Source organism: Arachis stenosperma, chromosome 5 (assembly GCF_014773155.1).
Source record: "Arachis stenosperma cultivar V10309 chromosome 5, arast.V10309.gnm1.PFL2, whole genome shotgun sequence".
In the NCBI taxonomy this organism is placed as follows: domain Eukaryota; kingdom Viridiplantae; phylum Streptophyta; class Magnoliopsida; order Fabales; family Fabaceae; genus Arachis; species Arachis stenosperma.
Genome location: NC_080381.1, coordinates 9539675 through 9611763, shown reverse-complemented (window position 1 = coordinate 9611763; position 72089 = coordinate 9539675). Strand labels below are relative to the sequence as shown.

The following is a 72089-nucleotide window of genomic DNA, read 5'->3' as shown; positions in this document are numbered from 1 at the left end:
GATAACATTATGTTAAATTGGATAATAAAGCACATATAGAATATTAAAAGCAGAAAACCTCTGTAATAGAATCCATTGGGGTATTAGTGTAGAATGCATGTGAGAAGGGCGACTTTTCACAGATATTGGTGTGAGCATTGAGTGCTATCAGCCAAGAATGCACATTAAGCTTGTTACACCAAATATTGGAGGCCACATCGAGTGCGTGTTGCAACGAGGAGAATGGAGAAGCAGAAGCCATCTCCGATGCAAACTTGATGCTTCCACAGCATTCAAGCAAATCGCGCTCTTCCATAGTAATCCAAGTTGAATTTTTGTTGCAAGGTCGTGCAATTGTCATTTTGTGTGACCTACTTAGCAACAAATACATCAAGATTTGAAAGCATAATTAGTAATATTTTTTATAATTAGGACAATTAATCAGATTCATATAAACAAATCAAAAATTAAAAAATTACTGGAATATACTAACAAAAAATTAGTTCCCATTCACTTCACACCCCAATTTAAATTATATTCTTTATCAAGAGTTAAATATGGAATTCAAGACAAAATATAAACAATTTTGATTTACATACTTAAAGAACACAGACACGAGTCATAACAATCATCACCTTCAACGCTACAGTAATAATCCATCATGTATATGAAAAAAAATAAGTAATTTATAAAATTAATTTCTTTTAGTACTCTCTTGTACTCTTTTTATAATTTTAAGATATATAACATTCAGCATTATTATTGTAGCATTAATTTATCTTCTAATAATTTGATCAACATTGTAGTGACTATTATATCAAACATGCATCTCAAACAGAATCAGATTTAAACTCCACCGTAAATAAATAATAAAGAGTAAAAAGATAATAAATACAAACATAACCATGATAAATAAATAAGAAATAAGAAATTATATTTGATCAAAAAAATGTGCATAATAACAATGAAAGAAAGATTGAAATTGCAAATTATGATCCATCTAATTTTTATACTGTTAATGAACAACATAGCCACTATTTAATCAAGAAGCCAAAATTAACCACGTTTGCAGAATTGTAAATCATGAATCACCTCTAAAATTAAATAATTAACCTACCTTAGTTATTCTCGGCGGCAGCACTGAAAATGAGGGCTGGATTCTTGAGAAAAACTGCACCTTAATTACGGTTTATATTTAAGAAAAAGATAAACTGCATAACAAAGTTTTGAATGGGTTGGAGGGAATGACCAAATTAAGCGCGGACTTGAAAGTGAATATCGTTTAATTTTTGTTACGGTAATAATTGGGTCTGTGGCAAATTTTAAAATCCATCTCAAATTGGCCACGGACAAACGAGAACGTGGAAAAATTTCGTAAAATTTGGCCACAGAGACATAATACGTTGCCATTACATACCATGGTCCATAAACTTTGCCACTGATTATCGTTCGTGAGTACCTTCCCGTTGGTAACTCCCGTGTTTTTGGTAGTGTAGCTAGCTTCCTTGGGATTTCGTGTACATTAATTAGTTATATATTTAATTTAATTTATTAGGTATATTTATTTATTATACTAAATTATTAGGTATATTTATTATTATACTAAATAAAAAGTTAGGACTATATATAATGAATTATATTTTATAAATGTTGTATTAATTAATTTTTATTGTTCAAATCCGTTAATAATATAATTTGATATTAATCCTAAATTATCAAAAATACAACATTCATATATTTTTAGTTGATTATACATTTAATTTTAATAAATCTGTTAAATATTTAATTTCGTGTACATTAATTAGTTATATATTTAATTTTAATAAATCTGTTGGTGATAATTTTTCATGTGAAATAGGTTTTAGATCTTCTTCAACTCTTGCTGCTAGCTACTTTACTTTGAAAAAAGAAGGGAAATTATCATTTGAAAGAGGTAATTATAATTTTCTTATATTTTCTTTTAAATACTATTTAAGTTTTTAATATCTGATTTGCATATAAAAGAATAAATTTCTTGCCTTTAGAATATATATAGATTTTTAATGAATAGATTTTTTAAAATCCTTATTTGTAATCCCTCTTAGTCATGTCAATCGATAAGTCATGGATTGGAAAACCACGAACCACGCATGAGTATAAAGATGGTTTAAACAAGTTTTTAGATTTTGCTTTTGAGCATCGATCTCTCGCAGGTCGTCAGATTAAATGCCCTTGTCCGGTGTGTGGTTTTGGCAAGTGGCAAACAAGAGAGAAAGTTTTTGAACATTTAATAGTCAAGCCATTTCCAGAAAACTACAAAGTTTGGTATTGGCATGGTGAAGAAGTAGTTGGAGTTGGGTCACAAGTTCATCAAACTAGTCACATTGTACAAGATGATTCGACGTCTCAGCATCCAATGGTAACAATGCTCAATGACGCGTTTAGAGTTGCTGGACCTGACTTGAATGAAGATGGAGATGGAGATGAAGACAACATAGAAGATGGAGATGGAGACAATGCAGAAAATGAAGAGCACAATGGAGAAAATATAGAATTTTACAAGTTGTTAGAAGATGGCAATGAACAATTGTATGAAGGGTGCACAAAGTATTCAAAATTGTCTTTCTTAATTAGTCTGTATCACATAAAGTGCTTATATAGAATAAGCGACAAAGCCATGACCGAAATTCTCAAGTTATTAAAAGATGCCTTTGGAAATGCAAAGATTTCAAATACATTCTATGAGGCCAAAAAAACCATAAATAAACTAGGGCTTAATTATACCAAGATACCTGCTTGCCCTAATGACTGCATGTTATATTGGGGGGAGGATGAAGATTTGCAAGAATGCAAAAGATGCAAGACATCTAAATGGAGCGATGCTAAAAAGAAGAAACCAGCAAAGATCTTGCGATACTTTCCACTAAAACCGAGACTTCAACGATTATTCATGTGTTCTAAGACTGCTCAATCAATGCAATGGCATCCTTTGGCAGAAAAGAAAGATTCGAAGATGAGGCATCCGCGGGATTCTGAAGCTTGGAAGACATTTGATTTACTTCATGATAGGTTTGCCGAAGATCCTCGAAATGTACGTCTTAGTCTTGCAGCTGATGGATTCAACCCCTTTGGAGCTATGCGTACAAACTATAGCGTTTGGCCAGTGGTGCTTATTCCATACAATCGGCCTCCATGGGAGTGCATGAAGCCAACATCACTTATCTTGTCAATGATTATTCCTGGAGAGAAAATGCCGGGGAACAACATAGACGTATACTTACAACCTCTTATTAAAGAGTTAAAAGAGTTGTGGTATGATGGTGTTCAAACATTAGATAGGTTTAGGAATGAAATGTTTACATTGCGAGCAGCATTAATGTGGACAATTAGTGATTTTCCAGGCCTTGGTAACTTATCTGGGTGGAATGTACACAGTAAATATGCTTGTCCTACATGTAACTTCAGCACTGATTCATATAGATTAAAGCATGGTGGAAAATGGTGTTTTTTGGGGCATCGCCGTTTCTTAGAAAGGGGTCATAAGTTTAGGCTAAGTCGTGCAAAATTTAATGGAAAAGTTGAGTTGAGGGATCCCCCAGCAGTACTAACAGGATCAGAAATATTGGAACAACTTGAAGGAATCAATGTTTCATTTGGGAAAGAACTACATGAAAGTAAAGGTAAGAGGATTCGACGAAAAGTTGTTGAAGAAGATGATGAATCGGGGATGTGGAGGAAGAAAAGCATATTTTTTTATCTTCCTTATTGGGAGTCTAACTTATTGCGCCATAATCTAGATGTTATGCACATTGAAAAGAATGTTTGCGACAATGTATTATACACTTTGCTCAATGAGACAGGAAGGTCAAAGGATAATCTCAAAGCTCGTAAGGATCTTAAAGAAATGGGTACAAGGAAAAATTTATGGCCAGATGAAAATGGGAGATATCATCCATCTTTGTTCACAATGTCAAATTCCATGAAAGATATATTCTTGCGTACTATAAAGAATATTAGAGTACCAGATGGTCTCTCGAGTAATATTTCACGGTGTGTTGACCTGAAGCAAAGAAAGCTTTCTGGATTGAAGAGCCATGATTGCCACGTTCTTATGCAGCAACTATTACCCATTGCCATACGTAATGTGCTGCCAGATAAAGTTACTGCAGTGCTAATAGAGTTGTCTTCATTCTTTCAACAGTTGTGCTCTAAAAGCTTAAGTCTTACAGAACTTGAGAAGCTCCAACCTCGAATTATCCTTACCCTTTGTCATTTAGAAATGTTGTTCCCTCCTTCTTTCTTTACAATCATGGTTCATTTAACTTGTCATCTAGTTGATGAAGCAAAATTCGGAGGACCAGTACACTATAGGTGGATGTATCCTATTGAGAGGTAAATATCTCTTTTCAATCATTATTCATTTAACTTATCACTTAGTTATATCTTGCTTAGGTATTTAACCTGTCACTTAATTATACAAACTAGGTATTTAGGTCATTTGAAGTCCTATGTACGAAACAAAGCTAAATCAGAAGGTTCTATAGCTGAGGGATACGTGGCTGAAGAAGCTCTTACATTTTGCTCTCGATACTTAAAATATCAACACAACTTTCACAGGTTCGTTTCTATGTTGGTAATCATGAATTGGTAATCATCAATAACATTAATTTCTCAGCTTATGTTTAGTTTGCTGCCATTATTAAATTTTATATAGCATAGGAGTCATTATGTTAGCACCTAATGCATCTCAGTTGTTATATTGTTGCTGTTAGTAACTTAATTTTATGCATATCTTTTCTTCAATGATATATTTCTTGATTGAGTCTTTCTACTTTTCTTGAATTTTAGACAGAAGAGACGGGAAAAGAAGTTAGTAGGGTTCAAATGTGGGACATCACTCACAAGAAAACAGATGGAAGTTATGTTAATGAAAAGGCTAAAGAAATAGCTGTAAGACTAAAGTACAACAAGTAACTTGTTTGTATTTCTTTTTCTTTCTTTTTTATAAGATAATATTATGTTTGATTCTTTCCCTTTCTTTTTATATATGTAGAAGAAGATTGAAGCATATAGCAGTCAACAAGCGGTGGAATCAACCGTTAATTCTCCTCTTGATGATGCTCTTGGAGTAGTTCTTGGGAAAGAGCACCCTGGTCGTGTTCGAGGTTTAGGCATGGGAGCTGTTCCAACTGTTGCTTTCAAGAACAACACCACAAGAATTAGTCAGATGAACTTAGGTTCTTCAAATGATGCTAGCACATCATCTACTTGTGGTTCTAATGTGCAAAAAGAGCTGGATACCGTTAAAGCGCAGTTGCAAGCATTAGTTTCTTATATTGCTTTTAAGGAAGGAGGTAAAATTCCAGTAGAATTAGCTGGAATGTTTCCTACTCAACAAATTTCACAGGTACAAATACAATTTATGTTCTTAATACCTTATTCCATGTGTAATACAAAAAAGTTGTTAAGTATCTTAATGGACTGGATCTACCAAATATGGACTATGCAACATTTAATTAATTAATTTATTTCAGGTATAGTACAGTAGCCATAGTTAAATGTAATTAAACAATAATTTTTGCTTGATGTATTATGGACAACATAATCTCACATTTGGCTGTTTATGTGTTATGGCATAATGCATGGGGGCATTTCGTGGTACGACACCCTTTTTAGCATAATTATTAGTACGAACCTCATCAATGACCTATCAGATACAATGGTAATAATAGAAAGCATTATTGACTTTATATATGTCTCAGTCATATGAGTATATATTTGGCAGAGTAGTGCTTCCTGATTATTTTAGGATTGGTCCTTACAATAATGAGCATATTATATATTGTTGGCATATTATAAGACTCATAATAATCTTTATGGGCTCATTTTTGTATAGTGAAAGCTCATTGTTATCTATATGTTAGAGATATAACTTTATCTTTTTTTATCAAGAGTAGAATAAAGTAGTAGCTCTGAATTCAAGTAGTATTGTATAAAAGTGCAGTTTGTGTGATTGTATATATATAGAGAGAGTGGAAGTGGTGGTGGTAATGGTGCATGTGGTATATAGCAGTTTTAAGATAAAATATAATTTGGAGGGTAGCTACATGGATATTTATTTGACAAAATAGAGAGAGATCGATGGTTGAAATAGTTAAATTAGTGTGAGTTTCCTTTTCCTAATTCCCAGAAAACAGAGGATTTATTGTGCAAAAGTGCAGTTTTCTTTTTTGATTGAATAAATTTATATTAATAGTTTCAGATTCAATTTTATATCTTTTTTATTGTACTCATAATTATATTTTTGTTGTAGGGATTGGATCAAGAGAGTGAGATTCCATCACCAAGAGAGTTAGGAAGTAGGTCTTCTGGAGCGAGCAACAAAGAAGCATGATCTTGTATGATAAAGATTTTATGTATTAAGTATTATAGATATATGTTAAGACAAATTATTGAAAAATGTTATCTTTGATACTTTGTTTTTGGATTATGATTTTTTATTTTCGGAGATTGTGTATGAATTAAAAATCTTGTTATGATGTTTGATTTAAGATTATGCTTTTTGGTTATGAGATTTTAAAGTTTGAGTTCTAAAAATGTCACTTTAAATATATAGTTTCAATCTCATTTTAAAAAGTATAAAATTGTAATTAGGTAAAAACGACGGCTAACAACGCCATTTTAAACAAAAATGGTGCCATTATATCCTGGTAAAAATGGCAGTTAAAAAATGCCATTTTAATTGAAAAGGATGCCATTAAACCCTGGTAAAAACGGCGGTTATAAACGCCATTTTAATCGAAAAGGATGCCATTAAACCCTGGTAAAAACGGCGGTTATAAATGCCATTTTAAACGAAAAGGATGCCATTAAATACAGGTAAAAACGGCGGTTATAAACGCCATTTTAAACGAGGAAGATGTCATTAAACCCAGGTAAAAACGGCGGTTATAAACGCCATTTTAAACGAGGAAGATGTCATTAAACCCAGGTAAAAACGGCGGTTATAAACGCCATTTTAAACGAGGAAGATGCCATTAAACCCAGGTAAAAACGGCGGTTATAAACGCCATTTTAAACAACAACAAAACCGCCGTTTTATCTGGTTAAAATGGCGGTTAAAAACCGCCATTTTAACCGCCAAAAAACCGCCGTATTATCCACTGGTTATTATGGCGGTTTTCAAAAAACCGCCGTAATAACCTGAATGGCGCCCAGAATTCCGGCGTTTCTTGGAAGCGCCGTTTTCGGTAATAATGGCGGTTGTAACCGCCGTAATTACCTTAAAAAACCGCCATTTTAACCTCTTTTTTTTGTAGTGAGAGAAGGTTAGAGACAACGTATATTATTGCAAATTGAGTAGAATCATGTGTTGTGATAAGAATGTGAGATGATGCCAATTAATGATATGAGCGGCTAAAGTTTTTAAGAGAGAAATTTAAAAACTAATCTTTAATAAATATTGAATTTGTACAGCTATAAATAAGACTTCATAACCTTATGTACAATACACACAAGTAATAAAATATTTTTTTCTCTCTCTTTTATTATAATGTTTTTCATTTTATACAGTACTAATAAACTCTCTCTTTTATCTCTATGAGATTTTAAGTTATAATATTTATAATATTAGCAAATAGATAAACTACTTATATTATAGTGAGATAAGAGCATATTTATATTTGTCTATTTTATATTTATTTCTCTTATTTATTTTATAACACGTTATCAGCACGACACTCGGATCAAATTTTTAGGAAGACTCGGGTAACAAATTTTCATTATGTCGAAACTCTCTCATCTTGAATTCAATGCTCTTGATATATCTGGAAACAATTATTTATCATGGATATTAGATGTTGAAATCCATCTTGATTCAATGGATATTGGAGATACCATTAAAGCTGAAAATAATGCATCCCAGGAGGATAAAGCCAAAGCCATTATTTTTCTTTGTCGTCATCTTGACGAAGGATTGAAAAATGAATATCTCACATTAAAATATCCTACAGATCTTTGGAAAGACCTTGAAGAAAGGTATAATCATAAAAAACGGTGATACTTCCTCAAGTCCGATATGAATGGACACACTTGCGTCTACAGGATTTTAAATCCATAAATGAATATAATTCGGCAATGTTTCGAATCACCTCATGAATGAAATTATGTGGAAAAAAGATATCTGATAATGATATATTAGAGAAAACTTTCTCGACTTTTCATGCCTCGAATGTGCTCCTGCAACAACAGTATCGAGAAAAGGGTTTAAAAAATATTCTGAGTTAATTTCTTACCTTCTTGTTGCTGAACGCAACAATGAGTTGCTTTTAAAGAATCACGAAGCGTGCCTAACTGGCGTCGCCCCATTTTCTGAAGTAAATGTGACAAATCATTACCCCAAAAGAGGTAAATGGCAAGGTTTTGGTAATAAGAAAAATTATGGAAGGAAAAGAAATTATGTTCAAAAGTGAGGATCTCACCAGAAGTGGGATAAAGAAAGAAATTATGGGCAAAATAAATCAACAGAAGATAAGTGTTTTCGTTGTGGTGGAAAGGGCCAATGGTCGCGTACCTGTCGTACCCCAAGGCACCTAGTCGATCTTTAACAGGCATCTTTGAAAAATGATGACAAAAAAAGGAAACAAATTTTGTTTCAAATTATGCTGAAAATTCCACTACTCATTATGATGTATCTGATTTCTTTGAGGATCCTGAAGGAAATATTGGTCATTTGATCAATGATGGAATAGTTTAATATGTGGGATTGTTAAGTATCCATGTAAATAAATAATGTAAAGAACTTATTGTTAAGTTTTATTTTCTATGTATTCAAGTTTCAAATATGATGTATATAAGTAATGAAATAATAATGTTTATGAATTTTGAAATCATTAAAGGTGTCAAGTTTTATAAATAAAATTTTAGTATTGACATTATTTTTATGTACAATGTTTCTTAGAAAAATAATTCTGATCAAGTATTCAATTTAACTGTGCATACTACTCATTTTATTATTATTATTTGTCTTTGAAGAAAATGGCAAGGATATATAATGAAGATGTATGCCTTGCGGATAGTGCAAGTTCGCACACCATTCTCAAAAGTGATATATATTTTACCTATCTTGTACCACAAGAAGAATGTATTAATACTATTATTGGCTCAGGCAATGTGATTGAAGGCTCCGGAAGAGCTATAATTTTGTTTCTCGGAGAAACAAAATTCATAATAAATAATACACTATTGTCTACCAAGTCTCTAAGAAACTTATTGAGCTTTAAAGATATTTGCCGAAATGGATATCATATTGAGACTATGAATAAAGAAAATCATGAGTACTTATATATCACAATTCATGATTCAAATAAGAAAGTTATATTAGAAAAATTACCCTCACTTTCATCTGGGTTATATTATACCAAGATTCGTGCAATTGAATCACATGCTATTGTAAACTAAAAGTTTACTAGCCCAAATGAATTCATAACTTGGCACGACTGATTGGGTCATCCGGGAACAACCATGATGCGGAGAATTATTGAAAATTTCCATGGACAATCACTAAAGAATCAGAAAATTCTTAAATCTAGTGAATTTTGTTGTGCTGCATGTTCTCAAGGGAAGTTAATTTTAAGGCCATCACCAGTAAAGATTGGATTTGAGTCCCCTGAATTCCTAGAAAGGATTCAAGGCGATATATGTGGACCTATTCATCCATCATGTGGATCTTTTAGATATTTTATGGTCTTAATAGACGCATCTTCGAGATGGTCACATGTGTGCTTATTATCTTCTCGCAACCTGGCGTTTGCGAGATTACTGGCTCAAATTATTCGATTAAAAGTATAATTTTCAGAAAATCCAATTAAAGCAATTCGTCTTGATAATGCTGGTGAATTCACTTCCCAAGCTTTTGATGCTTATTGTACGGCTAATGGAATAAGTGTTGAACATCCAATAGCTTATGTTCACACACAAAATGGGTTAGCAGAATCACTTATTAAGTGCCTCCAATTAATTGGTAGACCCTTACTTATGAGAACAAATCTCCCAACCTCAGTTTGGGCATGCTATTTTACATACCGCAGCACTTATTCGTTTGAGGCCAGCAAGTTACTTTCAGTTCTCTCCTATGCAATTAGCTTTTGGCCAGCAGACAAATGTTTTCCATTTAAGAATATTCGGATGTGCGATATATGTTCCTATTGCACCACCTAATCGCACCAAAATGGGACCCCAAAGAAAATTGGGAATATATGTAGGATATGATTCTCCCTCTATAGTGAAGTATTTTGATATACAAACTGGAGATGTATTTAAAGCCCGGTTTGCAGATTGTCATTTTGATGAATCAAAATTTCCAACATTAGGGAGAGAGAATAAGCTTCCTGAAAAGGAACTTAATTGGAATGTATCATCCTTGATGCACTTAGATCTTCGATCAGGGCAATGTAAACTAGAAGTTCAAAAGATTATACATTTGCAAAGAATAGCAAATTGCCTGATGCATTTTCCGATACAAAGAGGATAACCAAATTTTATATACTAGCAAAAAATGTCCCAATTCGAATTGATGTCCCAGTCGGACAAATAGCCACTGAAGCAAATTCACGCCAGAAGCGTGGCAGGCCTATTGGTTCTAAAGACAAAAATTTTCGAAAGAGAAAAGAGGTAAATACTATTCCTGTTGAAAAAGACATAGTAAAGACACTTGCAGTTGTCCAAAATTTTGTTATAATTTTAACGCAGAAGACATTCAGGTACTTGAAAATTGTGAAAATGACGAGATCTCGATAAATTATGTCTTTACAGGAGAGAAATGAGATCGAAATAAGACAATTGTCAATGAAATATTTGCATATAATGTGGCATTAAAAATCATGCATGAAAGTAAGGATCTTGAGCCAAAATCAGTCGAAGAATATCGACAAAGAAATGATTGGCCAAAATGGGAAGAAGCCATGAAGGCTGAATTAGACTCACTTGCTAAACGTGAAGTCTTTGGACCTGTAGTCCGCACACTAGAAGATGTAAAACCTGTTGGATACAGGTGGGTATTTGTGAGAAAACGAAATGAGAAAAATGAAGTTGTGCGCTACAAAGCCCGACTTGTGGCACAAGGTTTTTCACAAAGGCTCGGTATAGATTATGAAGAAACGCATTCCTTGAAGGACTAAAGAAATCTAAACCATCCAATGAATATTCGCAAGGGTTATACTCAGTCAAATTGTAAAGATCTTTATATGGTCTAAAGCAATCTGGATGAATGTGGTATAATCGTCTTACTGAGTATCTGGCAAAAAATGAATTCAAGAATGATTATATATGTCCATGTGTTTTCATAAAGAAATCTGCATCTGGATTCATTATAATTGCTATGTACGTTGATGATTTAAATATCATTGGGACTCCTGAAGAGATTCCAACAATTATAAAAACTCTAAAAGAAGAGTTTAAGATGAAAGATCTTAGAAGGACTAAATTTTGTCTCGGCCTGCAGATCGAGCATATAAAAAATGGGATCTTTATTCATCAAATAACATACACAGAGAAGATATTGAAAATATTTTATATGGATAAGTCACATCCCTTGAGTACTCCAATGATCATAAGATTTTTGAATGTGGAAAAGGATCAATTCCATGCTAAAAAAGAAAATAAAGATATTCTTGGTCTTGAAGTACCATATCTTAGTGCCATTGGAGCGCTAATGTATCTTGCTAATAATACACGACCTGATATATCATTTGCCATGAATTTACTAGCAAGATATAGTTCCTCTCCAACCAGAAGACATTGGAGTGGAATCAAACAAATTTTTCGATATTTTCATGGAACGGTTAATATGGGATTGTTTTTCCTTATGGATCAAAGTCACAATTAGTTGGCTATGCAGATGCTGGATACTTGTCTGATCCACATAAAGGGAGATCTCAAACAGGATACCTGTTCACATATGGTGGTACAACTATATCATGGAGGTCCACAAAACAGACGATTGCGGCATCATTTTCTAATCATACTAAAATACTAGCGATACATGAAACTAGTCATGATCCAATATATTCTGTCATCATGTGGACTGATTGATCATAAGATAGCTTCAACTGTCTTGTTTGAAGATAATACAGCATGCATTGCTCAACTTAAAGGCGGATACATCAAAGGTGATAGAAGAAAGCATATTTCTCTCAAATTCTTCTTCACTCATGATTTTCAAAATCAATGGACAATTGATATCCAACAGATCCGCTCAAGTGACAATCTGACATATTTATTTACAAAGTCACTCCCAAAATCCTCCTTTGAAAGATTGGTACATGAGATTGGGATGCGCTGATTTCGACACATTAAGTGATGTCGACAAAAGGGGGAGACTGTACTCTTTTCCTTGGTCAATTTTTTTCCAATTGGGTTTTTCTTGACAAAATTTTTAATGAGGCAGTCCCCATCACAATGGATTTTGTACTCTTTTTCCTTCACTAATATTTTTTCCCAAATGATTTTTCTTTAGTAAGGTTTTAACGAGACATAATCCTAAATGGTCATTCAAGGGGGAGTGTTGTAATAAAAATGTGAGATGGATGCCCATTAATGATATGGGCGGTTGAAGTTTTCAAGAGAGAAGTTTGAAGACCAACTTTTAATAAAGGTTGAATTTGTACAACTATAAATAAGGCTTCATAGCCTTACGTACAACACACATAAGCAATAAAATATTTCCTTCTCTCTCTTTTACTATAATATTCTTCACTTTTATGCAGTACTAATAAACTCTCTATCTTTTATCTCTATGGGATTTTAAGTTATAATATTTATAATATTAGCAAATAAATAAACTACTTATATTATAGTGAGATAAGAGCATATTTATATTTCTTTGTTTTATATTTATTTCTCTTCCTTATTTATTTTATAACATCATGCGCCTTTCTTCTCTTTCTTCCTTTTTCAGGTTTGGAGTGGAAGGGTGTATCATACAAATTTTCACTCTAAATTTAAAATATAAAATAATTTTTAAATAAATTATAATAATATTTTAAGTTTTTAATATATAAATATTTAAAATATTTTTTATTTTAATAATTAATAATATGTATTATTTTTAAATTTATTTTAAAAATACATGTTAAGAATAAAACTGGATATGCTGATACGTGATGGTATTTATGTGTGTTCAAATATGTTTAGAGAAAAATTTTTTATTTTTTATTAAGACACGATTGGACACAAAAGACATGCGTGTCGGATGAATGTCTATTAATGTCGTGTCTAAAATGTGTCCGACACGTAGAAACGACAAATAAAAAAAGTATTTGTGCTTCCTAGGTGTTGTATAATATGAATAATCTCAACGTTAAAGAAACTTATTTAAGGATTTGCTGCTTCATGCATAAGGTAAGATTCGAATATAAATTAGTGAATTAACTACTAGACTAACCCAAATTAATTCAATAATGTAATTATTTTACTCTTAGTTAATTTGAAACTGAGTTTTTTTTTTTCTTTTTGTCAAGTTTTTTTTTTTTTTGGTTTCCCACGGTATCCCCCAACCCGGCAGGCCAAGGACTAATCCGCCGCGGTACTGAGCTCCATTTAAGGGTTTGCCGCTGGCCAATGGGTTGCTGCATGCACAAGGCGGAAACCCTTAATTATTAAACCCAGTACACTTTTAAGTAAGGACTCTGGGAAAATTGGGCCGAAGGCGATACATTTTGTGAAGCCTCTGCTGACTGCTGGATCCAAATTTCAGCCCATGGGCCTACAGGATCATATCAGCCCACTACTAGGCGCCAGTGTTGGACTGTTGGCGATGGTCATTCCTGCATCATTTCTTCTTCGTTCTTCCCATTTTTCAACCTTCTCCCCCGGTTTGAATTTGGAGTGGTTTTTGCTTCTGCTCTGCGATCTGCAATACCTCGTTGTTCCAATTCCATTTCAGTTACAGTACAGATCGTCGTTCCGATTCCAAGCTCACGTAGCATCTGTACTGAACTTCGAGCAAGATCTGAATCCTCTTGATCCCGTTCCCTTATGGGAATCCGCAATTTAACGATGGAGTTGTATTAGATGTTCTGAGCTTGGCTTCCAAGAACCGAACCGGATCCATGGAGTGGACAACGTTGCAGCATCTGGATCTGCGCCATGTAGGGCGTGGCGTCAGGCCTCTGCAGCCTCATGCTGCCACCTTCCATCCTTACCAGGCGCTCGTCGCCGTCGCCATTGGAACCTACATCGTCGGTCAGTAACTACGCACCATCGCTCCCGCTCTCTCTTGTATTTTGCTTTTTTTTTTTTTAATTATGGAACCTTAGATAATTTTGTAATCGGATAAGTTCTATGTTGTTGGATCGTTGCTTGTTGAGCTGTGATTGAAGATGAAATTCGGTTCTTATTATGATTGTGGATCAGAAGTTACGAGGATGTGCGTGGCATAAGCTACTTATGCTCCTGAATTGATCTGTGTTCAAGCTATAGTGTAGTTGATTTTGTGCTTCAGCCTTGAACCGAACTGTACTTCCTAGCTTATAAATTTAAGTAAACCAAAACTAAGCCATGGTTCTTAGTTTTTATTGGTTCTTATTAGCTGATGAGTTGGTATGGCTTCGCCTATTCTTATCTGAAGCATTATCAATCATTCTTCTTGAAGCTTGTTTGGAGCTGGAGCAACTGATTATGATTACTTTAGAAATTTTTGCTTGAATTATATCCATAGTGGTGGATGATAATTCTACTCATCACTCTATTTAGAATACTAGGTCCTCACCTTGAGTTTTTGTGCCATGTAATTCTATTTATATCCCTTGACTCAGTTCCCCCAAAAGCATGATTCAAGCCTGCATGTCTCCAACTTGTCAATTTGGAGTCAACTATCAATCTTACTTCTGAAATCTAAGACTTAACATGGATTTTTATTCTCGTGATTTTTTTCATGGTTTAATGTTTTAATATAACCTCTCTCTTTTTTCCCAGTCCTATTTCAGATGTTGTTTTTCATTCTGTTAGGAGTATTTTCTTGTATGATATGAGATAGCAGCATCATTTGATCCATGTATGATCCTACTTAGTGGAAAAGGTTTTGTTGTTTTTTTTTTTGTCATTTCATGCTGTTTTGGAGCATTTAATCCTTCCGTTACATTAATCTCTCCCCAAGAATAAAGAAACAAATACATATGAAGCAATGCAACATATGCACAAGTTTAAGATTACGTTTGCTGTTTTAGATTTAGTGCTTCAGTTATGAATAAGCTGTGTCCGATTTGACTTCTCAAGCTAGCCTTTAAAGTCATTGTTCAGTGTTGAATTAAAAAACCTATCCAGAATTAGGCGGATGTGCCAGTAATTTGTAACTACTATGACAGAAGTGCTAGATTTATATTGCTAGATTTATTCATAAAGCTTTTGTATTTGAAGGTATGTACCAATAAAAACAATATTTTATTATTGCATGGCATATGAGCCATCGATTTCCCAAGTTAATTCTTTTGAGTTGATTGTGTGGAGTAGTCTTACCTTTCTTGTGTGCTGTTTCCTTCCCCTGCTATTTTACATTCTTTTGGCGATTTTTCCCTTACTTATTTGTATGCTTTCCATATATGCAGAATTTGATGCGTTAACAGGAAGCAAGATTTCTGCTCTTGACATTGGCGCACCTGTTGTCCGTATGTCTTATAGTCCTACAAGTGGGCACACTGTGATTGCAATCCTTCAGGTTGAGCCTAGTAAACTTTGCTTGGTTGCTTATGTGGATAAAGATAGGTGTAAACTATAGGTTTCAAACTAGGTGGATGAATGGAGGAGTGCTTCAACCGTTATTTGTGATAAAAGATAAAAAGCACCTCCCAAGCTTCAGGAAAAAATTTACCACACAATTTTGTGGCAGCGACCATGTGGGACGAAGTGTTGGATGATATAAAGACTACAAAATAAATTTTAATCTTGCAGATATCAGGATATTGTATTGGACTAGTGAATATACTAAACAAGTTAGGATTAAGAATACATGCATTAAACAGAGTTTGGATACTGCTTTTTGTGTAAAAATGGTTGTCTCATCTTAGGTTATATGGAAAAGGCTTGTACATGTCCTATTAAAACAGATTATGCGCAGGGTGGTTCAATAGCTAAAAGGTAGAACAAGACCGAGAAAAACGGGAAAGCTATATGGTTCACAGTGTCGTACTCTTTTATATGTTTGAGAGCAATTCTTTCTGAATATAGTGTCTCTCAATCCTGTTCTGTACTCTTTTGTATGTTGTGACTGTGAAGTTTCTTATACTTACAACTGTTGGATTTTTATCTGTAGGATTGTACACTACGAACTTGTGATTTTGACCTAGAGCAAACATTTGTATTGCATTCACCAGAGAAAAAGACAGACCAAATTTCTTCTGATACAGAAGTCCATATGGCTTTAACCCCACTACAACCTGTTGTGTTTTTTGGCTTTCATAAACGAATGAGTGTGACAGGTTGGATGTCTGGTTTCTATCTCTGGAGATAGATATGTTGTTGTCAATAATTTGATACTTATGTAACAATTTTGTTGCTTTGTCTGTTTTTGCATAAATGAAGTTGTTGGAACTGTTGAAGGTGGCAAAGCACCCACAAAAATAAAGACAGATTTGAAGAAGCCTATTGTGAATATTGCCTGTCATCCCCGCCTCCCTGTTCTGGTAATATGTTTAATTATATATAGTTCTATTTTTCTGGAGGTTCATCTTATTTATATTTCTGCTGCAAGAAAGATATAGTTATGGGTCTTTCTTCTAGTGCTACTTCAAACATTTCCTTCTTGACTTAATTGCTTTTTTGTTTTAGTATGTTGCTTATGCAGAAGGTCTGATTCGAGCATATAATATTCACACCTATGCCGTTCATTACACTCTACAACGTGAGATAATTTACCATGCTTCCTGTTCCTGCTGATGTGGTTTATATTTCTCTCATCATAACTTTAGTTTTATTACTTATTGTTTTCTCTCCAGTTGATAATACTATAAAGCTCAATGGAGCTGGTGCATTTGCATTTCATCCAACTCTCGAATGGATTTTTGTTGGTGATCGACGTGGTACACTTCTGGCATGGGATGTATCAACTGAGAGACCTAATTTGATTGGAATGTGAGTGGCTGTAATTTACCTATGATTGATGTTTTCTCATTCTGTAACTGAGCAACCTAGGGTAATAGTTATGCTCTCTTTTGCATTTGTTTTTCATTTTTTTTTCCAGCCAGTTGTTGGCAATGTTTAACATGAGGCTTGTAGTTCCTGTTGCTCTTGTTCTTGACTTTGGATCTGTGCATTTTATTGTTGCTATTTCAGAACACAAGTTAGCTCACAGCCGATAACATCAGTTGCTTGGCTAGCCTTGTTGCGTTTACTTGTAACAGTAACGAGGGATGGGAATTTGCAAGTTTGGAAAACACGGGTTATAGTTAATCCTAACAGACCTCCTGTGCAGGCAAATTTTTTTGAGACTGCCGGTAGCTATCTTAACTCTTACTTACTGACTGTACTCTGTATTTCCTCTGTTTTTGAAAGCGTGTTGCCTATATTAATTGTATTCGAAGTTTTCTGTTGCTTCACTATTCTGTTTTTCATTTCAGTAAATTTGGTTTCTAACAAATACTACTTTCTAATGCAGCAATTGAATCACTGGATATTCCTCGCATTCTTTCGCAACAGGGTGGAGAAGCAGTGTATCCCTTACCACGGATTAAAACTTTAGAATTTCATCCAAAATCTAATTTAGCAGCACTAGTGTTTGCAGTTACGTGTGACCTTACACTTTTTATCTTTTGCTTGCAAGTAAATATAGTAAATATAAATTTGGTGTTCATTTTATCAGAACGTACCAAGTGGAGATCCTTCTAAAAGTAAGGCCACATCCAGTAGAGAAGGGAGAAAGCAACTTTTTGCAGTTTTGCAAAGTGCACGGGGATCGTCAGGTAATTGTTTTTATTTAGCTGGAATCACAGTTAATGTCCTTAGTATTTCAGAATGTTTGCTATTTGAATTTTGAAGAAATAAAAACTTCTACAATTTGTGTTTGGTATGTTTTCGACTATACTTCCACTTGTCATTATGATGCTTCATAATATTCACTGAGCTTTCATGTTTATTTTTTTTGTGGCATGTGATTTATCCCCCCCCCCCCCTCTTTTCTTCTTACCTTTCATAATATTCTATTTAATTTCCTTTTAGTGCACAATTTTATGTAATGTCTTCACAACAACAACAAATCATTAGCCCATTAGTTGAGGTTGACTATATGGATCAAACAATGCTATTGTGTCCAGTCACGGATCATGTCTGTACTTATTCTGATTCCTCCTAACTAGATGCTCGTTTGACCTTCTCTCAACATGTCCAAACCACCTAAGGCTGTGCAATGTCTTCAATTGCAAGGCTTAATTTAGTCATTTAAATTTCTATCATGTATGTTTGTATCTATGTGTATATATACTCATTTGTGATGCACATATTTGTACTTATTTTATGAAGTTATTGTTGCATGCTGTGTGTTCTCTTTTGCTTCTATTAGAACCATGCATGTCATGTTTATTGAATATTTGCCTTTTCTCCGTCTATTCCTTTCCACATATGTTAATAGTAGAATTGCTATGCAGCATCTGTGTTAAAGGAAAAATTGGCAGCCTTGGGATCCTCTGGAGTTTTAGCTGATCATCAGCTTCAAGCTCAACTACAAGAACATCATCTGAAAGGGTGAGTTGGCATTTGAAATTAGGTAGATGAAAATAAGCCACCTGAACTATATAGAAAAATGGGGCTTGAATTCATTCGGTTAATTATATGATTTCACTCGAATGCCCCCAATGTTTTTGCTTTGATTTATGGTCATGAAGGTTGATTGGGTATATACTGAGTAGCATATATCTGAAATTGTACTTGGTATCTGTTCCTGCTTGTTAGATTTTGTTGTGACAATTTGGTAATATTAGTGTGTCACTATGCATATCATGCTGCTTCCAATGGGATTGAGTCCTAACTAACTAGTTCGAGTTTTGAAACCATTACAAATACTTTTGCAACTCAATATTGATTATTTTCTCCTGCCATTATATAGTACATGAAGCATGTGACATGTAATTATCTTATGCCGTCATTGACAATCTCACTCCTTCCAGCCATGGTCATCTTACGATATCAGACATTGCAAGGAAAGCTTTTCTTTACAGTGTATGTTACTTTCATATTTTTTTGTCTTTCTTATAAGCCTCAAGTCAGAAGGATTCAATTGCTTACCTGAATTCTGATCATGAAATTTGGTGGATGCTGTTGTATATGTTCCCTTACTCCACCTTGTCCTTGTAGCATTTCATGGAAGGCCATGCAAAAAGTACTCCAATATCTCGCTTGCCCTTGATCACTGTTTTAGATACCAAGCATCACCTGAAGGACATTCCAGTTGTCCAGGTATGATCCCTTTGGCGATCTGATTCTGGTACTTGATTGCTTTTCCTTACTTCTTTTGGGTTCATTCTACTGATACAATTTATGCACTGCCAGCCATTTCATTTGGAGCTAAATTTCTTTAGCAAAGCAAACCGAGTTCTTCATTATCCTGTCAGGGCTTTCTTTGTGGATGGACCAAATCTTGTGGCACATAATCTCTCATCTGGATCTGAGAGTATCTACAGGAAGCTCTATAATTCGGTAAGTGGAGAGTATAGTATATTTAACATGTATCTTGTCCCTGTAAGTTGTATAGATTTGTGTAGATACTATCATTCCTGTGTGTGTTGTAAGTGAGAAGGAATCCTGCATTCAACCTTCTAATTCTTATCCCCTTGTATAGATTCCTGGGAACGTGGAGTATTATGCAAAATACTTGGTTTACAGTAAAAAGCAACGCCTGTTTCTTATAGTTTACGAATTTAGTGGTGCTACAAATGAAGTTGTGCTGTACTGGGAAAATACTGTGGCAGAGACAGCAAATAGTAAAAGCAGCACAGTGAAAGGTACTTCCACATGTGGGATGTATTTCTTTTCTATTGCTGGTCATGCTTTATGTGACATAATAATTTGATTGTCTTGTAGGTCGAGATGCAGCATTTATTGGTCCCAATGAAAACCAATTTGCCATTCTCGATGATGACAAGACAGGGTTGGCATTGTATCTTCTACCAGGAGGGGCCTCGCAGGATCCTAAGGAAATTGAAAAAGCTTTCCAGGAAGACCAACCTGCAGAAACTAATGTTGGCTCAATTCGTGGTCCTACGCCATTTCTGTTTGAGACTGAAGTTGATCGGATCTTTTCTACTCCATTAGGTACTTGAGTACACTGTTTGTATGCATGGGATCTATTGACAATGATATTAATAAACATTTTACACAAATGAATTACCATTTAGGATATGAATTTTCACAAACTCCTTAATTGGACTAAAATTTCACAAAATCCATTATTTTAATAATTCCTTTTAAACTATTGATTTTATCTGCTACAAGATCACCTTTTTGTCCCCCATTTGGGGCTTAACAAAAGGTCCGATTAAGGGTGTTCTCTTAGCTGAAACCTAAATGGATATTGGTGTGTCACATGTTCTTGTTTGTTAGGTCTTGAACGTTTACTGTCTGTCTCATCCTCTTCTGTTCATTCTTATCTTAATCAAATTTCTTTTTCTATAAAAGTAAATGTATTTAGTGTTAAAATAATTATATTTTGTCCTAATAATATTTAATCATATTTTGGCAGTTGAATTTATTAAATTATTATCTAGACAAAAATCATTAACCATAACTGTGTCTTAATATGGGGTCAATAGATCCCTTTATACCCATAAACACATTCATTATGCGCTTAGCAGTAGTTTATTGTTAGGTATAAAATACTGAAAATTGTCCTTTTGGTTGTAGATTCAACTTTGATGTTTGCTACTCATGGGAACCAGATTGGATTAGTAAAGCTCATACAAGGATACCGCCTTTCAACTTCAAATTCAACTTCTGATGGTCACTATATATCAACCAAGGGTGAGGGCAAAAAGTCAATCAAATTGAGAAGACATGAGATTGTACTGCAGGTACTGTTCAAAACCATGCTTATTTAATTATGAACTACAAACTTAGAGCGTGCTCTGTTGTTATAACAGTGAAAACCTTTTTGTAATTTGCATAAAAAAAATAAAGTTCTTTTGTATCACTCACAATGAGAATGCAACTTTTTAATCCTTGCCTTCCTTCATAAAAGTCCTCAGTTCTAGTATTATTTGTTTTCGAAAATACATATATAAAAAAAAGTGTTATTAAAGGGCCCTGATTATGGTTCTGATTGGTAACAGATCATTTTTGTTCAAATTTGACAGGTGCACTGGCAAGAGACTCTTAGGGGACATGTTGCAGGAATTTTAACAACACATAGAGTTCTTATAGTTTCAGCAGCTCTCGATATACTTGCAGGCACTTCTACAAATTTTGACAAGGGACTTCCTTCAATATCCTTATAATTTGTTTCTTACTTTCTTTTATAAAGTTTAAAACTAACCATTTATTCACATTTAAATTAGCCCAGATAACATGAATGAGAAAGTGGAAAATAAACTGTACTCACTTGCACTCAAAGCCAGGAATTCTGTTGAAGATAATTTTCACTGTGTTCTTTATTTATACCTTTCCACTTTCTTCCTACTTGGCTGAGCAGACCTTAAATTGTACTTGTCATGTGGATTACCTTGCTTTTAAAGCCTTAACTGTTGCCCACTTTAGATCACTCTTATGGGTTGGACCTGCCCTTCTTTTTTCTACTGCCACTGCTATCAGTATACTTGGTTGGGATGGGAAAGCTAGGACTATCCTCTCAATTAGTATGCCTTATGCAGGTAACTGTTACTGCATGCTGGGATGTCATTGTAGCTTAGCCATCTGCTTTGGATGTTTTATTCTGTCAAAATATTGTAGGGTATTGTACTAATGATTTTTTTTTCTTTTGATTTCTCACAGTCTTGGTTGGTGCATTGAATGATCGATTGTTGCTTGCTAGCCCCACAGAAATAAATCCCAGACAGAAGAAGGGGGTTGAGATTAAAAGCTGTCTTGTTGGTCTTCTTGAGCCTCTTCTCATCGGATTTGCTACAATGCAGCAAACTTTTGAGCAGAAACTTGACTTGTCAGAAATACTATACCAAATAACGTCAAGGTTTCCTTCTCTACCACATATGTATTAGGACATCCTTAGGAAAAATCTAGCTTCTTTCTATATCTCATAAAGTTTTAGACATAAAGTTGTGTTTTTACATTTCTTTATCATGAAAGTTGGTAATGGCTAATACTGTAAATTATTATATGTATGAAGGTTTGACAGCCTGCGCATAACACCAAGGTCTCTCGACATCCTTTCCAGAGGTTCTCCAGTTTGTGGAGATTTGGCAGTGTCATTATCCCAATCAGGTCCACAGTTCACCCAGGTAATGATGAAATTCTTCTGTCCTGCCATTTTAGTTATGGCCTATCTAATCTTGTTGAGGTGCGACCTTAGGTGATGCGAGGTGTCTATGCTGTGAAAGCTCTAAAGTTTTCCACTGCTTTATCTGTTTTGAAAGATGAATTTCTGCGTTCGAGAGATTATCCACGATGTCCTCCTACATCGCATTTATTTCATCGGTTCAGGCAGTTGGGTTACGCATGTATCAGGTAGGTTGACTAGCAAATTTTATTGTACATATGATAGTCTCTTTATACCTCTCCAAACTAATAACCACTGAAAGTATGCTCCATTAGCTATTACTTTTCTTTCAATATTGCTTGTGTTTGGTTCTACTTCATTGTCCCAGTCAATAGTTAATTGCTGATGCATAAAAGTATATATTGCATCTCCTCAATAATTATATTTTCATAATTGTTTTTTATTCTTGTGTGAATTAATATAGCAAGAGTGTGAATGAACTAGAGCTGCCTAACATATAGGTTGATTAACTCATTATCATGTTACTACGAGCCAAAAGCCAATGATAGATAGATTTTAACAAATTTTATCATTATTTAATTATGCTAGACCTCATATAACCAATATGATAATTTAAAATAAAGGATTCATATGTCAAGAACTACTTATTCAAGCTGGAGCCCACAAACAATAAGACATTAACCCTAATATTCTAGCAGTGCCCGTACTATTGATGGTACTTTAATTACATGGTAGTGTGATATAGAAATTTTTGCCCACACTTTTGTAATTTGAGATCTCTTGCAGGTTTGGTCAGTTTGATAGAGCAAAAGAAACCTTTGAAGTCATAGCTGATTACGAAAGTATGCTTGATCTGTTTATATGCCACCTGAATCCAAGTGCCATGAGGCGCCTTGCTCAGAAGTTGGAAGAAGAAGATCTTGATTCAGAATTGAGGCGATATTGTGAGAGGATTTTACGAGTTCGATCTACTGGATGGACACAAGGCATATTTGCTAACTTCGCCGCAGAAAGTATGGTTCCTAAAGGACCTGAATGGGGTGGTGGAAACTGGGAAATTAAAACCCCTACTACTGCAAAGGATATACCTCAGTGGGAGCTTGCTGCTGAGGTAACACCATATATGAAGACTGATGATGGTACAATTCCATCTATTATTGTAGATCATATTGGAGTGTATTTAGGCTCAATTAAAGGAAGAGGAAACATTGTAGAGGTAAGGGAAGATAGCTTGGTTAAATCCTTCATCCCAGCAGGTAATGATGTTAAAGCAAATGGTCTTGCATCCTCCATTGAATCCATGACTAACCAATTGAAGGGGGTTGAAAATTCCAAAGGTGATTCATTAATGGGTCTGGAAACCCTTAATAAACAGATTGCCAGTTCCTCTGCTGAACAGGCTAAAGCAGAAGAAGAATTTAAGAAATCCATGTATGGAGCTGCTGCTGATGGTAGCAGCAGTGACGAAGAAGGAGCATCAAAAACCAGAAAAATACGTGTTAGAATCCGAGACAAACCCATTTCCTCATCTACAGTGGATGTCAATAAGCTTAAAGAAGCCACTAGTAAATTTAAACTTGGTGACGGGTTAGCTCCGTCAAGGAGCAGGGCATCATTAAGTGGTGGGAGCCAGGAGTTTGGCCAGATTTCCTCCCTACAAGCTCCTGCCGGCATGGTTGCACCAGCCGGAACGGCTGCTTCTGTTTCAGCTGCTGGTGACCTGTTTGGTACCGATGCATTGACTCGGCCAGAACCAATTTCACAGCCAACTACGGGGGCCGTAGGTGGAGGACTTAAGGCAGGACCTATTCCAGAGGACTTCTTTCAGAATACCAGGGATTCCCTGCAGGTTGCTGCAACATTGGCTCCTGTTGGGACATATCTCTCCAAATTTATCCAAGGGAATGACAGCAGCAGGACTCCTAGCCAGGTTAATGCTTCTGGAGCTGATTTCAGCCGTCAAGGTGCTGTTCCCCCTCAAGCTGGTCAACAACCTGTTGTTCCAATTGAATCTATAGGACTTCCGGATGGTGGTGTCCCACCACAACCCTCAACTCAGGCTGCAGTTATGCCCCAATTGCAGCCACAGACATCAATTTCCACCCAACCTCTTGATCTTAGTGTACTTGGAGTACCAAATTCTGCTGATTCAGGAAAGCCTTCTCAAGCTAGTTCTCCACCTTCTACTGTACGACCTGGACAGGTATAAATATATACATGATAGCCATCCATATAGATGTTGAATGACCAACACTTTTAACTAGAGTAAAAACCATTTTAGTTCCAGTTTCCTATTGTTCAGCAAGTACGGTTTTCCATTATTTGTTTCCAATCTCATGACTCCCGTGTCAGGTTCCCCGAGGGGCTGCTGCTTCAGTATGCTTCAAGACTGGACTGGCTCACCTTGAGCTAAATCATCTCTCGGATGCGTTGTCTTGCTTTGATGAGGCTTTTCTTGCACTGGCTAAAGAACAATCCCGTGGAAGTGATATAAAAGCTCAGGCAACAATCTGTGCTCAATACAAGATAGCTGTCACTCTTCTTCAGGTACTGTCATCATGCCTCAAATCATAGAAACATAGATAGAATGAATGCATTCTGACCAAAATAACAAATTAGATAAATGAACTGTTTCCATAAGACATCATTACCATCGTGGTAGTTTTCCTTGACGTTGATGCTTGTTGTTTAATTAAGAAAGCAATGGGAGCAGTTTACCTCCTACCTTAACAATCATTTATTTGTCCACTTCAAATAGCTTTCTTCATGAATGCAGGAAATTGGACGTCTGCAAAGGGTCCATGGTCCTAGTGCAATCAGTGCAAAAGATGAGATGGCAAGACTTTCCCGCCATCTGGGCTCATTACCTCTTCTGGCTAAGCACAGAATAAATTGCATTCGAACTGCCATCAAACGAAACATGGAGGTGCAGAATTATGCATATTCCAAGCAAATGCTCGAACTGCTGTTCTCTAAAGCACCTCCAAGCAAACAGGATGAATTTAGGAGCCTGATCGACTTGTGTGTTCAGAGGGGCTTGACCAACAAGTCCATTGATCCATTGGAAGACCCTTCGCAATTCTGTTCTGCTACTCTAAGCAGGTTGTCGACCATTGGATATGATGTATGTGATTTATGTGGAGCCAAATTTTCAGCCGTGACTGCCCCTGGATGCATCATCTGTGGAATGGGAAGCATCAAAAGATCGGATGCAACTGCAGGACCAGTTCCTTCGCCATTTGGTTAAGTAACTAAGACGTGTGATTATAATTCTGTAAACATGTATCACTAGTAAAGCTGAAAGCTGTTGTAAAGAGAAGCAAAACTGGTTGGAAAAAGCTCGTAATCTGGGAAAACCACAGTTCTTCCATTTTGTATACTTCTTTAGTTGTGTGATTAGTTGTGGTTTCGGCTCCTGCCGCCTTTTCTTTTGGTTTAAACTTTTTTTTTTCCCTTTCAATTTTGCGAATCATGATGTGTGATTGATTACGCATTTTCTGTAATTATGGAGAGTTGTCTCCAGTAATTCTAACATTCATTCTTCCTTGAGATAGAAAGTGTTATTGAGCGCGATTTTATCAGTAATATATTCATTCGGGTAAACAAGACATCATCTTTCATTCTTTTGTGCAGAATTTAATTCCTCTTTTAATGAAGTGTCGCTTAAAGAACAACTTTTTTTAGCGATATCGTTGAAAAGGGTCTTGGATTGACGGTGCGTGGTTGACCGTTCCCATCTGTGGTTGCCTTCGTCTATCGGTCTGTATGTAAAATGTTGCACTATTTACATTTATTCAAGTGAATCAGTGAGTTAACTATTAAATTGGTACGTCTATTTTGCTTTTAGACTCCTTAAAACGCATAATGAAATACCACAGCTCTTAAAAAGTAAACGGGAAAGTTGTATGCATGAGAACGGTAGTTGAAAAGCAAACAGAAGGTGGCACTTGCCTACCTACACAAATGTTTTATTAGATTAATAACTAGAGTGATGCAAGCTCATACACCCTTAACGTTTAACCACACTTACGCTTATTACTCGAACTGCCTATAAAAGCATTACAACTAATCCCAACTGCAACATCCTAAAGGCCAAAAACCCTTTACTAAATAAATAAAAAATAAAAAGGTTACATGCTTTTGAATCTGTACTTTCTATGTGAACTATCCAATGTACAAAAATCCAGAAATGTTGGAAGAGTGTAACAAGTGTTAATGGTGTAAAAGCAACCTGAAACGGAAGTCATAGGGCATGACTTGCACCGAATGTGTTCCCCTTCCGCCAAGGCATTCAATTGCTTCCTTTCTGAGTTCAAAGGGTAGTTGGAGGCACACCCAATCCACCAATGACGTCATGTCCTTTGCAAAGTCAAGTAAATACCAGTCCAGTAACTTTGGTATCATTAGCTTCTTTGTCTTCGTAATCCCAACTGACGCCTCCAAATAATCCCTCTTTGCTGCTTCTAACTCATTTTCTATCTCTGATGCTGTGTACACCCTCACCTTCACATCAAAATAACATACATTTTGTTCAATCAATTCACCCAACCAAGCAAATATATTCAAAAGGAAAAGTGTTTGCCCCACACGTGACATCTTTGGTCTGAAGGTCATATCTTGTCAGACTAGTTGATCACATGCTAAGAGTAAGTCAGCCGGCCATTGCTTTAAAAGGAAATAAAAGATTTTTTCTTTTAACAATCCTAGTGTGAACTTTTTGTTTTTGATATTGGAGTAGCAACGGTATTTTTTCAAAATATGGGTTTTCAAAATGTGGGTTGATAGGATGTTATTCTCAAATGTGAAACCGTTTAATTAGATAAACAAAAATCGGACCGTCTGATTTGTGAGAAGTACAGAAATTGAACCGTCCGATTTGTGAGGATAAAGAAATCGGACCGAGTGATTTGTAAAATTGGACCGAGGGATTTGTGAGAGTACAGAAATTGGATCGAGGGATTTTTGTTAAAAAAAATTAAAAATTTTGAAGTATAGAAATCGGACCCTCCGATTTGTGTATCTTCCACACTTTTAAAAAATACTAAAAATAACAATATTAAGATACATCACTACTTTTACTTCCATATACAAAAAAAGAGTCATCATCGTGTATAAAATATATATTAAAATATAAAATACATATTGAAAATAAATTAAACAATACATATTTTTTGTATATGTCTATGACATTTTTTTTACAACATGATCCAATAATGAAAGAAGATGCATAAAGTCATAACAGGATTGTGTTGTAAGCTGAGAGAAACATACCGCAGGGGAAGACCAGCTTCCACAGGAAAGTGCAAAGGTAACTAATGGCTCAGACCATTCCAACCCAAATATGCTTCGTGCTTGCATCTCATCATTCCTTGCAGCTTTTGGGCACGTCTGTCCCATTTACCAAATATCAGAATTCAAGTCATCATGCATTGTAATCTACAAAAGCATCACCAACAAAATAGCATAGGAAAAAGAAACCAAAAACTATACTTACAAATTTGAGGTGATAAGGTAGTCTCAAGATGAAGTGCTCTATTGTGATTGCATTGAACAATTGGCCCCCAACTATTATTCTTGCCTAACATAATAACCATTTTATAATCTTAGTTAATTTGATCAAACCAATGCTTTGGTCTAATATGCTATAGAATACTGTTGGAAAAGTAAATGTAGGGAATATTTGATAGATCACTGTCTGTACCTTCTGCATTAGTGCTACAACCATTTCAGGGCTTTCAGGAATGCCATGCTCTAAATATGCCTACACAACATTCAAGCCAAAAAACATTATGCTGATTATCTTCAACATGTTACATAGGCTAAGATATTAATGATATCAAATTATATATCTTACATTCAGCATGCAGGAATTATATGTGTTTATCCAGAATGCAAGCTTCTCTTGATGAGTAAGACCCTTCAATTTCACAGAAGCAAGCTTCCCAAGTAGAAACCTGAACAAGCTTATTAGATTAGAGGAACATAACAACCAAGAAGAGCTAGTAAGTAGTAACCCTTTATATAACTTACTTTAATCTGTGGATCAGAAACACTGCATTTGTTGTTCGGTTGAGATCAACATTGGAGGCTTTAATCTCACACAGATTATTGTATGCACCAACATCTCTTCTTGTTTTGGAATCTGAACAGATACCATAAGGATCATTCAACTGTTCCTTTTCCTTGCCAATTCTCAAAAATATGCTACACAAACACTTGACAAGATCCTCTGAAACTCTGTTGGGTGTGCTATCAACTTCCGGTGCCTTATCGTCCGACGAACTTGAGGAACTCTGTGCTCTTTCTTGATCTACTAATCTCCACTCTAACTAAACACCCGGAAAAACAAATCATTGAACAATCATCTCTCATAATACTCATTCAGTTATCCAGATAACAATTGAACAAAAATACTATTTAGTACCTGCAACTTTAAGTGATCCACACATTTCTCAGATGATTGCTGTTTCATTGGAGATTTCCTTACTGGAGTAATCACTTTAGCAGCCTTCTTTTCTGGAGATTGCTTGCTCTTCACAGGGCTATGAAACAACTTATTCTCCTTTCCTCTTCCCTCCTCCGAGACGGATGATAACGAATCTTGTTTCATATGAAATGGTTTTCCATTGGGACTAGCTGATGAATTAAGCTCACATTGGGACAAAGATTTTGACCTTTGATGTTTGGAATTGTTATCAATTTCGTCACTGGAATTTTCAGGATTCCTCTTAGAGGAACTGTAAACAGCTTCCTGATATAAACCTTGTCTGAAACTCACAACTTGTTCTTCTAATCGAACCACTTCCTCTTCTAATACTGCTACCTCAGCCACAAGCTCCAATGTCTATAAACAAAAGGACAAAACATTACTTGTAATTCATTTTCAATGCAACACTACAAACAATCTATGTATGTAAGAAACCATATTACATTGCTCAAATTTGTGTTCTAGTAAGGAAAAGATGAAGGAATGAATGGACTAACATATGGAGGGAGATAAGGAGGAAGGCGTGGAAGAGATCCCAAAGGTCTTGTGAAAGCTCTTTCTAATGCTCTATGCACATTCTCTTCATGTCTCAGCTTTCTCTTCAACTTATCAACCTGTTAAGTTTGAAAACATTAATTTACTGAATGTACTGAAAATTCATTTCACTAATAAGTTATCCATACATCTTGTATCAAAGCCATTTTCCTTTCTCGATTCGATCGACGCCCATTTTTCTGTGCAGGCATTGCTTTGCTCCCTCTACTTTCCATCTTGTCCTGCTTTGCACATTCAGAGATAGAATCTTTGAAAAGCAGCAAAAAGAAAGAACTAGCTAGAGTCTCTGATATGTTTCTTATGACAAGTAAAAGAACCAAGCTTCCACTTTCCAGATTCGGATAATATTCAAAAGAGGAAGAGAAATTCTATCTGCCTACTACAGTTAAAGTAGTTTAAGCATTGAAATCAAAACTCTTTTGGGAGCTTTTAAGCTATGTAACCGTAAGAATAATGTTTTCTTGTAGTAACCTACACCTCATATGACAATTTTCTTCTTAAGATCTTGCAGTAAGAGAACAACGAAAAGTAGAAGAAAAAGAATGTAGAGGAAGAATGTAATGAATGAAATGTACTTTGCGACCATCATTGAAAGGAGCTTTCATTGCCTGAAGAGTGGTGCGTGCTCTGTTGTTATTCATCTGCTATACGAATGCCACTTTTTCAGAAACCGAGGAAAAAAAAAAAGAACAATGCAATCCTTATAGGCTATGGCACTGCAAAAAAAAAAAGGCCAAAAACATGTGAGAAAAAGAACGGATTTTGTGTGTGTGTCTGATAAAAAGTGAAACTTGCAACTCAATAAACAATAATAGAAAGCAGCAGATACAAACCGAGAGACCCTTTTGGAGACAGAGTTACAGAGAAGCAAACTCAGAAAGATTCATTTTCATACAATTCATAAAGCGGGAAACTTGGAAGAAGGAGAAGCAGACACAGCAATAACAAGTGCCAGCTTCTTCTGAGAGTATAATGAGCTTGGTTTATAGTATTTATATATATACACATATATATATGAAATTTTAGATTCGTGTGAAATCTAATATTATAGGTACTTGTGGATCCACCACTAATAATATAGATTCTGTTCACCAAAAAATGCTTCTACAGGATAAGGGAGTGGACTGACATGGAAAATTCTTAAGCCTTATTTATATTTATTAAATATATTCTCTTTTTCGTCTTGGTGCTATTTTGCAAGGCTTATTATCTTTGTTTGATATAGAAGTTTTTCATATGAAATTATTAGTTTGCTACCCATATTTTAGAATGGACTCAAAGTGGAAGAAATAAAAGTTGTATTAGAAAGGAAACAAAAGATAAAGGGTGCACTTTTCATATCATAGTGTGAAAGTGAGTGCTATAAACTGCTTATTCTCTTTGTGTCTGTTGCTAATATTGCTAATTGTTTTTCATTTTCTATGATCTAATGTTATTCACTTATTTGTACATTTAAAATTAGAAAATAGCTTTAGGATTCACTATGATTTTAGAGTAGGCCAAGTGAAAAGTTATTAAAGATTAATGAGATTGAAAATGTATTCCATGTGGCACTAATAAAAGGAGAGAAAAATAAAAGCTAAAGAGATAAATATGAAACTTTTCCAATTGAAAACTTTGTGCAAACTTGCCTATTACAACTTTTGAATCATTGAGCATTATTGATCCTTTGAAAGAGAAATGAAGGGGAAGGATTTTTAGGTTTTTTACTCAACTTTATTTAAAGCAGAGGATATCTCACTATTTAATGAGTTCTAAATTCTAATCATTATGTTAACGACTAGTATTTAGCATAATTTGATTCATATAAGCAACTAAAATGAAGCAAAAATCAATAAGAAATTCCGCATGTTGCACATGTCAATTATATTAGTTATAAACTATATTAATAATTACTAATTCAAGCAATCTAAGAAGTTTGCCATTGTAATACTTAATCATTTTCAAGTTTTTAATATTAAATAGTTGTTAAAGAATAAATAAAATTCCAATAATAATAATAAGGGGAATGAGTGGAGGCATGTGATCACAACTAAAAAGCTTAATAGTGAAAGGTAGTGTCCTCAAGTAGCAGACAGACTCAAGAATAGTTTATTCACATAATAATCCATATTTATGGATCATAAAGCGGACCATTAATGAAGTTGATACATGTTTTCCATTTCCAAATTGATTCTATCTAAGATCTGATTCATAGCTTATTCAAAGAGCATTAACTAAATACATATTTAATTATTAATTGTGAGCCAAAGAACGTGATAAAGGATTTAGGGTCGTTTGGAAACTTTAGAAGTAATTTTTTTTAACTTTTGACTTATGAAAAATAGTAGTATTAATGTTTGGTGCAATTTTTAAAATTAAATTGCAACTTTCTAAGAAACTATTTAGGAGCTTATAGAGAAGTTAAAAAAGATGACTTCTCTCATAATATTTCTACTTTTCATCACATTTCTATAAAATAAGCATTTTTAGAGTTAAAAATCCAAACATAAAATAATTTATTTATAAGTTACTTTTAACAGAGTTATTTATTGTTTAAGTTATTTTATCAAAATAAATTTAATTAAGTTGATTACCAAAACTGAGTCTTATTAACCAGTGTTATTTATTATTAATAGACTTTTATTAAAGACATTAATTAAGATATCTAATTAACTATTAAGTATTACTTTGATAAGAAAAAAAGAGATGCAATAACGTTGAACTATTTTAATAATAAGTAGCTAGAAGTGAATGGAAGGAATTTATAAAACTAAATACAAATAATTGGAGACATAAGATTAAGATGCAAGCAAGTGTGGACTTGATTCTGCCAAGTTCAGAGATGGTACAATATTTTTTTATTTTAATTAATTAGATTAGTACGTTAGATTCTGAACTACTATTAATACGACGGATTAACAATAATTGTCAAAGGATATCCCTGAAAATGTGTTCCATTTCAGTGTCTTTGCTTCTAAAAACGACACAAATTGGAAAGGACAGAAGAAAGAAGGGAAAGAGACCAATGTCATAGACTTGTTCCAATAATGGCAGTGAAAGAAAACAAACAACACACACCTTCACTCTCCATAGAACACACCCTATATATATTTAATCAATTAATTAAGAAATGAAAAGTTAAAAGTGCAAGTAAATAAGGTGGGGGCTTGATGCAGAGACATTCCCAATGCATTAGAGACAAATAATTATTTTGAGTTAAATGACAACTCTAATAATTACCATGCATGCGTGATTCATACGCCTTCATTCTCACTCTCATATAGACATATATATACTCCCTTTTTAATATAGTATTTTGAGTAAAGTGATAAATATTTTATATATGTCATAAAATTATTCATCTTAAAAATTTAATATGAATGGTTATATTTATAAGAATTTTTTTTAGATTTGTTTTATCTTTGTATAGACCTTTTTTTTCTTTTATTTATTTTATGTTATCTTTTTACTTGTGAAATTTGAATATAAAATTCTGATATCATATCATAAAATCACTGATCCCAAAAATAAAAAAAAAACAACATAAATAATTATATCTATAATATGATAAATTAATCCTTAAAAAAATACTAATAAAGTAAGCAGATACTAACTTTAAATTAGCCTCTATAATTATATTAAAAAATTTTAATTTTATTAATATTTTTTTGTTTAAAAATTAATTTATCTAAAATATAAATTTTCAATAATTTATTTATCACTTTATTCTAGTATTTTATTTTAAAACTTTTTTAATATACTAAAATAAAAGTGATAGTATTATTAATATTAATTAATAGTAATAAGAATAGATAATACCCAAGTCCCCAGGCTGTGTTTGTATATGTGTGAGTGTCATAATTATACCTACCCACACATGTTACTCTCTCTACATACTACTCACTCATCATGCCACTCCCATATACATATACATCATTGTTTTTTCTTACTCATTTTCTCAATGTCATCCACTAATTAATACATGCACCATGTGTACAACTCGCTCGCATTTTTATTTTATTCTTTTCAAGCTTATCTTTTATTTAATTAAACATAGGAAAAACGGATGAATGATGAGGTTTAATTTTTAGTAATTGGAACAAATTAACATGACCCGGTAGTCTTTTATATATTTATATTTATTATAATGTAAATATATTTTTATAGGTTAATAAAATTTCTAGGTTCAAACATAGAATATTAGGGGTGTTATCGGTTCGGTTTTAGACTAAAAATCAATCGAATTGATCTATTTAATTTTTAGAGAGTACTAACCAATTAGTTTGTTATCTGCACAACAATCGAATCAAATCGAACCGAATCAAAAGCGGTTTGGTTCAGTCGGTTTTTCAGTTTTTAAATCCTAACTAATAGAAAATTAATTTCAGTAAAATGATGTTCAAAACAATTAATAAACTGAAATAACATTACATTACATTCAAATTCAACACAATTTCAACTTATTCCAACAACTAAACATAAAACATTGCATTACTAAGCCACATCTTCGGTTCGGTTCAGTTTAATTTGGTTTCTGCCGAGCCAATCAAAAATCAAACCGATCTTATCGGTTTAATTCAAAAAAAAAAACAAAAAAACTAATTTTTTCAATTTTCTATTCGATTGTTGTAAATTTTGGTTCGATTTTGCGGTAAATTTCGGTTCAGTTCAATAACTTACATCCCTATAGAATATATAATATTATAAGGCATGTACATATATCGTGGTCTATCTAGAATATTTGAGTTAAATATGAATGTGATGGTAGAGAAAGAGTAGAAGGGTATGCTTGGCTGTATATGTGTGTAGGGATTAATTATATTTCCTTTATTAGTATTAAGGACATTACCATTGGGTACCCATCTTCTTCTTCTTCACTATCTAATTAACCTTTGAAAGTGAAATGTCTATCATTTCGTATTTCTTTACCCTTTTGTCGAGTACCCTTTGAAAAGCTTTTCAATTTATAGTTCTTTATTTTGGTTACATAAGTTTGTAAATTATACTTGTCATATTAATATTGTGTGTAAGATTAAGATTATGGACAATGAACTTTTGACATTTTAGTAGATTATCTCTACCTTTGTCACATTAACATTTTGGTCAAATTTTCATTTTATAAATTCTTCTAAGTTCCAATGTTAGTTACATCAACTATCATCAATTTTTTTAATTGCTTTTAGATTACCATTCAAATAATAGATATGAAATATAATTACTTATATTGATACAAGAATATATAATTAGAGGTTTGTTCTAAAATATTTTTTTTATTTGTTTTACATTTATAGAATATAAAAATTAAATACTAAACTATAAGAAATTCAGCACACGGACATTTAGCAGCGGTTTCTAGAAACCACTGCTAAATAGAATCTGGCAGCGGTTAGTGTGCGAGATTTCGAAGAGGCTACTAAAAACGTAATATTTTACAACAGTTTTACTTTAACCGCCGCAAAATAACGACTAAACAAATTATGTTTGATGAGCTTTTTGCAACGGTTTTCTCTCAACCGCTGCAATATAATTTTAACTTGAAATTTTTTGTTTAAACATTGCTTGTTATAATATAGTTACAATGATTATACAACTTTAACAAAATAAGTAAAAATATTGCTAAGATTAAAATATTTTTTTAATAATATTTTTTACTTTTTGTTTTCAAATTAAAAGTTGTCTTTGAATATTAAAAAATGTTAGTCACGATAATGATAGATAATGTTTTATGTATTTATTGTATCGGTAAAAATAAATTTAATTTCTTATTGTTATATGTTTCTGGTTTCTAGAAAGAATATGCGAGAAATGCAGCTTTTGAATTGGTACGTAATGTGTAAGAAGAGAAAGATTGTCCAATGCAGAAGGAGGGTACAAAATAAAGTGGGGCACGCCAGCACCATAGAATTTTGTAGTAATAGCCTAATAGGTCATAGCTGTGATCGTAATCCATGGAAGTGAGTAGTGAAGCCATAAGCATAAAAGTAGAACCACGACATCTTTATTTTGTTGCCATCCATCAAAAGTGAAATGACACAGCTATTTGCACATGACACACACCTCTTTCATCCACTCATTTCTTTCACCCTACTTATCAAAATATCTCTCACAATTCACAAATATATATATATATATATATATATATGGTTTGATTTAGTTACCTACCTAACTAAATGTAATTCAAAACAAAGAGTAAAGTAAGTTTCTTGTCTCTTCATAAAATATTTTTTTATTTTAATTCTTATAAATTTTTATTTTGGTTTTGGTTGAGTTAAATTTACAATGTCTTTATTTTAGCTTTGCTATTCCATTAAGTGTGATATGAAAAAAAAAAAAGAAATGTTTGAAAAACAATAAAAATTAGTCTAAAATTGTTTTATTTGTCATTCATTAATTATTTTTGAAATAAATACATAATATTAAATATAATAAGTATGTGATTTTAGAAGTTATATACATAAATTATAAATGTTAAGTTAAATAAAATAATTTTATATTATTGTCTCTATAGTATTACTAAAAATTAATACTTAACGGAATAAACTAATGAGATGACAAAAATAAAAATATTTTAAATTTTATTTGACTAAAAGAAAATATTTATAGAAATCAAAACAAGAAACAAAATTATTTAAGTTTCCTTTTACTCTTTAAAATGTCTTTATGTAAAAAGATCATAATTAAAAAGTTAGATAATTTGACATGGTATTTATTTTAATAAAAATATCTATGTAAAAATGATATTATGAATTATTAGATAATTAAACATGTTTGACTGAACTATACCGTTTATAATATTATTTTCATATGAAGATATTTTCATAGAAGTACCTACCATTTAATATATTTGACAGCTTGATGTTAAAGCAAAAAGTAAAATTTTGGTAAAGAGTAAAAATTATTTTTTAATAAAAAATTCACCAATAAGAATTTATCATGTGCAATACATATATTCATTCCAATAAAACCTTTACTCCTCACTAATTTTATTTTTCAAAAAAAAATTCTCCTTAATATAACAAATATTCATATTATATTTATTACCCTTTTATAAAGACATTTTCGTATATTTGTATAAGAACTTGTAGAATCAAGTGATCGCTTTCTTTGCATAGTTGTGTTACCGAAATTGTTGGTTTCATGTCTTTTGCTTTGATTGGGTGATGGGCTAAGATCTTGGCCGACCCACTTGTAAATTTTGAGTTTTGAGTGACATCATTGATCTTTTCACATCTGGAACACAATAATGGAATCTGAAAAGCCCAAAATCATTCTTCATGTCACACGAACGATTCCGCTTTTTTTGTGGTACTGGCCCAGCCCAATTACTTTTTCTTTTCACTCAATTCTACTTTCCACTTATGTTGATGTTGAAATTAGTCCAGAAGATCCAATGAACATCGAGCTGTAAAGTATAACTTTTAAGTCTTGTTAACCAATAAATTTATATAAGCTTTTGTGAGAGGAAAAAATGACATGATATGATGATATTATAGGTTAATGGTCAAATTGGACCAATTTTTGAAATATTAGATAAATTATGGGTGGTCTTTTAAGTTTTAAGAACTATTTTGATATAATGTCTTTGTGTGTAATAATATGTCAACAATAAAAACAAAAAAAAATGTTTTTTTTTCTTTGTGGCATATGATGGTAAAGCCAAGGAATCTGTTAGGACATATCACTTTAAAGGATCGTTTGTAGTACATAGTGACAGCAAGAGCAAGAGTCGTAATCTGTACGTGGTAGAATGATAAGATAATATTATGGACCACTTCTTTCCGAGTGATTCAATTACTGGTTACTGCAATGACCAATTGAATAGACCATAGATCTTGTGGTAACTCTACTACTACCTCACTGTTTGGTACATCAGCAATTTCTACAACTTTGCATCCTCATACCAATTTTTTTTTTTTTTATTTAGTTTAAGGTGTGTATTAATAGTCAAAGTACTCAATAGTTAATAGTTGATGTGATTGGTTATGGCTCATAAAAGTTTCATTTTTCTTTGCTTTTCTCTTTTTGATTTTAAGTGTAATTATTTGGATATTGGCTTATACTGTTATACATGTTTGTTTAGCATTGGCTTCCACTATGGCTTGCATGCCAAATATGCTATGGTGGATAACATATCACCAAGGAGATTAAGTAAAGGACAATAATATTTTTAACATGGATCTGAACAGCAACTTCAGTCCAAACATGCAGAAGCTGTTGGGAGGTTTCAGCTTTCATGTTTTTTGAGAGTCAATCCTGCCAAATCTCAGTCAGAAAATCTACTTGGATTTTCACCATTCATTGACAGGGTATGCCGGTAAAAATCTATACTTGACATGTTCAAGTAGATTCTCCATATGGTCCATTTCCAAGTTTTATTCTCTGGAATTATAGGATTGCAGATACTGATTTTGTTAACATATTCACAAAATTGAGTGCCTTTTACACTGAGATGACAATGGATGTGCATGTGGGAGGCCATGAGAGATATATCAAATCCTTTATTTCTATTCATTTTTTCAACATAGACTAGGCAAGAAAGTGTGAAATAAAGGTTTTCAACTTACTAGCCTTCTTGAGAATTTGTCATGAGGGTTTGAGGGCCCCTTACAAAGAAGCTGTCAAAATTATTTTCTGCAGGACTGGACTTCATGGAAGTAACATTTTTTGGACCTAACAAGTGAAATCCAGAAAAATGATCACCCCAAATATCATATCTATACTCATCTGCAAGCCCTTTCTCCTCTTGCGCTTGAACAGCTTTTTGGTTGTGACGTTTGGATCCAGGAGCCCGAGACTGCAATGTAACAGCAGAATTTGACACCAAGGAGGAGGGAGGCGACCCACCAACAACAGTAGTGGCATCACAAGTTGTCTGAACATGCATGCTAGTAGCAGCACAACTTGAAGCAGAAGGTGGCGCATGAGGAGAAGACCTACTACTGCTGCAGTGTTTGAGGGGAGCCTCAGGCTTAGAAGATGGGGAAGAAGCTTGATTGTTTTCAGAATGTTGGGCAGCCACCTGTGTCATTGAACTACTAAGAGCCTCAACGGGTTGCACCAAGTTAGAAGACAATAGCCAGTTACATTTAGGTGCAGCAGAGGGGACTGGGGATAAGGGAGATGAGGGTGTAGAGTTCCCACTCTGACTACTTGAAACTTCAGACAGTGCTTGTAATTTGGCACCATGAGACTTCCTCTTCTTTCTTCGACCCTTTTCTTTACCAGTGTTAACCATGAGATATGCCAGTTGAGGTGCCTTGTTTGTGTCAGAGCCCTGGACTGTTGTGGATGACCATTTACCTTCATCTTGAGTTTCCAACAAATGACTAGTCTTCTTATTGTTTTCAGATGTCTGCATCAAGTTTTGCGACATTCCCAGCTCAGACGGATTGCCTTGATCATAAGAATATCCACCACATGAAGCTTCCACGAGATGGTTCATCTTCCCAGACATGGATAACTTACTCTTTCTCTGGTTATGATGAAGCAAAGATGTTCCCATAGCACTTTTTATGGTTGTCTGGACTAAGTTATCATCACCCTTGCAGAAGTCATCCAAGGAGTCCAATATAGCGGTTTGGGGAAATAGGAAACAAAATATCAGTAAAAGTAAGGACGCAACAAGAAGAATTCCGAGGTATTTTTTCACTCGCATCCAAAACATGGATTTCTTGCAGTTACTAAGCATATCATGAGAGATAGTTGCCTTAACGGGTATCAGAAAAATACCAGTAGCCAGGGCAAGTTCAAGATCTCGATGCACCATATCTGCAGAAAAATCAGTTTGGTATGATATCAAAAGTTTAGTTGACTCCCCAGGTTCAAGAGCAAACCCCTTACAAGAAGGAATATGAAAACCATCCAACCCACATTCTCTGCCAGAAACCCTGATTCTTATCACCTCCAATGGCAAGTCTCCTGTGTTCTTTGCATATAACTCTTTCACTAAAGGCTTTGAACAGACAGAAGCCATCTCTTTCATGTTAAGTAAGTTATAAGGAAGTGATAAATTGAGTGGCTTGAGCATTTTAACATTGAAGTCTATGCTTTGGACATGGTCAGATCTCTCTAGCAAGGCTAGAGAATGCAAACCTCCAAATCCCCTTAAAGATATCCACTCAACACCTGAAAGATTGTTTCTTATCAATGCAGAACCACTCCAAGCACAGCGATTGGATGGATAAAAAATTATTGGCCCCAAAGATGCACGGTCATATGGCTGCACATAAGCCTCTGTCAATGCACTCCCTGGTACTGAGAATCCATGCTTTGTTGGAGTAGCAGCACCTTTACCTAGAGCCAAATTACCAGATGAAGAGGGGTGAAATAAATCATCCAGAACCCTGCACTCATCGATGCTTTCCCCATAGTTCAAGACAAGCTGCATCAAAACTGGATGTTTGCTAGGATTCTTAACATTTATCCACCTAGAGACATAACTTCCAACCTGAATCATCGGAAATAGCACCTCATGTTCTTCAAGCACAGACATGCTACCAGTGGTTCCTTGAGACTTCCAGTTTCCAAGAACAAGTTCATCAACAGCTGCTGTTTCCACAACCTTCGCATAAAAGTAGCAGCAAAATTAGGTTTTCATTATTTGAGGAAATATGTATAAATATTAAGGAGAACAAGCAACTTTAGTTCCAATTGCATATAAAATAAATTCCTCCAAAGTGCATATGATGATCATACTTGAATATGCAATAATTTGTGGAAAGACAACTAACAAATGAAGCAATGATTATGATGAAAGTTTCCATTTGTTTTTAACTCGTTTAAACAGGATTCCTCTAACAGATGTAATATAATGCTTTCAAAGTGATTTGTTCTTTTCTCCTTCTGGTACAAGGCAGCAGAAGTAGCAAGGGAACTAAAATAACAAGACAAAAGAGACGAGAGAGAACAGAGGAGAGGGGAGGGATATGGGACAAGTAGACTAGAAGTATAATTCAAACAATGGTAAAAGCACAATGCAGAGCTGCATCAAAACAGGCCTCTGTACTAACTGCTAAGCTGGAGCTGACTGTCATTATCATGTTCAGTATTTTAAATTTTAAGGTTTAATAACAATATCACAGAGGAAGAAGTACATATACCATATATATCCCATGCATAAGAAATACTTCCAGGGAACTTGCATATATCATGATCAGTTGATACAGCACATTACGTATTAAAAATTAAAAAGAATCCATCAGAATCAGCAGTCTAAATTCGAAGCTTTTTTTTTTATTTTTCCAAGAAAAGCATCAACCTTTGTTGTCAAATAACATATGGGCAGTGATGGCTGTGGCTACTTACCCCATCTTGTGGCAATTGCATGCTTCTGCCCACATAATATGCCTTCGCATTATCAGATTTGATAAGTTTAGAGTTGTCCTCTACTCCAACATATGACAGCCTTTGATGTTCAAAACAAAGATATAGTATGTCCTCGCATGGAACCTCAATCAGGGGACTGGTTGAGTCATTTGTAAGAATAAGCAATTTGCAGTTCTCTTGCAAGTTGGAGAATTTAGGAGGCAAGACATTTAAATCTAAGCTCACCTGACTACAGTAAATAATACCAACTTGAGTAACAGTCCCAGGGAAGAGCAGTAAGCCTTCCATGTAATTGACGTGGAAAAGTTTCTCGTCAACAACTTCTAGGACTTTGATAAACCTTAAAGCATATGGGGCATAATTTTTTAGAGATATAGTGATGACATTATCACCACTATCACAAGTAGCTAGAACCTCAAGTGTAGCTGAAACAAATATACCTACAGTGTCAGAGGCAGCATTACTGTCCACTTCAGCTTCAATAGGAACTATAATAGTATCAGACTTGACTTGTGATGATCTCAGTAAATGCAAACAAAATGCACCCAAGATTTTCCCCTCAAACCCACTGGTAACATCCATTTCCATTAGTGTTGCAGAGCTATGCGGACCGATTTCCCAATTCCTATGGGGCCTGATTGCAACCATTGGTGAACCAATTTGGCTATTCTTCACACCCAGTCGATCCTTAATAGTTGGGAACAAAAGAGTATCAAAAGCCTCAAAATCATGTACATTACACATTGCTTCAGTTTCAACAGAACTATGCCCCAAAGAAACTGATATCCAAGCAGTTATCTCCTCCACATAAAGGGTTTCATCAAAGGGATTGAACAATGACAAATTCTTGCTGAACCCTCCACCAGGAGAAGTTTCCAGATCAGATAAGGGCTGAATGCCAAAGGGAGATTCAGTAGCATACCCTTTAGCTTCTACTATGAATCCACCAGAACTTGTCTGCAAAATCAGGTGAGCTAATGACAAGCCTAGACATCTAGGGAAGAAAACAAAACAAATCAATGCTGATTCACCGGGTCTTAGTGAAACCTCACTGAAGTTGCAAGGGTAGAACTGTAGGTCAGTGCTGAATGGCTCATAGATGTGTAGTATGCTATCATTGCATGTATTAGCCACAGTTAGGAAAGCTTCTGATGAAGAATATATATAATTTTGACCCCAGTCTAGCACAGTGGGTCCAATTCTTACATTAGGTGAGACAGAACCCTCAAAGGAACTTGATTTGGACATTTCAGAGTACTTTGACAAAAAATGTGTTGTCTTCTGCCTACATAAAGAGCCTCCACAAGAAGCATCGCTTCTGCCAGTTCTATGACCATCCTGGGCTTTAAGAGATGGTATTTCATTAACTCCCTCTCTGGAGTTCATAGAACAAGAAATAAACTTTCCATTAAATAACCTAAACACACCATAGTCAGATGACCAGCTACTGTTACTTGCCTGCCTGCTATCATGAGCCACCTCTATACAAAATGGACTATCATACGCACTACCAGATCCTCCTAAAGAAGTCTCTTTTATACTTCCCTCTTTATGAGAGGACCCCAATAACATTGAAGGAGAGCAGAATGCGCGGGAGTTTGGACACACATTTCGAAAACTGTTATCTAAACTAGAGTCACTACAAATGGTGTCTGAAGTATCCACTTTGCAACTTTTTGTTAAAGAAGCATAAGCATCAGAAGCTGGTGGATTTTGCATCGCATTGCTAGAGTGTCCATGTGTGTCAGGGTAAAAGAAGGTACATGCCAGAACCACATAACAAGTGAGCGTTGTGACCAGCTGCAACAATCCCCTAATGGAAACACAAACAAATGTAAGTCTTTTCTTCTTCTTTTTGCCACTTCTAACATAAGCTAATATGCAAAACACTTAAAACACAAAATGCCTCCCCCAACCCAAAAAAAGAAAATGAAAGATATGTAAAAGAAGACAAATTTTTTTTTTCTTCTGATAATTTCCTTTGGTTTTGTTTCAGTTAGCAGACAATAACAGTTACAATCATCTTCCCAAAGAAATGAAAATTACAACCAAATGCAATTACAGCTCACAGTAGCATAGCACTTATAAAGGAACAACTATCCTATTCTCTGCATGAGCTTCGTGTATCAAGCGTTAGATTAGTAGCAGGCAGCATATAATGCCAAAAACTAATAAATAAATATATCAAACACAAATATAAACATAGGGAATAAAGAAGTACAGAAAAGGCATGAAGCAATAAATTAGAATTCAGGCTTGCATGCTACAAGTAGAAAATACAAGCAACCCTATCAGGACCGTTGAGTTAAGAGGATACAAAATTTACCATACTGGAACCAACCAATCATCTATATTTAAACATAAGATCAGCATCAGTTGGTGAAAAATAAAAAGCGCCGAAAGAGGGGTATCAATTGCTTAAAACAGAGCACTCTAGGTACCAGAAAGCACCAACTCAACTATTAAAGTAAGAAAAACCATCAGTGAATAGGTGGCACCAAAAATAGAATAAGGCAATAAGTAGACAAATAAACGAGAAGAGAAAAACAGAATCATGAGGTTCCAAAACGGGGAAAGTTTGGAAATTTATTGAAAATAGAAAGCAATGAGTGAGAACGTAGGAGAAGAGATAGAGATAGAGATAGAGATAGAGATAGAGATAGAGAAAGTACCTGTGGGGGAACATGGAGAGTGTTGGAAGATGAGTGAAATGAAGGAGATGATTAGGGTTTGGGAGTTGATGATGATGAAGGAGGAGGAGAGAGAATAGAAGACATAGAAGTGAATAGGAACAGTGCGCTTAGAAAGAAAGCAAGAAAGAAAGAAAGAAGAGGGAAGAAGAAGAGAAAATGAAAGTGGGAGCTCTGAAAGGCAATTAAAAAATCATGAACACCCCCAAACCCCAGACACAACCCTCAATTTTGCAGACACCATAGTAGACTGTAAATTAAAAAACAAACCCCGAGGTTAAAATTTTTTTTTTCTTTTCCTTTTTTGTTGACAAAGAAAAACAAAAGATGTGTATATAAAATATCATTTTTTATGGAAAACATTAACATAGAGAGTATATTTGATATTGTTGTTGAAAACTAAAAATTATTATTTTTCAATACAAATTTTCTCTTTTGTATGGATGGGTGGTCAGTTGTATGGCTAGGTGTGAGTAATGGTGTAATGTTAAAAATTTGGATTTGGGTGCGAATTTAGCGAAAAATGCGGTTACGATTGTCAGATAAGTCGGCAGGTGAGGTCATTTGTTAAAATATTTTAATGTTAAAATAAATGTCTGCACAATGAGATAGTTAATTAGCGTAAAAAAATGACATACTTAAAAGAGAAGTAAGTTTCTTCTTTCTTTATCTGTACTTATCGGATCTTTTCGTTTAGGTCCGTATCTAGAAGTATCCACCAGTTGTCCAAAGACTTTCACTAGGAGATGACATCACATAAAATGCGTTGGCCGGCTCGGACGAACCGAAAATTCGTCAACTTTAAAAGTAGATCGGGTGGACTTCCGACATTTATTGGACTGGACCATAAAACAATGTAATTAATACAATTATATTAATTATATATAAAATTTTAATTATTAAATCACTCGTTCATATAAAATATACAAAAATTTTGTTTTGAGGTATTGAAATGGAGATTAAGATATTAAAACTCAGTATCATGTTTATTGGTCTAGAGATTGGTACTAAAATTTCAGCCTTTATCTCTAAAAGTTTAATATTTCAATACTTCCAAAAAGTGAAGACACGGGAGACTAAAATTTTTGGGATGGAGACTAAAATTTTAATAATATTTTATACATAAAATATCCTCATTTCAATTAATTAATTCTAACTTTACCTTTTGTGCAAATTAAATTAGAACTTTATTCTTATTTTATTAGACTTTTTTAAGTAAACAATAGTTTGTGTGAGTAATGTGAATAATAGACTATAAAATTGACTCAATAAAGTAAAAATACACTACACCCTAAATTATCCACCTAAATCTTAATATTAGGATAATCATCCGTATATCTAGTAAATTGAACATCCAATATATCTATTATTCACATTGTTTAATATTTTTATTGTCTATCTATACTTTTTCTATTTAATTTTTTATCTTTTATTTTACACTAAATATAATATTAAGACTTATTTCCGTCTCTATTTTTTCGTTTTTATTTTTCTTCTAAATACTACTAAATGAATAAACATTTTTATAATCAAGTCCATAATCAAATTTTATTATTCTTTGATAAATATCTTAATATAGATCAATTCTCATTTTATTTAGAGCGATAGTCCATACACACATTTATCTGAATTTTGTTATGCTGGTGAGTCATTGAATTAAGTTGGTTAAATTTAATTACTAAAAAACTTAGCTATTTATGTCATTCAAAAATATATATTATAATAAAAATATATATTAAAAATAAATTAAAATATATATAATTATTATTTTGATAATTATTTTATACGTGTACACATAACATTTTTTGTTATTAACATAATCACTTAATTTTATTTTCTTCAAATTTGATTAATTATCTAATTTTAAATATTCATAGAGATTATGAAAATGAAGATTATCAAAAAGGATTTTAAAGACGTTTGCTAATAATATGTTAAATAATTTTATTAATAAATTAATATTTTTTTATCAATAATCAGCCAATAGAGAACTTTAAAAAAATGTTGGCTGAAACAGATTTTTTACATTAGTAGCTTACTAATGTTATGATTTAAAAAATTATATATCCTTCTAACATTTAATTTTATTTAATGTTCTCTTTAATATTTTTTTATTTATATCATAATTATCTTTAAACTTTAACTCTATTTAAAATACAACAACAATAAAGTCCTGTCTCACTAGGTGGGGTCGCCTACACGGATCAAACGATGTTATTGAACTCTATTATGTATCATATCTACAGAGAGACTGCTTATAGATGGTCTTTTTAGGTCTTCTTCTGTCTTTCACCACTTATCCATTTTCTATCTCATCCACCCTCCTGAACGGGTACTTTGTCGGTCTTTTTCTCACATGTCCAAATTACTTGAGATGCAATTCTACTATCTTTTTTACAATAAGTGTTACTCCAACTCTCTCCCTTATATCTTCATTCCTTATTTTATCCAATTGCATATGACTACTCATCCATCTCAACATCTTTATCTCTGTCACACTTAACTTATGCTCATGCTCTCCTTTGGCCTCCAACACTTTGTACTATAAAGCATAGCCGGTCTTATAGCAGTGCGATAGAATTTACCTTTAAGTTTTAAAGGCACATTTTTTTCTACATATAAAATCATATGCACTCTGCCATTTTGGCCAACCTACTTGGATCCTATGATTTACATTCTGTTCAATCTCTCCATTATCCTGTACGATGCACCCAAGATACTTAAAACTTTTAACTTTTCGTATGATGTTTTCTCCAATCTTCACCTCTATATTAGGGTTTTCCCTTCGTAGACCGAACTTACATTTCATATATTTCGTCTTGCTACGATTTATGCGCAGACCATCTACTTTTAGAGCTTCTCTCCATAAGTCCAACTTCTTATTTAGGTATTCTCTTGGCTCTTCCAAAAGGACGATATTATCAGCAAAAAGCATACACCATGGCACAGGCTTTTGGATGTGCTCTATGAATACTTCCAAAACTAATGTGAAAAGGTATTGACTTAAGGATGATCCCTAATGTAATCCTATACCGATAGAAAATTCTTCTATCATACCACCTTGAGTCTTCACACTAGTTGTAGTCACATCATACATGTCTTTAATTGCACGAATATATGCGATTCTTACTCTCTTCTTTTCTAAAACTTTCCATAAGGCCTCCATTGGTACCCTATCGTACGCTTTTTCCAAATCAATAAACACCATATGTAAATCCCTTTTATTACTACGATACCTCTCCATCATCCTTATTATCGTTTCGATAGTGGACCACCCGTAGTATAAATCTGTTAACTCCATATAAAATAATAAGGATAAAATTTATAATGTATAGGGGTAGTTTTAAAACAAATAAAAAATATTAAAAACAAAATTAGATAAATCAAGAACATCACATATAAAATTAAATGAAATTAAATTTTACAAATATCTAGAACAAATCACAAATATTTAAGACAAAAACATACTTTATCCTTAAAATAATAATAAATTATACCTTGTACTTACTTTTGTTAAATTATAAAATATTTTCTTTTTAATTATATTTCATTTAAACCTCCATCTTCTACTCTCCTTCATCAACTAATCGCACACGTTTTATTTGACCCGAAATTGATTTAGTATTATATTTTATCTGACTTATTTTAAAAATTTGAGTCTAATTCTAAATTAACCTAAAATAAAATGGGTTAAATTGAGTCGAGTCAATTTGAAACATAACTTAAATCCGAATTCGACAAAATATACTTTAATTCCACATCGAATTTTAAGTCAGATAAAAAAATCTTGTATACTCCTACTTCTTTGTATCCCTCTTTGAAACCCAACCTGAATCTTGCACATTCTTGCTTCCGTGTATCCCCTCTTGTTCCTTTTTTCCACTTACATAATTTTCCAAACACCCATGAAGGCAAAGAGAGACAATTTTTTAGTTGATGGAAGCTCAACAAACCACAACAGGTTCTTAACCTATGAAGGAATCTCCCTACATTTTTTTAACATATTTTTAAATTTTTTTTTCACTGTTTGGAATTACCATCAACAACTTTTTCAAGAGCAGTCTCAATTAATTGTTATCTCACTAGCTTCATGTCCAGTATATTCTTGCAACAAAGATTTCTTTGATCTCCAAATTTATTCTCCGGATGCATTTTGGTCTCGACTAATTGAAATAAGGTCAAAAATAAAATAATGAAAAAAATGGGATGAATTACAATTTCTTATAATAGAGCATGGGATATTTCCTAAATATTTAGTATCAGTTTTGATAGGTTTATAAATAATTTTTTTTATTTTATAAAAAATTGTAACATTAATATTTAGTATAATTTTTAAAATTAACTTATAACCTTTTAAACAGTTATTTAAAATATTTATAAAAAAGTTAAAAAAATATTTTCTTTTATAATAGAAATTTTTATCACTCACCTTTTAAAATAAATATTTTTGTGATTAAAAAATTATACAAAATAACTAAATAATAAATTATTTATAATATAAGTTCTTATATTTTAAATTTATCTTTTAAAAAAATTTAATTAAATTATTTATCTAAATTTACCCTCTTCTAAAAAAGATTACCGAAACCTTGCCTTAAAATATCTTAAATTTGGTGAAATATACAATTCCAAAGTGAAATTAATCACAAGCAATATGAAGCAAGAAGGTTTCAAATGAAATCTATAACAAAAGTTAGAAATATTTTTAGGGATGTACAAAGATCAGATCAAATTTAATATTTAAAATTTTGATATGATATACATTAAAATTATCGAATTAGATCGAATTTAATATCACATTTTTTTAGGTTTAAATCAAATATTAGATATATCTGATTAAAATAATAAATAATAAATAATATCTATAAAAATTAAAAATTTTAGAAATAAAAAATAAAACAAAATATTTTTTCTCTTTTTTACACTTATTTACTTCTAAAATACTATCAAACAATATGTTCTTAAATAATAAAGATAATACAACTAAATTATATATAAATAATAATAGAAATATCAACAATAATTAACTCAAAAACAACAATAATAAATTTAGAAAATTGATAATAATAATCAGCCAATAAAATAGTTAATGGCCTTAATAATAAATCAGACAATTAATAACAATCAATTAAATAACTCAAAAAATAATTATAAACAGAAAAAAATATAATTCATACATATTAAATAATTGATTTCAAAATTTGAGGATAAAAAAATAAATAATAAAATACAAACGTAATTCATGTATATTATCTATAATAAGTAGGATTTTAGCAGCATGATGCAATGAAATTTTCGCAAGACGACCTTTACAATAGTTGAAACACTATAAAAAAAATGCTGAATACCAGATTTACCATCAGATTTGGCTATAAATTTATAACCCTAAATATTATCATCGGAATTGATATTCCGACGTTAACGTCGACGGTAATATTTGGAGGGAAAAAAATTACGGCGCCTTCATTACTGTCGGATTGACCGGCAGGTAAATATGACGGTAACATTGTTTAGTGAAATATTGCATTTTGGACACACGCAAAGCGTTACCGTCGAATTTTTTCGATGGTAATCATGCCCTAAATGAAAGCGCGAACTGTCATCTCCCCCATTTCAAATTTGTCTTTCTCTCTCTTCATCACCACCCTCTCTCTCTCTCTCTCTTTCTCTCATCACCGCCTCCACCTCCGTTCTCTGCCTCCTCTCGTCGCTGCCGCCGCTCTACCGTTCTCGGCGAACCAGAACCTCCAATCCGCTGCAGGCTGCATACAACGCTCCATGTTTATTTGAAAAAGCAAAACCTCCACCGCAAGCCATGCCTCCACCATCGCGACGTCCGTCGCTCTCTCCATCATTCAATTAATTTTTTAACACCATTTTAATTAATACCGTACAATTTTAATTATACATGGGTTGCTTTTTTTGTCTAAATTTCGCTGATATTTTAATAATTTATTCTCATTTCTCTTACATATACTTTTAGTAAAAGTTGGTTTAGTTGTGAGTTGTGATTGATTGTCTTAATAAATTTATTTTGTTGAAAGAACATTATTAACTAATAGACTGTTAAAAATAATTAAATGTCTAAATTCATACTCACCGTTACAATTTGTTTTTTCTATAAATAAGTATATAAATTTTAGACATGATGCTTCGACTTATTTTCTCTATTTGATTTGTTCTGTTTTGATCTCTTTTATCTTTTTCACTTCTGATCTATTATAATTTAAAATGCTAATATAGTGAAGACATGCTCTTATTATTTAATTCATAAGTATTGTATGCTACCTCATTCCAACTCATACTTCTTTTATTCACTTTATACCACTCTATATGTCAAAGATATACTTTATTGGGTTTATAGAAATGGTTGCATTTATTTACCAGTTATTTTTTTTAGTTTTCAAACAAGTATACCAAATCTGGTCGTCAATGCTATTTTGTGTTTTTTGTGTTTTTGCACGCGAAGTATTCAATGATATGATTTTCTGTATTGGTATATTATAATTTATTGTTCATTTGCTGTTCTGAATTTCTATTAATTAGTATGTTATTTACAAACATGACGACTGGTAGAAATATTTCGAATCAAACTGCTAGTCGTGGTTGCAGCTGTGGTCGGGGTAGAGGGAGGATTTTTTCCGGTACCCCCAGAACTATTAGATCATCTCCCTCTATTCTGACCACTTTGATGACGTCACAGATTGCGGGTTTAGCGGACCAACCGTTCATCATGGTCCATGGCCCTAACTACGTGCCTCCATCTTTGGCGACGACACCGCCTCCTACCGTTCAGCAGTCCGCTGCCATGGCGACACCACCTCCAACAACGGAAGCCGCAGCCCCAGAGTCTTCTCACGGAAGTGAGGCAGCTGATGCCCATCCACCACCTCCCATCGTACGGTTGACCATTTGGCCTAATGGCTGCACGGGATAAGTATCACTTTGAGTCTTATATATTTTCTAATTATTGTTATTGCTAAAAAGTGCCTGAAAATTGATTCTAGTTTAGTGGATTTAGGTTTATTTGGTTGTCTGTTTATTGATTATGGTTATTGAAAGTTCCTGGAAATTGGTAATTCCTTTTTAGTAGATTTAGTTGTCTAATTATGATTATTGCTGAAAGTTCCTGAAAATTAATTCCTATTTAGTGAATTTAGGTTTATTTGGTTGCCTGATTATGAAATTTCTATTTACTAATTATGGTTATTGTTGAAAGTTCCTTAAAATTGTTTCCTATTTAGTAAATTTAGGTTTATTTGGTTGCCTAATTATTGGAGGTGTGACCAGACTCATATGCACGTCCCTGGCATCGACCCTACTGCCGGTAGCACCGTTGCTGGTGACACACGAACATCATTGTCTTCTGCACCGCCGACTCAGGGCCACGAGACTGACAACGACGAGGACTACCTAGACCTGTAGTTATTTCTGTTTTGCTTTTATTGCTTCATTGTATTTATTTGATGTACTTGACTTTTAATTTATTTGAATATTGTATTATTTATTTTAAATAATAGGTTTTCAATATTATGAATTGAACATTAATTGTGTAAAAAATAAATTAAAATTGACCATTTATTTTTTTTTTAAATTGACATTACCGTCGTATTTACCGTAGGAATAATATGATGATAATAGTACTCGAAATAACATTTTTTGGTGTTAACAATACCGTTGAAAAAATTTGCCGATAATCAATTGGTTTTCTGAACTAGTAATCCGTTGTAAAATCCGATGGTAATTACAGTCGGACAAAAAATTTTAACAGTAAACATTTACCAACGAAATTTATACTGTCTAATTATATCCGACAATAATTAACTTATCATTGGATTTTTTTATTTTTCCGACAATAAACAGTATTTAACGTTTTTCTTGTAGTAAAATTAACCATCGAAGAAAGTCAAGAAAAACATAAATCAAATTCAATTTTCTTCTTCCAGTACTACACTTTGATAAAAAAAAAAAAAAAAGGGTTAAGCATTCATTATTCAGTAGAGACAACCAATCATCTCAAACTCTCAACTACAAAACATATACAGGTGCAGTAGTATCCAAAACTACATAACGAATGACCCAAGGCTTCACTATAATTTTTTTTAAGTTTTAATTTTGTTATAAAATCTCAAGAATTTTGTTCAATAGCAATTCACCACAATGTTCCAGCTTCTTTCAAATTATAATAAGCTAATTCCATTGATAACACTCAACATAATTTTTCAAGAAGTTAAACAAAGAAATCATTAAAATAAATAAGATGACAATACCAAAAGAAATTAAATTTAATCACTTGATATTAGAATTCTGTACTCTCTAAAAGAGTCAAGTTTTTCACTATCGATCTAAAAAAAAATTAAAATAAATAAGATAAAAATTCAATACCTCGTACCTGACGGTATAAATTGATAATGGCTCCAAGTTGTTTTGGCAATATGATAAAGCTCAGGATTCATGCAATCAAGGAGATTTTTTCTTCTCTGTCTATCCATTACATAATAAAAAACTCAACGCAGGAATATAAACAAATAAAAGAAAAAAAAAAAGAAAATCAAAACCAACAACAAAATCCAAATTGATTCAATCCAAATAATCATCATCTTCATCATCACTATTATCATTATGATCCTCTTGATCACACCCACAATAACAAAACTAAAAAAAGAAAAATCACATTTTAGGATCAATTTTGATAAAATTTCATTACCTCGAGGCCTGCACCATCTCTAAACAATAAACAAAAATCATAATAATAAACACAAAATTATCAAAATTATTCAAAATTAAAATTATAAATAAAATTTCAAACACATAATTATTAAAACAGAATTAAAAAATCACTAATAAATCAAAATAGAATTCAAAAATCTAACTCTAAACTAATGAATAAACTAAATCTAAAAAAATTAGAAAAAAAAGGAAGACAACATATTTGGAGAGAACAAGAAGGCAACTCCGACAAATGGTGGCAATACAGACAACAAAATAGTGGCGGCGATGACCAACCGATAGGGTTGCATTGTTATGTTTTTTTAAATAAATTAAAAAAATAATAGGAAGAAGGAGGAGAACAACATACCTAAAGGGAGGAAGGAGGCAACTCCGGCATAGGATCGGAAGCAGCGACAACAACGGTGCAGCAGTGGCAAGAACGACCAACGCGACGCAAGTAGTCCACACAGTCTTTGAACGTAACATTGTTGGTGATGGTCGACGCTGGTGGAGGGACTGTCGGAGGTGGCTTGTGAGAGAGAAAGAGAGGGGGGGGGGGGGGGGAGAAGGTTAGAGCGAGTGAAAATAGTTCAAAAATGAGGGGGAGAGGGTTTGCAGTTTGAATTTAGGGCAAGATTACTGTTTAATTTACTGGCGGATAAATTCGACGATAATGCTTTGCGAATAACCAAAACGCAGCGTTGCACTAATTCGGATAAATCCGTCGGTAAATCCGACGGTAATGATCACACCATTTTTTTTCTTCAATTATTACTGGTGAATTTACCATCGAAAAATCGAATCCAACTGTAATCTTTTATCCGACGAATTTATTGTCAAATTTGCTGGTAAATTCGCTGCTAACGTCCAACACTAAATCCGATAGTATTCAGTGTTTTTCTTATAGTGTAACCTAAATATAATAAATTAATATATATATTAATATATATATATATATATATATATATATATATATATATTAAACAAATCTTTTATTTTTTTATTATATTAAACGATTAACTGCTAAAAGATAGACCGATTTGATTGATTAATAAATTGTTTGACCCATTTTTAAAATATTTTATCGATTCATTACTAACCAATTTTTACTTGTGTCAATCCTTTAAATGGCTTACATTTAACTATTATTGATAGTACAATATAAATGGATGATAAATTGATATCGATTGTAAATATAATTTTCTAACGGATGAAATTTATCAACATTTACCTCGCTAATTCTTACTTTATAAAAAAATCTATTTATATGTTTTCAAAGTTGTTGGAAAAAGGTATTTTTGAGTTCTACTAGTTGAATAATAATAAATTTGCAATGTTGATTATAAATCTGTTGTAAACACATTATTAAATCTTTTTCTCAAAATAATTGTTATTACCGTTAAGTTATTATTGAGTATAAGAAGTGTCTCATGTGAACATATCCATGCTCAATAAACTTTGATTAACACTAAATTCTATAAATAATGTTGTTTACTTATTAAATGTACAATAACCGCAATTTAATTTCTCGTTGAGCAAGTGGAAACTGAGTCAATACTTATATTTATTTATTAGAGTCAAGATTTTAATTTAACAGGAAATGATCAAAGCCATGCACGGAAAGGAGCCGTGAGAGGGACGTTGGTTGTTGACTTGTAAATTTAATTAATATTTACTAATTGTATTACATAAGATGGTAGGAAGTGATGTCACGGGCCTCTCATTTTCATGGCTTAACATAATTTATAGTTTTAGTACCACCACACGAACCTACCTACCAGCAGAAAATCAAAAACAAAAAATATATTCACTCCAATATCGTCATGTTCTGAAGAATGATACATTTGATGTACGAAGTTGCTTTTGTTTAACTAACTAAACTTCAATTTATTATTAACTTTTTCTTGTTCACCGGAAAAGAAATTAGATTATTACATGCTAAGTAAATTAAAGGTTGTTCTAAAATATTACAGAGCAATGCTAGGGGGCCAACAATTTTTGTGATTGTTAGCCATCAACTAGCCATCAATGATGATTTGATGGTGTGAGATTGGTGTGAAATTTCATCCAATGGCTCACCTTCCTCTGCTGGTTACATGCTAGCCAAAATTCAATAAAACTGCTGGCCCCCTAGACTTTTCCATATAAATTATCTTAATTTATTATTTCTTTTGTTCAACAGACTCTACATATAATTCACTCATGCATAATGTGAAAATAATGCTTGTTTATTGGTGGCTCATTAATTTAAATATGGAAAATATTTTGGTGTATTGGATGAAAATAGAACAACTATGTGTATTACATACAGATGGACGTGTCAGATAAAGGATCCAACACGCAGCTCCACAACACGTGGGGGGCGTGGAAGCTAGGTGGCATGCTGTGGTCGAGCCATGTATGCAGCACGCAGGGGACGTGCTGACGTGGCAGAACGTGGTTGGGCAGGAGTAGCATCACGCGGGGGGGCGTGCTGACATGTCGAAGAGTGATTGGTCCACGTATGCACCACGTGGGGGGCGTGTTGATTCAGTACGCATGGGCATTCTAACACGTGTCAAAGCGTGATTGGTTGAGGCAGGCAGCACGTGGGGGGCGTGTTAAGTGCCGCGGTCTATATAAGGTAGAGCTCGAAAGTGTTTTCCATACTAAGTGAGTTTTGAGTGTGTTGTGAGGATTCTTTGAGGCTGTTGTTGGTGTAATGGAGGGCACGCAAATTTGGTGGTGTATCGTGACGGTGAGATAATACGTAATACTCATGAGGGAGTGAGGTTTGTGTCCCAAAATCCGTTTTCGTTTGTGGTTCCATGCACGATGACGTTAATGGAGCTGCAGAACGGCTTATGTCAAAGCATGGAGAATGGTACGTTAATGAGAGTGAGCAGAATTCTGTACCGGAATCCGGTTGTGGTTTTTGGTGGTCTAATACAGTTTGACACCATTCCGATCACGGATGAAGCGAGTATGCACAATATATTTCAAATTCACCGGCAGACTTATACGAGACACCCACAGATTGAGTTGTACATTGAGTTTAAAGCTGTAGAGGCAGTAGCGGTCCAAAATGATATAGATGTAAATGATGATATAGCTACAGTGTACGAAGGAATGAATAGTGACAGCGAAGAGAACTTCGAAGCCACTTATGAAGCCGGCGACGAAGATGAGGATGGTGATGTGGGAGTTGAGGCAGCAGCAGAGAATGTAGTGGTGCATCCGTCGAGCAGTCAACCGATGGGCGTTCCACCTTTTATGCGTGAGTTGGATCTCGACGCCATCATGCCCCTGAGTTTTCGGAATATGCTAACATAGGTACGTGTTGACTAAATAAGAAGTTTTTGTTAGTTTATACCTTGGACTGTGCAATAAACGATGATTTTGGCTTTCTATAGGAATTGCTGATCCTGAGGACGGAGAGTTCCGAATTGGAATGGAATACAGTTCTAGAAAGTCGGTCATCGCAGCAATTAGAAGTTTCACTATATCTAGAGGAGTTGACTATGATGTGTATGAGTCTGAGCCACAGACGTTCTATACAAAATGCAAGATGTACGGGCGTGGATGTGACTGGCTTATCCAAGCCAGCTTGATACGGAAAAAAAGTTGTTGGGAGATACGCAGATACAACGGTAGGCACACGTGCACGATCGGAACGATTTCACAAGATCATTCCAATTTGGACTCGGATACAGTTGCTGAGGCTATAAGGCCATTGGTCGAGACGGACCCGTCCATGAAGGTAAAATCTATAATTGCGGAAGTCCATTCAAGGTTCAACTATACCATCAGTTACCGAAAAGCTTGGTTGGAAAAGCAGAAGTCCGTTGCCAAAGTTTTCGGCGATTGGGAGGAATCTTACCAAGCATTGCCATGGTGGCTCTCGGTCATGGTGGAAAAGATTCCTGGTTCAGTTGTCCAAATAGAAACACGACCACTGTACAACGGAAATGAGGAGGCACAAGGTGTAAAAATACTTCATCGTGTATTTTGGAGTTTCAATCCATGCATTAGGGCTTTCAGGCATTGCAAGCCCCTGGTTCAGGTTGACGGCACACACCTATACGGAAAATATAAAGGTACACTTCTAGTCACTGTTGCATAGGATGGGAACCAGAACATTGTGCCTATCGCCTTTGCCTTGGTGGAAGGTGAGACAGTTGATGCGTGGCACTTCTTTCTCAGGAATCTGCGAACGTATGTTGTTAGAAAAGACGGTGTGGGTATGATCTCAGACCGGCATGAGTCAATACGGGCAGCAGTTAATCGTTCCGGTGGAGACTGGCAACCTCCAAGAGCATGGTGGATGTTTTGTATAAGACACATCGGCAGTAACTTCTTAAGGGCATTCAAAGTCCCTTACTTGCAGAAGCTTGTTGTCAACATAGGGTATTCAAGAACGGTGGAGGAGTACAATATCAACTATAAGAGGTTGGAAGAGCGAGGCGAGGCATATGCTAGGTGGTGCGATGCCATCGGACTCAGACATTGGATATTGGCATTCGATGAGGGACATCAATGGGGCCATATGACAACGAACCTTGTCGAGTGCATTAACTCAGTGTTGAAGGGTGCCCGTAATCTACCTGTGTTGGCGCTGGTCCGAGCGACATATTATAGGTTAAATGAACTCTTTATGCGGAAGAGTGCCGAGACTCATGAACGCAAGCGTGCTGGATTTACGTACTCTGTATTTGCACAATAGCGGATAGAAGCAAGTATGCAACAGGATAGGAATATAGTGTGCACCGCTTTGATAGACGAAATGAGGTGTTTGAGGTGCGCAAAATGACTACTGAAAAGGTGTTAGTTGTTGATCTTGCGCGACGGACGTGTGTCTGTGGGCACTTTCAGGTTGAACGAATACCATGTCGCCATGTTATTGCTTGCTGTGCTAACCAGCGTCTCGATTGGCAGTTGTATGTGCATGATGTGTACAAGATGACGGAAGTTCGTAAGGTATATAGATTTGAGTTCACACCGTTAGGAGATCCCGAGACAAGGCCTGCTTATGAGGGACCCACATTGGTGGCTAATCCCGCGCTGAGGCGAACGTCTAAAGGTAGGTCCAAACTGACCCGATACTTGAATGAAATGGACTCACGTGACATGCGTGGTCCTCGGATATGCCGTCTCTATGGTGCTCAGGGTCATAGTCGTAGTAGGTGTCCGCAGCGTGCTGGACCGAGTGGTGCTGGTTCATAGTTTAATATGTTCATGTTTGTACTTTTTAATTTGTATTTCGTCAGTTGATGCTTTTGAAATCAGACCTGTTTGTATTTTTCAAATGAAGTCAATCCATTGATATTTTAATGTCTGCTTAATATTGTCATTAACTGATTTCCTTAAGTTAATATACAAAATACAAGAACTACGGGTTACATAAGTTAACAAACCAAATATTAAACACGAATTACATTAACTTAACTCTGAAAACAAAATTTAGATAACCTAAATCGAAGCTCACTTCTTTACAGCTAAGTACTTCAGTCCCTTGCCCATAATGCCCAAACTGAACCGCGATGGAGTATACCTATCAGGTGGATTTCGCTTCGTCCGTAGGTCATATGGGTGACCTCGAACCGAGTCATCCACCCCCGGATCTCCCGAACCACCTGCCTCTGTAGGAGCAGCCGACCCACATGCATCTGTCCGAGCGGCAGACCCGCCTACCTCTGCTGGAGCAGATGATCTGGGGTTGAACGTGTTAACAACTCTGTATGCCCGCTGACGCTGGATAAAACCACTATCACATGATGCACTCCCTGACGTGTGGTCAGAAGTACGTCCCAGCAAACCATGAGCCATATCTACTGATGCCCTATGTGGATCAGCTGACACTGACAGTGAAGGAATACCACTAAATCTAACCAGCCTCTCCGCCGTTGGAGAACTCAAACCAATCTGTACCGGAAGGAATGGTAAGTATCGGATCATGATGCTGGCCGGACTGACCGTGGTCACTGTGCTGAGAATGGTGGCTGCTCTGAGCGTGGTTACTGTGCTGAGAATGCTGAGAGTGGTGGCTACCCTGAAAGTGATGGCTACCATGACTGTAGGCCAGTGGCTGTGGTATATAATAAGAAATCGGCTCAAACACTGCATGCTGTGGGGCAGGTGGCTGTGGGGCAGGTGGCTGTGGAGGATGAGGAACATACCCCGTCAATCTCAACAGATGTCCGTAGGAGCGTACATACCAATCCCGATACTCCACCGTCGGGAGAAAATCCCAGGTCGGAAGGGGGTGCCGATCCCGCAATCGACTGTGTCGCCTGTTGGCCCACTCCTCTATCCATGGCCCATGCATAACTGTCCAGTCATGAAGCTGCACTCCGCGTAGAACGATGCAATGCTGATCAAGTGGAATATCCCTTGCAACCCGCGGAGGAGGTTGTGCATATCCAAACTGACCCCCAACTATAAGTATGGATCTGCTCGAAATCGCGAAGCAATGGTAGATATTTCGCATGGGCATATGCGGTCGACTTGTCCATGAATAGGGTTGACCCTAACAAACAGAAGATATGACATCTGACGTATCTCCTGATGGACTCCTCAGTGTCCAACGGCTCTGTGTCTCTGATACGTCGAACCCAACCCAGCTTTATATAGGACTTCGCATTATGACTGACTGATGGCTCACGACCGAATATCACTATGCCCTGACTTTGAACGAACTCGCTACTACTGTCTGTCCATCCACTGTCAGCCTCTCCATCAATGGGTAGGCCAAATATATGAGCGACATCCTCTAATGTCATTGTAACCTCACCGATCGGCAATACAAAGGTGTGAGTTTCAGGCCTCCACCTTTCAACCAGAGCAGCTAACATGGGGTGAAATCTTCTTATGACTCTAATTCTAGAGACGTGGTAGAAACCCGTGGCGCGTAAGTAGTTCTCCACCATCGGATTCCACGTCTGTGGCGGATCCAGTTTACGCACCAACAAATTCCTGTTAGGCTGCATCAACAAAGATATATGTTACTTTAATTAAATAATAATCCTTATAAATATTATAATAAACATTCATATATTTATGCGATAACAATATTTAATAATATTTATCTTTTACGTATTATTTAATAATCTTTATTTATAATTTTATTTATTTTTTTAATTTCTTAATAACAATATAATATAATATACTATTTTATTTTACATATTTAAGTTATTATAATATTTACTTACTCATATATATACGCAACATATATTTTTACAAAGTCAAAATACTTTTTTTTATTCTTCAACATATTCATAATAACAAAAATTATAACAAATTATACATATTATTATTATTATTATTATTATTATTAATGTTTACTTTATAAAAACTATTGTTATATTCTTAAAATATTTATAAAATACACAAAATAATATTCTCATTACAAAATATATATGCATAAAAAAATAAAAATATATAAAAAATAAAATAAACTTTATTCTAAATACAGCAAAAAAAAAAGAATTTATCCACTTACATAAATAGGATGATCCAAAGAATTGATAATATGTTCTTCAGGCACCAAATAATTACGTACCATTTTTTTTAATCCTTTAAACTAATATTATTTTTCTTTCACCGTATAAATTTAACTCACCACTATTCACTACTATTCACTATACTCTCACTATACTCTCCTCACTAATATTACCTACAGACTAACCCACTTCATTCTTTCCTTCTCCTCACTATACTTCAGCTCAATGACCATGAATGAAGAAGGAGAGAGTCCAACGCATGCATATATATATCAAGGAGCATTACTGGCGCTGGTTCCTGGGGTGGGAGGCTGTCTCCTGCATGCAGGCAGGCCTATAACACACTCCCCGCGTGGTGCAGACATCGGGACTCGGCGCAGCTTCACAGACCTCCATGTACCACGCCCCCCGCGTGGTGAGTCACCACGTTCCCGGCATGCTGCCACCTTGCTCTCCAGCTCACTCACCACGCCTCCGGCGTGCTTCAACCTTGCTCTCCAGCTCACTCACCACGCCCCTAATGTGCTGCCACCTGGCTCTTCCTCTCAGCCACCACGCCCCGGCGTGCTGCTACCTGGCTATCCGCTCAACCACCACGCCCCTGGCGTGTTGAACGTGACCTCCACCCATCCGCAATTCTCCTCTTTGGTCAATATTCGGCCAATACACCAACACTGCCTCCATAAAGAAAATAATTTCCGTTTATTGGTCTTGTCTGAGTTTTTTTTCCTAGATGGGATCCTATTTTTGTAATGAATGAAAAGGTATACATATATAAAAAATAAATTGAGGTTTGGCATTGTAATATTTACATATAGATAAAGAATTTGGATTTTTTATTTAAATAAATTAAAAAAATATTTTATTTACTAAAATAAATAATTTTAAAATTATTACGGAAATACGTCACCTAATTTTATTTTATTTCATTGACAGTGACGAGATAATTATGAATGTATCTCGTATCAGTGAGTTAAAATTATCTATCTCCTTTATTATTTTGAAACAGTTCATCTTTTCTATTATTTGAAATCGTTTATCTTCTCTATTATTTTTAAAAGGTTCCATTTTTAAAAATTTAGTCCAATTTAAATTATTAATATTTTTATTATTTTTAAAAATTATATTTTTATATTTGTATACACATATCTCGTTTACAGTATAAACGAAATAATTATAGATGTATCTCATTTATACTGTGACGAGATATGTGTATTTTTTTAAATTTTATATATCTTATTTACACGGTAAACGAGATACATTCATAATTAATTATGTCATTTATACTGTAAACGAAATAAGACTATGTGACGTATTTCTGTAATAATTTTTAAAATTATTTATTTTAGTAAATAAAATATTTTTTAAATTTATTTAAATAAAAAATCCTAAAGAATTTAGCTAACAAATTTTAAGAAAATTCTTATTAATTTTATAGTGTATATTAATATTTTTGTTTACTGTATATATCTATCAGTTATTATTTTTCCCTTTTTTTTTTACTTTATTTTCTTAAAATAAATGGATGAAATTACTTTTTAGAATACAAAAAATTTATTTGATAGAATAGAAAAGAATGCCACCGAAATTTAAAGGTACATGTTTATTCTTTTAAAGTGAAACGTTTGTACAAATATCAACTAAATTTATCTCATCTTAAAATTTACTTAACAGGGCATGATAAAATTAAAATGGTGAAAACTCAGGTGAAATAGATTTCATATGAAGTTGATATTTGAGAATCGTTAGATAAAAATTTAATTCAATTAATCAAATTATCTAACAACTCTTAGATATCAACTTCACGTGAAATCGACTGTATATGAGTTTTCACAAATTAAAATTCAACTCAGTATGAATTGAACGTGGTTTGTGGTGTTCAATTTTCATTCATTCATACAAGTACGCTGCCTGCGCACGCCAAACTATCTCGGGTCAAACCGTTGCTATTAATTAATTAAGCATTTAAAGAATGAAATGACTGCAAGTTAAGTTAATATCAATTTAGCGTATCAACAATTAATCAACTACAAATCTAAAAAAATTAGTGAATTAGCCATTAAACTAATTTAAATTATTAAAAAAAACTAAATACTATAAATTGCAAATCAATCCGGCAAATAAAAGACGTTGCTTCAAAATGAAGTTGAGAATTAAATGGCGAATTAATATATTATTGACTCCAAACAAATTGGCGGCGGCTGCCACCATCTAATTCCAACCTTCCATGATATTCAACCTTGCCTTCTCCATAGATCAATATCAAATTATCAATGTATGTGTTCTATTTGACTCTCTCCTCCACACTAGCCATTGGATTTTTGCAACAAAAGGACCACCTGCTTAAAACATTGCAACCATGTGGCAGGTCATGTGGGCTCCTAAGATACGTTAATGGAGAGGGACAAATGGGTGTGACCACCTCCATCTCCTATTATGGGAAGGAAATTTCGTAACACTAAAAATATAATTATTTATATATTTTTTTATTAATTTAAAATTTTAAAATAAGTGATATATATCATAGCATAACATTAAAATTTTTATAATAAAAAATATAAAATTCGATCTTTATTATTCCTTAAAAAAAAAGAAAATAGCATAATAGAAATAAATATGCTACATATATAACGATTTCATAACTTATACAAATATATCATAGAAAATGTTACTTATCATTAAAAATAGAAAGAGTGATAAGACGATATTTTTTTGTATATACACCTTTTTTTTATACATTATATTATTATTTTATTAATAAATATATTTTAAAGTAAATTATATGAATAAATACAGGATATATCAATTTTATTTAATTATATTTTTTTAAATAGTTACATTTCAGTCTTATATTTATTCTATATAAATCGTTACAAAATATAAAAGTTTATATAAAAATTGGCTTTAATTATAAATCACTACAGGATATAAAAATTTATGTAAAAATTAATTTCATCATAAACTCCTATATAATATAAAAATTTATATAAAAATTGACTACTATCATAAACTACTGCTAGAGAATGTAATAATTTAAATATTTTGTTTTTTTTCTCTCTCTATTATAGATGTTGGGTACAGATTTGGTGAGTAAATCACGTTTGTGGCACTAAAACACCAAAAAATTATTTGGCTGATTGGTGAGCGTTTTTAATGAAGAACTCTTGGATTTTGTATGTTTTTTAATTCAATGGTAAATATCTTTCTGAATCTAACTTTATGTGATTAGCTACTTAACGTTTTATGCAGTTTTTGTGCTAATGAGGTAACTTTATAAATATTAATTTTATGGTGGTTATTGTTATTAGATCTAAAATTTTTTTTTTGGTATTATATAAAAAAACTAAAAGATTAAATGTTTAAATTAATTTAAAATTGATGAAAATTTTTGTGGGCAAGGTATATTTTTTATATATTATTTTGCACAAGCGGCAGAGATCGATGAATATCAGAAAAGAAAAGAGGACAACAGGTCAGAGTGGGGGAAGAACAATAACAAAATTGATATAGTGTGTAATAATGTTGGGCAGGATCGAATAGTTTTTTTGCCATTATTTTCGTCACCAACGTGCACTACTCCTCCTCACCAGCATAGTCCTTTACCTCCGATGATGGTGTCTCTAATGTCTGCGGCCGCATTAGCTCTAACTCTATCTTAATGGGCCAAGTTACTTCGAAAGTAGCAATAAGCTCTGCTAACACTGTGAAGATGAACAGAGACTCCTCTGGTTTTAGCACATCAATTCTCTCTCCCTATCCATTCAATCATCTGAAGTGTTGAATTTTTCAAACCACCTCACACGTTTCTTTTTTAAGCTCAATTTCTCATTTATGTGTTGAATTGTCTCCGTTCAATTTTGAAAAAGATAATATTAAATATGTATGTATGTGTATAATATACCTTTCTCCTTACATTATTTTAAAAAAATTATTAGGCATATATGAGTATGATTCATTATTCGTAGCATCCTTTCTTCTGTGAAAAAACTCTTTATGACAACATTAAGATCATCTTTAATTATCTCCCAGAAGTGTTGGTAAAATCTAGCAGTGAATCCGTCATCACCTGGGATTGAGAATGCATTGATAGAAAATGTTGATTTTTTATTTCTTTCATTGTGACTCTTCTAGTAATTCTTCGATTTGTTTCTTCATCCACCTTAACCTCCAAGTCCTCTAGTTCGATCGTGGCTGGTCTGGAGTTTGAAGATGTGAACAAATTTTGGAAGTACTCAATAGCAATCTAAGTTATACGCTCGGTGTCTGATATGAAATTTCCATCACTATCTTGCAGCCTATAAATTTTATTTTTTTCAGTTCTGAGTTTGAGTCTTGGCATGAAAAAATTTGGTATTTTGGTCACCCCATTTCAACCGTTGAATTTTGAATTTTTCACTCCAGTATCTCTCCTCTTTTTAATAGGCCTCAGATAACTCCTCTTCTAATTGAAGAATTTTTGTTTTGTCCGCCCTTGTACCTTTGAGTTTCTCTTGTTCTACTTGACTTCTCAATTCTAAAATTTTCTTTTGAGAGTTGCTAGAACTGGATTTTTGACATTCCACTAGTTCATGTCTATATCTCTTCAACTTTGAAAAGAATTTGAATATTGGAGAGCCTTCAAATTGTGAGTGTCATGCTTCTTCCATGATATGTCGAATCTCCTCACTATCATACCACCTTTCTTGGAATCAAAACCTTCTCTTAGTTTTATTGCCATTAACAATAGAGGACAGTGGTCGGATCTAGAGTCTTCTAGGTGAAGAATTGATGCTCTCGAGTAATTTGATCAAAATTGGAAAGAAGAGAGGCATCTGTCTATCCTTTCTAGAATGAGATTCTCCTCATATTGTCGATTACTCCAAGTGAACTTCCTTCTTTCATATCCTAAATCCACTAACTCCTATCATTAATAAAATTGTTAAAAGCCTCAATTGATGCAATTGATTTCGTGCATCCTCCTTCCTTTTCATGATAAGTGGATATGCCATTAAAATTTTCTATCACGAGAAAGTAGGGGCTTGCTGACCTCTTAATATTCAGAATTCTTTGATACTGATCTAAGCAAATGCTCTCGTCACAGTGTAAATGAACTACCATTACTTTTCATCATTTTTGATTGGCAATGTCTAACCAATCAAAATAGATGAAAAATTCATCATTGAATCGCCACAGAAATTTCTCTATCTTCCTTTCAAGCCAGTGCCAAGCCACCAGAAACTCATCTTTGATTGATGATAAAACAAAATTTTATGGTTTATTTTGTATTGAATTTGGTAAATTTTATTAATTTTTTTACATTTATACACTAAAATAGCATGGTTTTGCAATTCTCCCTAATTTGTGGTTAAGAATAAAAACATGCTTTTTAAACCTTAAAATTACTAAATTTAACTCACTTTAATTCCATTCGATGCCTTGATATGTTTGTTGAGTTATTTCAGGTTTATAAGGTAAGGATTGGATTGAAGAAGTGAAGAAAAAGCATGCAAAGTGGAGAATTGATGAAGAAATAAAAGAATTGCTAAGCTGTGAATCCTTACCTCTTCGTACTAAATCGATAATAACTTGAGTTATAGAGGTCTAAATGAGGCGGTTGCAATTGCGTTGGAAAGCTAATATTTGGAGCTTCAAAATCCCATGCATTTAGGCGCCCACGCGTACGCGTGACAGGATCAGCGTGCTTCACTAAAGACAATACGTGACCAGCGATTTCTGAAGCATTTTGGACCCAATCCAACCCGTTTCTGATGCTATTGAACCAAGAATTGAAGGGAGAACAAAGCAAGCAGTCATAATTTGGAGTAAGTAGTCATAATTTAGTTTTAGCCATGTTTTAGGTTAGTTTTCTAGAGAGATAAGCTCTCTCTTCTCTCTAGTATTAGGGTAGATTAGATTAAATTCCTCTTAGGTTTAGATTTTATTTGTTACTTTGATTTAGTTTTCTTGCAATTTCTTGTTCTTACATCTTTGTTCTTTTAATTTCATTTGCTATTTTTTTATTTTGTCACTTTCATGTTTATGAACTCTTGTTAGATCTTCATTTTCATTTAATGCAATTTGATATTTTATGTTTCTTTGATGCTTGTTTGAGTTGTTATTATTATTTTCTTGTAATTGATAGTTTAGATTTTGTTATTATTGTAATTTTACCATGCTTTCCTTTTATATCTTCCAAGTGTTTGATAAAATACTTGGTTGGATTTTAGAGTAGATTTTTATACTCTTGTCTTGTGATTGAGGACTTTGGTCCCTTGATATCATTGATGTCCAGTTTCATTGGTGATTTAGGATTGTTAATTGATTTTAGGATCAATAATGTCCACTTGACTTAACCCTCCGATGTTAGAGGAAAACTAAATGGAATTAACTCTTTGTAATTACCATGTTATGGTCAATGATACAAGATAGAAAACCTTGACTCTTAATCCTTACTATGAGTGTCTTTTAGCATTTATAGTTCCATAGTTGTTTGTTTTAATTTCTTATTCATCATCTCAAAAACCCCAAAAGAAACCCCATAACCAATAATATGCACACTTCCCTACAATTCCTTGAGAGACGACCCGAAGTTTAAATACTCTCGGTTTTAATTAGGTTTGACTTAAGTGACAAACAAATTAAACTTTGATTGAGGGTTATTTGTTGGTTTAGAACTATACTTTAACGAAATTATTTTGTGAAAATTTCTAACCAACAATTTCTCTCTATCAAGTTTTTGGCGCCATTGCCGGGAAACTTGCAAATGTGCGCTTGTTATTAGTTATTGTATATATATTGATATTGTGAATAGCTTGATTTTTGGTTTGTTTGTTAGTTCTTACTAGTTTTAGGAGTTGTTTTCTTTGTTTCTTACTAGTTTTTATTTTTATTCTCTTTTTTTACTGTGAATTCTCACCACTTTAGCTATGAGTTTGGTTCTAACTATGTTGTAGGAAGTGACAATTTCAATGAGGATATGCATTAAGGATGGAACAATCAAAGGTGGGAGGAGCCTCAAGCTTATGGACAACCTTCATGACAATAACCTCCTCCAATGTACTATGAGTAAGAACCATTCCATGATGCATACCAATCCAATAGATATGGTGGACCTCCTTGTGGTTATCAACCACAACCACCACATGCCTATGAACTCCCTCCTCAACATAGCCCTCAACCACCATACTCACAAGTCTCATATCACCAAACACCTCCATATGATCCTAACCCATATCCACCATACAAACAACCTTATGACCCATATGAACCATACATAGAACCACCTCAATTCCAACACAGTTACTCCCAAAAACCACCTCCATATACAACATCTCCATACCCTTATCAAGATGATCCACCTTCCTATTATGAACCTTTTTTCCCACATAATGAACCCTCTTATTCACCCCAAACACCAATGGATAACCCTCTCATTTCATATCTCAAAGAGCTAAGGGAATGTCGCACCATTGTTCAAGAGCGACTTGAAGCTCTAAGGAGGCAAGATAAAATCATGGCTACCTCAACTAAGGTAGTAAGCAACTTGGCCTCACAATGCTTAGATACTCAAAGCACTCCCATGGTCACATGTGGAGAATCAAATGAAGAGCGGAGTATGAAAAAGAGATTAAAAATTCTGGTAAAAAATGAGTAATGGGACTTTGTATTGGAACAATTGGAGGAAACCATAATTATTGAAGAGGAAGAAGTGGTTGAAGACTTAGGAGATGTTGAAATTTCATGGAAACCAAAAGTTTTAGAGCCCTCTAAAGTTAAAGAGGTTGATCAAGAGATGGATTCAATCATTGATGAGTTTCTATCTATATTAACTAATTACCTCAATGATTTTGTTGAATCCTCTTCCGTTGGACATGAAATAGAAGTCAAAGAAGAAGGTGCACAACCTCCAATATCCTTGGTAAATGATGAAGAAGAAATTGGATTGAAATAAAGCTACCAAGAGGTGGAGGTAAATCAAGGAGAGCACAAGGGAATGGAGTTTGAAAGATCATTAGAAACACCTCTCCTCAAGCCATCACCATCTATTCTTTCACTCAAGTGGGTAAATCTCTTACCCTAAACTTTACTTTCCCTCTTTAATATGGTTTGCTTGAGACGAATGGTCAACTTGGAGTTCTTTGTAGCCTTAAGAGCAAAAGAGAGATGGTTAGTAGTTGGAAACACTATTCTAGGTTCATTATGGTTGCATGTTTAAGGTCTAAATACAAAGATTGGTGTAGATCTAGATTGCATGGGTCTAGGAAGTTGTTTAGATGCTTGAGTGAGAATTCGAATTGCTTGCCACCCAATTGGAATTTTGATGATCAATTAGAAGATGGGTGCAAAAATAAGTTTTGGAATCTCGGTGGACATTGGATATGCAAGTATTGGTGGGAATTCAAGGATGAATATAAGCACAAGCCACCTTGACAAGGACCCCATCCATTGTCCAACTTAAGGACAATAAATAAAAGTGGTAAGTGGGAGACACCCCACCATGGTAAACTCTTTTCATTTTTCTCTTTTGTATATATTGATAAATGAGTTTTATTTCATGTTTAGTTTGGTTGGTTGAATTTATTTCATAGTTTAGTATGTTTAATAAGGTTTGGTGGTGTTTATATGACTGTTTGGTGTTTGGAATGCTTTGTTTGGTGCTAGAACTTGAAAAATTTTGAAAAATAGAGCACCCTGTCATGCGTACACGTGACCCCAAGATTTTGAGCGTGCCAGGATCGTGCATGGACTGTTCCATTGCACAGTTCAAATAGAGAGTTGTGCGCGTGGTGTGTGGAAATTGTGCATCTAGCACAATTTCTTCCCACGCGTACGCATGACCTACGCGTACGCATCACCCCCTATTTTCCCTATCACGCATACGCTTGCCAAACGCGCACGCGTCGCACCTCATTCTCCCAACCCACGCTTACGTGCGACCCACGCGTACGCATGGGTACCCCTGTTCACACACACTTCTTTTCTTCTCTTCTCTCTATTTCTTTTCTTCTTCTCTCTTCTCTTCTCTTCTTTCTTTCTTCCAACCATCATCTACAGCCACCATTTACCATCCACCATAATTTTCTTTGGTTGGTTAGTTAGTTAGTTTGTTGGTTAGCTAGTTAGTTAGTTAGTTTAATTTTCCGTTTTAGGTGATAAGTGTTGGATTATTGTTTTGATTTGTAATTTTGCTGTTATTGCTACTGATTACTGATAGGATGTTATTTTAGCATCATTGTTGTTAATATTCATTGAGTCATTGTTGGATTTCTTTATTGAGGACACAATTTGTTACTTGGTATTCAATTATTCATGCTTAATTTTGTGCCTACCAAGTACTTATGACATTGCCTTCAAAACTTTCTAAATCTTTTGAATTGCATGATTTGATCACCATGTGATTTGAATTCTTTACCTTGACTAGGCAATTTCTTAATGTTGGATGTTGTCCATTTATCTTAATGTATTGTGTTTCTTGATCATATGTATCCATAGGTTATGCTTATGCCTTAATGACATATTGACCCTTAATTGTTTAACTATGTGCTCTACACATATTTGAAACTAGTTATTTTGGCATAATTCTTCAATTGTGAAATCGGATTGTAAGCTCACCTAGGGACATCTTTTGAAATTCTCGAGTTATATGGACCATGCTTGCTATGTGATTGATTTTAACTTCTATCTCTCTTTTCTTAAGATGCATAGCAATCGTGTGCCCCCACTTCATGTCAATTAGGTGATGAAAACAAACATCAATGTGTGTCATTATTTGATGTGTGAGCTCTATATTTTATTTGATTCATTAAATTCTCTTGCACATCAACCAACGTCCATTCATCATCCATTTCACATTTGCCTAATTCTTGCTTGAATGCTTTCATGCTCTTTACTACTTGTTTGTTTATCTTAACCTGCAAGTTGTCTTCAAAGTATTTCAAGCACACTAGAATGAGTGAAGTGCATACTTCTTTTGTGTAATTATAACATAACTTTCTATGCTAGTGTGTGTTCTAAACCGCATGCAACTTAGAACTCACACACTATTTTTTCTTAATGTCACACACTTAGTCACTCACTTTATTTTAGTGATTCTTACCTCCTTCCAACAATATATGCTTCCTTACTTTTGCATGTACTCGTCTTACTATCCTGCTTTTTATCTTTCAGGATAATTTACCATAAGCAAAAATGGAAGCAGAAGAAAGAACATGCAGCAACCGATTGACCTACCAGCTGAAGGTGACAATCCGGAAAGTCGTCGTACCCCATTACTTATCTTTGAATGCAGTGAAGACGGTGCAAACTTTTAAGTATGGGGAGGTTGTCTGACCGATCGGTGGTTTTTGGGTGACAAATTCTAATCCTAACACTTTCACATTTCATTTATTTTTCTTCTATTACTAGGTCTTTTAGAATTTTTAGTTGCATTTTCTTAGTTTTCATATATATAATAAGTTTAGTCAAAATAACGAAATTTTTCAAGAAAACTCTTTTTTTATATGGCATTGATATCCTAATTGATTTGAGTTGAAATATTTTTCATGAAACTTGCTTGAATTATATATTGTGGAACATAGTTTTTGAGCTAAGAACACATAAGCATGTGAGTTTTGAGCTTAATTGTGTGGTTACATCATATTAACCACTATTTTTATTCCTGTGTGTATTATTCTCTTTCTATGATTGTAATCTTTGATTTGTTTGATTTTTTATGTCCATTATTTTGTGTATAAATGCATCTATATGATTGAAACCTTTATTTTATTAGATCACTTACCCAAATGGCTTTACCCTTTTATCCACCTTTATTAACCAATTTTGAGCCTATTTTAATCCCCTTTTATTCTTAATTTTAGCACATCACTACCCCTAAGTGAAAAATAATAAATGTCCTTAATTTGGATTTTTGATTAGCTTAGCCTAGTGAGAGTGTGTATCATTTAAGTGTGGAGAAGTTTGGGGACATTAGTAGAGATAAAAGTGTATTTTTGTATTTTTATTGAAGATCTTGGGAATTGGGTACATACTCATGCATTAATTGTTTAAACCATATACATTGATACTCTTGTATATATTTTATTTGAAAAAAAAAAGCAAAAGAAAAATAAAAGAAAAAAAAGAAAAAAAAGTAATAAAAAGGGGACAAAATGGGGACAAAATGTCCCAAAGAAAAGTCATAATAACAATGCATATGTGTTGTGATTAAAAGAGAATGCATGAGTGTGTGAAAAAATGAATAATAGGTTGTTAGGTTTGTATTTGAATTGTATAGGTTGTTATATGTGTTAGGTGAGAGTTTAAGTTAATCAAATAAATTTCAAACTCATTTGACCATATACATCCTTACCCTTACCCTAACCCCATTACAACCTTTGAAAAGTCCTCATGATATTTGTATGCATGCATTGAATAATTGTTGATTGTTAGAAGAAGAACAAATCTTAGAAAGCATGATTAGAGGAGAATTGAGTGAATCAACCCTATACACTTGAGCGACTAGAGTGTATACACATTCGGTGAGGGGTTCGATTGGTCAATTCAATGTTTCCACCGATTATTATTTCTTATCTTGCAAGTTTATAATTCTTTTCAATAAGTCAATTCAATTGTGGATTTGATTGGATTGTGATTGCTTTAGTCCTCATGTTCATATATGTATTCTCGAAATTTGATTTATATTGACCAAGTAGTTGCATGCATTTAGATAGATTGCATTTAGATAGTTCACAATAAATAAATGTTCATACTCCTTTTCTTGTTTTTCTTGAGTTTAGCATGAGGACATGCTATTATTTAAGTGTGGGGAGGTTGATAAATCACAATTTTATGGTTTATTTTGTATTGAATTTGGTGGATTTTATCAACTTTTCCCACATTTATTCACTAAAATAGTATGATTTTGTAACTCTCCCTAATTTGTGCTTAAGAGTGAAAATATGCTTTTTAGGCCATAAAATTGCTAAATTTAATTTACTTTAATTTCATTTGATACTTTGATATGTTTGTTAAGTGATTTTAGGTTTATAAGGTAAGGATTGAAATGAAAAAGATGAGAAAAAGCATACAAAGTGGATAATTCATGAAAAAATGAAGTGCTAAGCGGTCAATCCTGACCTCTTCGTTCTAAATCGATCATAACTTGAGTTACAAAGGTCTAAATGAGGCGGTTTCAGTTGCGTTGAAAAGCTAACATTCCAAGCTTCAAAATAATATACAATTTGTCATAATTGACACGCACTTAGATGACGCGTATGCGTACCCCACGCATACGCGTGATAGGATCAGCGTGCTTCACTAAAGGCAATATGTGACCAGTGATTTCTGAAACATTTTGGACCCAATCCAACCCATTTCTGATGCTATTGAACCAGAGATTGAAGGGAGAATGAAATAAGTAGTCATAATTTAGTTTTAGCCATGTTTTAGGTTAGTTTTCTAGAGAGAAAATCTCTCTTTTCTCTCTAGAATTAGGGTAGATTAGATTAAATTCCTCT

At 33.9% G+C, this 72089-nt stretch overlaps 6 protein-coding genes across 7 annotated transcripts in view; 3 read left to right on the top strand and 3 right to left on the bottom strand.

Moving 5' to 3' along the window:
* LOC130980382 (uric acid degradation bifunctional protein TTL-like) overlaps positions 1–295 on the bottom strand; it is a 2273-nt gene extending 1978 nt beyond the window's left edge. The window contains exon 1 of the mRNA XM_057904071.1: positions 59–295. Within this exon, the coding sequence (XP_057760054.1) occupies positions 59–295 (237 nt within the window). The remainder of the gene's footprint in view (positions 1–58) is intronic.
* A 1770-nt stretch (positions 296–2065) lies between these two features.
* Positions 2066–6352, top strand: LOC130980381 (uncharacterized). The gene is made up of 5 exons (XM_057904070.1): positions 2066–4350; positions 4444–4591; positions 4807–4908; positions 5012–5365; positions 6272–6352. The coding sequence occupies exons 1-5, from the start codon at positions 2066–2068 to the stop codon at positions 6350–6352; spliced, it is 2970 nt and encodes a 989-aa protein (XP_057760053.1).
* A 7431-nt stretch (positions 6353–13783) lies between these two features.
* Positions 13784–25961, top strand: LOC130981620 (uncharacterized). Its single transcript, XM_057905196.1, has 24 exons — positions 13784–14199; positions 15561–15670; positions 16265–16430; positions 16534–16634; positions 16780–16852; positions 16947–17082; positions 17284–17444; positions 17606–17730; positions 17810–17909; positions 18591–18687; positions 19110–19161; positions 19297–19398; positions 19492–19638; positions 19781–19943; positions 20023–20253; positions 20842–21008; positions 21291–21419; positions 21686–21803; positions 21925–22120; positions 22277–22388; positions 22460–22614; positions 23174–24590; positions 24740–24934; positions 25164–25961. The coding sequence occupies exons 1-24, from the start codon at positions 14067–14069 to the stop codon at positions 25632–25634; spliced, it is 4857 nt and encodes a 1618-aa protein (XP_057761179.1). The 5' UTR covers positions 13784–14066; the 3' UTR covers positions 25635–25961.
* Positions 25962–26164: 203 nt separating this feature from the next.
* LOC130981621 (uncharacterized) lies at positions 26165–30446 on the bottom strand. Of its 2 annotated transcripts, none has more exons than XM_057905197.1 (11): positions 30263–30446; positions 30005–30145; positions 29558–29653; positions 29372–29488; positions 28812–29231; positions 28418–28716; positions 28242–28341; positions 28089–28148; positions 27882–27965; positions 27659–27775; positions 26165–26890 (listed from the first exon to the last, which is right to left on the bottom strand). In XM_057905197.1, exons 2-11 carry the CDS (start codon positions 30068–30070, stop codon positions 26600–26602), a joined length of 1650 nt encoding a protein of 549 aa, XP_057761180.1. In that variant the 5' UTR covers positions 30071–30145; positions 30263–30446; the 3' UTR covers positions 26165–26599. The 2 variants fall into 2 exon arrangements, with proteins under 2 accessions (XP_057761180.1, XP_057761181.1); XM_057905198.1 differs by having other exon boundaries at positions 26167–26890; positions 29558–29650.
* A 7020-nt stretch (positions 30447–37466) lies between these two features.
* On the bottom strand, positions 37467–43649 carry LOC130981004 (uncharacterized). The gene is made up of 3 exons (XM_057904646.1): positions 43409–43649; positions 40716–42549; positions 37467–39972 (listed from the first exon to the last, which is right to left on the bottom strand). Exons 1-3 carry the CDS (start codon positions 43420–43422, stop codon positions 37975–37977), a joined length of 3846 nt encoding a protein of 1281 aa, XP_057760629.1. The 5' UTR covers positions 43423–43649; the 3' UTR covers positions 37467–37974.
* Positions 43650–54952: 11303 nt separating this feature from the next.
* On the top strand, positions 54953–56840 carry LOC130980380 (uncharacterized). Its single transcript, XM_057904069.1, has 3 exons — positions 54953–55394; positions 55531–56120; positions 56241–56840. Exons 1-3 carry the CDS (start codon positions 54953–54955, stop codon positions 56838–56840), a joined length of 1632 nt encoding a protein of 543 aa, XP_057760052.1.
* The last annotated feature ends 15249 nt before the right edge of the window (positions 56841–72089 follow it).

Excerpts from the sequence above, each read along its gene's own strand:
- LOC130980381 (XM_057904070.1), top strand. The coding sequence starts at position 2,066 with ATGTCAATCGATAAGTCATGGATTGGAAAACCACGAACCACGCATGAG. Across the intron at positions 4,592-4,806 it reads ACAGGTTCGTTTCTATGTTG|ACAGAAGAGACGGGAAAAGA; the intron begins GTAATCATGAAT and ends CTTGAATTTTAG. Across the intron at positions 5,366-6,271 it reads CTACTCAACAAATTTCACAG|GGATTGGATCAAGAGAGTGA; the intron begins GTACAAATACAA and ends TTTTTGTTGTAG.
- LOC130981620 (XM_057905196.1), top strand. The coding sequence starts at position 14,067 with ATGGAGTGGACAACGTTGCAGCATCTGGATCTGCGCCATGTAGGGCGT. Across the intron at positions 16,431-16,533 it reads TAAACGAATGAGTGTGACAG|TTGTTGGAACTGTTGAAGGT; the intron begins GTTGGATGTCTG and ends GCATAAATGAAG. Across the intron at positions 19,944-20,022 it reads TAAAAGCAGCACAGTGAAAG|GTCGAGATGCAGCATTTATT; the intron begins GTACTTCCACAT and ends ATTGTCTTGTAG.
- LOC130981621 (XM_057905197.1), bottom strand. The coding sequence starts at position 30,070 with ATGAATAACAACAGAGCACGCACCACTCTTCAGGCAATGAAAGCTCCT. Across the intron at positions 29,489-29,557 it reads AAATGGCTTTGATACAAGAT|GTTGATAAGTTGAAGAGAAA; the intron begins GTATGGATAACT and ends CAAACTTAACAG. Across the intron at positions 26,891-27,658 it reads GAAGCTGGTCTTCCCCTGCG|GTGAGGGTGTACACAGCATC; the intron begins GTATGTTTCTCT and ends TTTGATGTGAAG.
- LOC130981004 (XM_057904646.1), bottom strand. Across the intron at positions 39,973-40,715 it reads TGCAATTGCCACAAGATGGG|GTTGTGGAAACAGCAGCTGT; the intron begins GTAAGTAGCCAC and ends TTTTATGCGAAG.
- LOC130980380 (XM_057904069.1), top strand. The coding sequence starts at position 54,953 with ATGACGTTAATGGAGCTGCAGAACGGCTTATGTCAAAGCATGGAGAAT. Across the intron at positions 55,395-55,530 it reads GGGCGTTCCACCTTTTATGC|GAATTGCTGATCCTGAGGAC; the intron begins GTGAGTTGGATC and ends GGCTTTCTATAG. Across the intron at positions 56,121-56,240 it reads GTGTAAAAATACTTCATCGT|GATGGGAACCAGAACATTGT; the intron begins GTATTTTGGAGT and ends ACTGTTGCATAG.